Consider the following 72,089-nt stretch of genomic DNA (forward strand, 5'->3'; position numbering starts at 1 on the left):
AGGTACGTCGGTGTAAACACAATATCCGACAGCCTTGTACCTCCCGGTTCCTCCCTTTATAGGGCGTGTTTTCCTTGAGTTATGTAACAGCTCTCCTGTTTACATAAGGGCGTGTTTCCCTTGAGTTATGTAACAGCTCTCCTGTTTACATAAGGGCGTGTTTCCCTTGAGTTATGTAACAGCTCTCCTGTTTACATAAGGGCGTGTTTCCCTTGTATGACAGGAATTCTTGACATGAGCACAGCCCAACCGATGCTCATGACGGAACCGTTCCGTCATGAGCATCGAAGGGGTTAAAGGAAGAGGGTGTCTCACACACATAATAGTGTCATGCTTCATCATCGGCATCCTCTCCCGACCCTGGTAAGATGGTACTACCGAGGCGGACTCGACCTCTGCAAAGACTTGGTGGTAGAAGGGAATTCTTACATAAATCTACTGGACGGAACCGGGATCCAGATGAGTTTAAAAAAAAACTTCTGGTTCCTCAGTTATCACTTTTATTCGTGAGGACACTAGGAATATTAAAAAATCCAATCTATAGATGGGTGCCACAGAGTACAATGACTCATGCCTGCCCTAGATTAGCCGAAATGTTTCTGCCCTCACAACTTAGCCTAGAAGATCTGGGGCATTCATCTGGGCTAGTGGATCCCTACAGTGTTTTCCTAAGAGTCAAAAGGACCCTAGATATTAATCTAAGTGAAACACCTGCTCAGTGTCCTAAGTGAATCCTACCTGGGCTATAACCTCCAAGATTCTGTATATGACTGTAAGCTTTAGGGGATACTAGTGGGCTGGTCAAGGAGAGGGTGGTATGCTTCATTGTCACACTTACATCAGAAGACGCAGCACTCCTGTAAACGTGAAAGTTTCCACTCCTTGCGGCTGGTACCTAAAGCTTAGGGTCAGAAAGGGAAGTTCGAATCCTTGTGAGGTAACTTCTACTTTGGTGCACTCATGGTATAAACTTTTTCTCTCAGCAGAGCCTAAAACAGAAGTAGAACAGTGGAAAAAAATAACCTGAACATTGAAACAGTTGCGCCTAAAAACAAAAAACCCGGTTGTTGCACCCAAGACCCTAGTCCTGCTTGCATCCACGGCTTTCGATCCATATTCCGATGAAGCTCTCTGCCTCAATCTGTCAATGTAATTAAGTTCGTCTTTATGGTTACTGTACTGACAAACCAGTTTCCGATTCAGTCCGCTTGCCGACTTTCCAAATCAATCCAAATAATACAACTATGTTCTCTCTTACAGCGTCCGGCACCAGATCGCTCAGATTAATTTGAGAAACACAATTTCGCTGACAATATTGTTTTAAATTTGCGATTTATAAAGTGAAAGGCCAATGAACAACTAAAAGCGATTAAAGGTTTACGAAAAGCTTAGTTTCTACCGCTCTCTTGTGGATACAGCATTAGGACGCACATCTTTTAGGTTCTAGGTAAAGCTTAAGAAGGTTTTTTGTGTCATGATCTTTGCTGCCACCAAAAGGTCATAACTATGTAATGCAACCTTTAAATTGTAGACAAGCCCTACATGCTGGCTGGCAATGTAAACTACCCTTTTTTCCATACATCATGATAAATGTAGTACAAAGCAGCCCATTTAATCGCATCTTCATTATATTCGCTGAAAAATGTAGTTTGAAGAGCTGGTAATGGTTGGCTAGACAGGCCAGTTGGGCATTTGATCTACAAACTAAAGCAGCAAGGCATGTAAACCAGAAGGTGCTCTTCTCTGACGAAAGTACGAAACTTAACATGTCAAGGGATATTTAACATTGAGAGGGAGTTTTCACAGACCAGTTCAAATATAGCCAAATTAGAAAAGACCCAATTCTACACGGCGAGGGGTTAATACCTTTCCTCATACCGCCGTTCACTTGTTTTTAAATACCATACAGTTACCTATTCCATTAAAATTTAGTGAGGCAACTGTAATGGTTTTTAAATTTCACTCACTCACTTTGGGCCCCCACTTGGTTTGATAGAGGGCGGGCATGCACCTGACGACAGGGATGCACTTCTAAACTAAGTTTTTAGAGGGCGAGGACGGCCGATTATGAAGCATGACACCAGGTGGTGTGTGAGGCCAGTCCTAAACTTTTTGTGAAATGTCTTCACTCACATACACATGACAACCCTGAACACCATTTAGGTCATTATTATTATCGGGAGTTGCCTCATTTGTGTATAACATAACACTAAGTGACCATCAACCAGGGGCAGGTGCAGTAGAGGCTGGGAACCAATGGAAAGCAGCCCCCCGGACCACAAGCCTGACCACAAAAGGGACGAGAAGAAGACAGAGTACCTGTCTTTTCAATGTTTTGGAGTTTCCAAATACCCCCTCATAAACCGCCTCCAGAAAAAGGCAAAAAAGCCTGGAACCCACAAAAAGGCAGGCAACGGACCAAGGAGTCTGAGCAGCACCAAGCGTTGTCCAGAGACCTCCTTCCAGCCACCGCCGGCCTGACAGCCGAGGAGAAGGCCCACAAGGAATCAAAAGTCACATCCGAGAGGAATAGTGCAGAGACCTCCATCTGAGCCAACTCAGGAGTAGGGTTCCCCTGAACCTGCAAAAAATCAAACAACTTCTCAAATCCTACAGAAGGACCTGTGAGGCATAGGCCGCAGAAGTGCCAGCATGCACCCCAAAATAAGAAGCCTTCGATGACAAAAGAGAACTGACTTTGACACCTTGTTTCCTCGGGTTCCCAGAGTCTGCCAGGCGATACTGCTTCCCCGGAAAGCGAGGAATACCCTGCATATCAACCTCATGCCATTCCTTAGACAGCATATCCTTCAGGACAGCATGGAAGGGAAGGTCATCCACCACAGAGGAACAATACAGGGAGTAAAACCCCTCATCCAAAAATTAGTTAGGACCAAAACTAAGTACCTCCCAATACGGACCAGCATGTCCGAAAGAAGCGTGCCGGACGTACTTCCCTTAGGGGAATTGTCCATGTCCTCCACATCATCCGCAGGCACCAGCAGTCCAGACTGGACATGCAAATCAGCCCTAGAGACCTGCAAAACATCAATCTCCTGCAGGTCTTGGACATAATGCCGCTAGGATACCGCTAATGCAGGAACCGGAGAGGATGCCCCAGCACTCAGGGCCAGAGGAAAAAGAAGTAAACCACACAGGAAAACTCCAAACATACAAAAAAAGAAGTGCCCAGCAACTCCCATGACAAGCTGCCCCCAATCAACCAAGTTTTGAGACGAGAGACTTGGAAAAAACAGCAAAAGGGCAACCCTGCAGTCTCCACCCACAGCCATACACACACAACATGGCCGCGGGGGCCGGACGCTGCTTGAAACTCCCAGCGCCGGAATGACCCAGGGCCAGGACATCAGGAAAGCTTCCCATCCCAGCCCAGCACAGGGAGCGCCCTGACCCATGAGCAGGAGCGCGGCCGACCGGAGCACCGTAACGGCCGTGCAGAAACAAAAAACGAAAGTTCAAAGCAAACAGCAGAATGAAAGACCTTCAACAAAGTAGGTGTTGTTTTTAAAAACTCCTGGCACTGCAACACATCCTGCAGAAAACCGGATACACGGAGCACCAGCGTTCCGACCGCGTGGGAGCAAGAAGAAAAAAGGCATGGCTGTGGGTGGGAGGGGTTTATATGACCTGTGACTTTTGGTTTCTGGCGTTTTGATTGGCTGGTTGGACACAGGACTGCCTCACTTTGTAAGGACTGGGACAAGAAGGACACATTGGTGCGGGGATTCTGCTCATGCACAGGACTGTGCACAGGAAACCATGACCTCAGTTAATTGTGGTGTACCAAAAAACTCACCTCAGTACCCAGAACCCCTATCCGACTAGCATCAGTGTCTCATTCGTTCTCCGTACTATAGCGAAGCTACCAATGATTAGACAACCCAGAACAAGCGACTTAGGGTACTCTCAGGAATAGTGGGAATCAAGAACACTCTCTTGTTTTTATTCTCATACCAGTCCACCACGTGAGTAATCAGAGACACGGAAAAGTTTAAAATGTTTATTTTTACTACGTGCTCTAAGATGCAGTATTTTGGCTAACATAAGCAGGAAAATGATTAGAAATAAAACAATCAGCATTGTTACAATTCCATAAAACACAAAGGGAGAAATCATGTTACAATGATAGTGGAAACAGGTCTTATAGCGCCTTGTGAACCACCCTCCCTTGGCTACGAGCTAGGTTTTATAATAATAGAAGGTCTCTAGGTTTGAACGGGGAACCCCATACCTCCAAGATCAGCTGAGGTGAATCACATCACAGGATCAGCAAAGCTCTCTGCAGCTGGAAAGGTTTTCTCTGAGTGCTCGAATCATGCATGCAATGCAATATTAAAGGCATTCGAGTTTCTGTTAGTTGCAGCTGTGTGCATGTTGTGTCTAGAGCGTGGGCCGATCAACCTGAATCAACAGCATACATTGTTTTTATGAACTTGAAGACTTCTGCACACAGTGTACAGACTAAGGTCGCGATTTAAGTCTAGGAATGTGAAAAACAGACTGTTCTCATGTGAAGAAAAGCAAGCAGTTTAACTTACAATAACAGTTACACGTAGTGTTGTGTGCAAAAGCGGCAAAGTGTCAAAATGGTGTTTAAACTTCTAATACGCTTACGCCAACATAGGCTTCTGCTTGCACACATCGCTGTTTTCACTACACCCTCCCCTGATCTGACCAAGAAGAAAAGGAAAGCAATTTAGGAACGCAGAGTTCAAGTTTGAGTGAGACAGAACCAAGTTCAGATTTTGACAAACCGGATAATTTGGAAGTGATAAGTTCGAAGATGTGACGTTAAAAAAAAAAAATACAAAAATTAAATAAAACACAAAGGGGCGGCATACTGCCCAGCATTGAGAGAGAGAAAAAATAGTTTACATTTGTTTTTAAGAACTGTTACATTTTGAAGATGGACAAGTGCCAAATTAATCCATTAACATATAGGCACAGTATGTTGCAACAGCATCCAAGAGGAAGTCATTGGATGTGTGAGTGCTTTACTGATGATAACAATTTAATAAAGGAAAGGAACATGCATGTTCTACGATTGATGGTGCTAGAGGCTCCGGCTGAGGATAACTTGTGTGTTCTTTGAGGTAACTTTGTGCCAGGAAGTCATGTGCCGCTGCACATATATTCCAATTCCCAAGAACTCCATGTGCAGCCGCGCAGGCCATACTCACGATACCAGAACACTCCAACTCATGAGCCACTAAGGGACTCATCAGTCAATCATAATCCGGGGCAGGATACCCTGGGAGTCCGGGCCCCGAGAGCTCCTGCAGGTCTCCCTCCCCATGCCTGAGGCCTAGCCGGGGTCTCCGAGCACCGGGGAAGCAGAGCCCGCGAGCCCTCCAAAGGGCAGGCGGGAGCCCTCCCACAAAAGCTCGGGTGGTCTGATAGACTCTTAAGGGCGAAAGGACATCCAAGACCTTAACAATTAGGCCAGAGTGACTCTTTACCACTAGGCCTGAAAACTAATGTAGAGAAGTATGTTGGTGGACACCAACAGTGCTATTCTTTATAGATTGGAATGGAAAGCCTGAGAGAGGGAACGATAGAGAGTCGTTTTTTCTTTCACTGGGGTAAGATGTTCTTGAAAAGAAATATATTCAAACGAGATGAAAAGAAAAAAAAATCCCAACCTTACTGATGGAAATACCATAGCCTACACTTTAGCATGAGCACCCAGTGACATTGAAAGACCAGGGATTGAACACCTAATTTTCAGAGTGAGAGTTTAAGACCTTAACCATTAGGCTGGAATGACTCTTTGTCAGTTGGCCTGAAAACTAATATATGACATGCGGATCAGAAACTCATGGCTATGTAGAGAAGTATGTTAGTGTCCACCAACAGTACTATTCTTTATAGTGTGGAATGGAAGGACTAAGAGAGAGAACGATAGAGAGTCGTTTTTTTTTCACTGGGGTAAGAAGTTCTTCAAAAGAGATATATTCAAACAAGATGAAAAGAAAAAGTATTTCCAAACCTTACTGAAGGACATTCTATTGTCTACACTTAAGACTGAGCATCCAGTGACATTGAAAGACCAGGGCTTGAACACCTAATCTTCAAAGTAAGCGTCTAAGACCTTATCATTTAGGCCAGAGTGTCTCTTTACCATTTGTCCCGAAAACTAATATATGACATGCGGATCTGAAACTCATGGCTATGTAGAGAAATATGTTAGTGTCCACCAACAGTACTATTCTTTATAGTGTGGAATGGAAGGACCGAGAGAGGGAACGATAGAGAGTCTTTTTTTTCACTGTGGTAAGAAGTTCTTCAAAAGAGATATATTCAAACAAGATGAAAAGAAAAAAAAATTACCAACCTTACTGATGGAAATACCATAGCCTACACTTTAGCGTGAGCACCCAGTGACAATGAAAGAACAGGAATTGAACACCTAATCTTCAGAGTAAGAGTGTAAGACCTTAACCATTAGGCCAGAATGACTCTTTGTCAGTTGGTCTGAAAACTAATATATGACATGCAGATCAGAAACCCATGGCTAGGTAGAGAAGTATGTTAGTGTCCACCAACAGTACTATTCTTTATAATGTGGAATGGAAGGACTGAGAGAGGGAACGATAAAGAGTCGGTTTTTTTCACTGGGGTAAGAAGTTCTTCAAAAGAGATATATTCAAACAAGATGAAAAGACAAAACAGTTCCAAACCTTATTGAAGGAAATACCATTGCCTACACTTTAGCCTGAGCACTCAGTGACATTGAAAGACAAGGGATTGAACACCTAATCTTCAGAGTAAGAGTCTAAGACCTTAACCATTAGGCCAGAGAGACTCACTTCCAGTTGGCCTGAAAACTAATATATGACATGCGGATCAGAAACCCATGGCTAGGTAGAGAAGTATGTTAGTGTCCAGCAACAGTACTATTCTTCACAGTGTGGAATGGAAGGACTGAGAGAGGGAACGATAGAGAGTCATTTTTTTTTCACTGGAGTAAGAAGTTCTTCAAAAGAAATATATTCAAACAAGATGAAAAGAAAAAGTATTTCCAAACCTTACTGAAGGAAGTAACATTGCCTACTCTTTAGACAGAGCACAGTGACATTGAAAGACCAGGGATTGAACACCTAATCTTCAGAGTAAACGTCTAAGACCTTAACAATTAGGCTAGAGTTCCTCTTTAGCAGTAGGCCTGAAAACTAATATATGACATGCGGATCAGAAACCCATGGCTAGGTAGAGAAGTATATTTGTGTCCACCAACAGTACTATTCTTTATAGTGTGGAATGGAAGGACTAAGAGAGAGAACGATAGAGAGTCGTTTTTTTTCACTGTGGTAAGAAGTTCTTCAAAAGAGATATATTCAAACAAGATGAAAAGAAAAAAAAATTCCCACGCTTACTGATGGAAATACCATAGCCTACAATTTAGCATGAGCACCCAGTGAGATGGAAAGACCAGGCATTGAACACCTAATTTTCAGAGTAAGAGTCTAAGACCTTAACCATTAGGCCAGAGTGACTCTTCGTTTGTTGGTCTGAAAACTAATATATGACATGCGGATCAGAAACCCAAGGCTAGGTAGAGAAGTATGTTAGTGTCCACCAACAGTACTATTCTTTATAATGTGGAATGGAAGGACTGAGAGAGGGAACGATAGAGAGTCGGTTTTTTCACTGGGGTAAGAAGTTCTTCAAAAGAGATATATTCCAATAAGATGAAAAGAAAAAATAGCTTCCAACCTTACTGAACGAAATACCTTTACCTACATTTTAGAGTGAGCACCCAGTGACATTGAAAGACCAGGGATTGAACACCTAATCTTCAGTGTAAGAGTCTAAGACCTTTACCATTAGGCCAGAGTGTCTCTTTATCAGTCGGCCTGAAAACTAATATATGACATGCGGATCAGAAACCCATGGCTAGGTAGAGAAGTATATTAGTGTCCACCAACAGTACTATTCTTTATAGTGTGGAATGGAAGGACTAAGAGAGGGAACGATAGAGATTCGTTTTTTTTCACTGGGGTAAGAAGTGCTTCAAACGAGATATATTCAAACAAGATGAAAAGAAAAAATACTTCCCAACCTTATTGAAGGAAATACCATTGCCTACACTTTGGATAGAGCTCAGACCATTATGTGTTCAATCCCTGGTCTTTCAATGTCACTCTGAGCTCTATCCAAAGTGTAGGCAATGGTATTTCCTTCAATAAGGTTGGGAAGTATTTTTTCTTTTCATCTTGTTTGAATATATCTCGTTTGAAGCACTTCTTACCCCAGTGAAAAAAAACGAATCTCTATCGTTCCCTCTCTTAGTCCTTCCATTCCACACTATAAAGAATAGTACTGTTGGTGGACACTAATATACTTCTCTACCTAGCCATGGGTTTCTGATCCGCATGTCATATATTAGTTTTCAGGTATACTTGTAAAAAGGCACTCTGGCCTAATGGTTAAGGTCTTAGAGTGACATTGAAAGACCAGGGATTGAACACATAATGGTCTAAGACCTTAACCATTAGGCCAGAGTGCCTTTTTACAAGTATACCTGAAAACTAATATATGACATGCGGATCAGAAAACCCATGGCTAGGTAGAGAAGTACGTTAGTGCACATCAGCAGTACTATTCTTTATACTGTGGAATGGAAGGACTGAGAGAAAAAACGATAGAGAGCCGTTTTTTTTCACTGGGGTAAGAAGTTCTTCAAAAGAGATATATTCAAACAAGATGAAAAGAAAAAATAGTTCCAAACCTTATTGAAGGAAATACCATTGCCTACACTTTAGACAGAGCACACAGTTATGTTGAAAGACCAGGGATTGAACATGTAATCTTCCAAACAAGGGTCTAAGACCTTAACCATTAGGCCAGAGTGCCTCTTTGCTAATACACCTGAAAACTAATATATGACATGCGGATCAGAAACTCATGGCTAGGTAGAGAAGTATGTTAGTGTCCACCAACAGTGCTATTCTTTATAGATTGGAATGGAAAGCCTGAGAGAGGGAACGATAGAGAGTCGTTTTTTCTTTCACTGGGGTAAGAAGTTCTTCAAAAGAGATATATTCAAACAAGATGAAAAGAAAAAATATTTCCCAACCTCACTGAAAGAATTACCATTGCCTACACTTTAGACAGAGGACCCAGTGACATAGACTCTAACTTTGAAGATTAGGTGTTCAAGCCCTGGTCTTTCTAAGACCTTAACCAATAGGCCAGAGTACCTCTTTACCACTAGGCCTGAAAACTAATATATGACATGCGGATCAGAAATTCATGGCTATGTAGAGAAGTATGTTAGTGTCCACCAACAGTACTATTCTTTATAGTGTAGAATGGAAGGACCGAGAGAAGGAACGATAGAGAGTCTTTTTTTTCACTGTGGTAAGAAGTTCTTCAAAAGAGATATATTCAAACAAGATGAAAAGAAAAAAAAGTTACCAACCTTACTGATGGAAATACCATAGCCTACACTTTAGCGTGAGCACCCAGTGACAATGAAAGAACAGGGATTGAACACCTAATCTTCAGAGTAAGAGTCTAAGACCTTAACCATTAGGCCAGAATGCCTCTTTACCATTAGGCCTGAAAACTAATATATGACATGCGGATCAGAAACTCATGGCTATGTAGAGAAGTATGTTAGTGTCCACCAACAGTACTATTCTTTATAGTGTGGAATGGAAGGACTAAGAGAGAGAACGATAGAGAGTCGTTTTTTTTCACTGTGGTAAGAAGTTCTTCAAAAGAGATATATTCAAACAAGATGAAAAGAAAACATTTTCCGAACCTTACTGATGGAAATACCATAGCATACACTTTAGCATGAACACCCAGTGACATTGAAAGACCAGTGATTGAACACCTAATCACCAGAGTAAGAACCCAAGACCTTAACCATTAGGCCAGAGTGACTCTTTGTTAGTTGGCCTGAAAACTAATATATGACATGCGGATCAGAAACCCATGGCTAGGTAGAGAAGTATGTTCGTGTTCAGCAACAGTACTATTCTTTATAGTGTGGAATGGAAGGACTGAGAGACGGAACCATATAGAGTCATTTTTTTCACTGGGGTAAGATGTTCTTCAAAAGAGATATATTCAAACAAGATAAAAAGAACAAATATTTCCCAACCTCACTGAAGGAAATACCATTGCCTACACTTTAGACAAAGGACCCAGTGACATTGATGATTAGGTGTTCAATCCCTGGTCTTTCAATGTCACTGGATGCTCAGTCTAAAGTGTAGACAATGGTATGTCCTTCAGTAAGGTTTGGAAACACTTTTTCTTTCCATCTTGTTTGAATATATCTCTTTTGAAGAACTTCTTACCCCAGTGAAAAAAAACGACTCTCTATCGTTCCCTCTCTTAGTCCTTCCATTCCACACTATAAAGAATAGTACTGTTGGTGGACACTAACATACTTCTCTACATAGCCATGAGTTTCTGATCCGCATGTCATATATTAGTTTTCAGGCCTAATGGTAAAGAGGCACTCTGGCCTATTGGTTAAGGTCTTAGACTCTTACTTTGATGATTAGGTGTTCAATCCCTGGTCTTTCAAAGTAAGAGTCTAAGACCTTAACCAATAGGCCAGAGTGCCTCTTTACCATTAGGCCTGAAAACTAATATATGACATGCGGATCAGAAACTCATGGCTATGTAGAGAAGTATGTTAGTGTCCACCAACAGTACTATTCTTTATAGTGTGGAATGGAAGGACTAAGAGAGGGAACGATAGAGAGTCGTTTTTTTTCACTGGGGTAAGAAGTTCTTCAAAAGAGATATATTCAAACAAGATGGAAAGAAAAAGTGTTTCCAAACCTTACTGAAGGACATACCATTGTCTACACTTTAGACTGAGCATCCAGTGACATTGAAAGACCAGAGATTGAACACCTAATATTCAAAGTAAGCGTCTAAGACCTTATCATTTAGGCCAGAGTGTCTCTTTACCATTTGTCCCGAAAACTAATATATGACATGCGGATCAGAAACCCATGGCTAGGTAGAGAAGTATGTTAGTGTCCACCAACAGTACTATTCTTTATAATGTGGAATGGAAGGACTGAGAGAGGGAACGATAGAGACTCGTTTTTTTTCACTGGGGTAAGAAGTTCTTCAAAAGAGATATATTCAAACAAGATGAAAAGAAAAAATAGTTCCCAACCTTATTGAAGGAAATACCATTGCCTACACTTTAGCCTGAGCACTCAGTGACATTGAAAGACAAGGGATTGAACACCTAATCTTCAGAGTAAGAGTCTAAGACCTTAACCATTAGGCCAGAGAGACTCACTTCCAGTTGGCCTGAAAACTAATATATGACATGCGGATCAGAAACCCATGGCTAGGTAGAGAAGTATGTTAGTGTCCAGCAACAGTACTATTCTTCACAGTGTGGAATGGAAGGACTGAGAGAGGGAACGATAGAGAGTCATTTTTTTGTCACTGGAGTAAGAAGTTCTTCAAAAGAAATATATTCAAACAAGATGAAAAGAAAAAGTATTTCCAAACCTTACTGAATGAAGTAACATTGCCTACTCTTTAGACAGAGCACAGTGACATTAAAGATTAGGTGTTCACTCCCTGGTCTTTCAGAGTAAGCGTCTAAGACCTTAACAATTAGGCTAGAGTTCCTCTTTATCAGTAGGCCTGAAAACTAATATATGACATGCGGATCAGAAACCCATGGCTAGGTAGAGAAGTATGTTAGTGTCCACCAACAGTACTATTCTTTATAATGTGGAATGGAAGGACTGAGAGAGGGAACGATAGAGAGTCGTTTTTTTTCACTGTGGTAAGAAGTTCTTCAAAAAAGATATATTCAAACAAGATGAAAAGAAAAAAAAAATCCCAACCTTACTGATGGAAATGCCATAGCCTACACTTTAGCATGAGCACCCAGTGACATTGAAAGACCAAGGATTGAACACCTAATTTTCAGAGTGAGAGTTTAAGACCTTAACCATTAGGCCAGAATGACTCTTTGTCAGTTGGTCTGAAAACTAATATATGACATGCAGATCAGAAACCCATGGCTAGGTAGAGAAGTATGTTAGTGTCCACCAACATTACTATTCTTTATAGTGTAGAATGGAAGGACCGAGAGAGGGAACGATAGAGAGTCGTTTTTTTCACTATGGTAAGAAGTTCTTCAAAAGAAATATATTCAAACGAGATGAAAAGAAAAAATATTTCCCAACCTCACTGAAAGAATTACCATTGCCTACACTTTAGACAGAGGACCCAGTGACATAGAAAGACCAGGGCTTGAACACCTAATCTTCAAAGTTAGAGTCTAAGACCTTAACCAATAGGCCAGAGTACCTCTTTACCACTAGGCCTGAAAACTAATATATGACATGCGGATCAGAAATTCATGGCTATGTAGAGAAGTATGTTAGTGTCCACCAACAGTACTATTCTTTATAGTGTAGAATGGAAGGACCGAGAGAGGGAACGATAGAGAGTCTTTTTTTTCACTGTGGTAAGAAGTTCTTCAAAAGAGATATATTCAAACAAGATGAAAAGAAAAAAAAGTTACCAACCTTACTGATGGAAATACCATAGCCTACACTTTAGCGTGAGCACCCAGTGACAATGAAAGAACAGGGATTGAACACCTAATCTTCAGAGTAAGAGTCTAAGACCTTAACCATTAGGCCAGAATGCCTCTTTACCATTAGGCCTGAAAACTAATATATGACATGCGGATCAGAAACTCATGGCTATGTAGAGAAGTATGTTAGTGTCCACCAACAGTACTATTCTTTATAGTGTGGAATGGAAGGACTAAGAGAGAGAACGATAGAGAGTCGTTTTTTTTCACTGTGGTAAGAAGTTCTTCAAAAGAGATATATTCAAACAAGATGAAAAGAAAACATTTTCCGAACCTTACTGATGGAAATACCATAGCATACACTTTAGCATGAACACCCAGTGACATTGAAAGACCAGTGATTGAACACCTAATCACCAGAGTAAGAACCCAAGACCTTAACCATTAGGCCAGAGTGACTCTTTGTTAGGTGGCCTGAAAACTAATATATGACATGCGGATCAGAAACCCATGGCTAGGTAGAGAAGTATATTTGTGTCCACCAACAGTACTATTCTTTATAGTGTGGAATGGAAGGACTGAGAGAGGGAACGATAGAGAGTCGTTTTTTTTCACTGTGGTAAGAAGTTCTTCAAAAGAGATATATTCAAACAAGATGAAAAGAAAAACAAATTCCCACTCTTACTGATGGAAATACCATAGCCTACAATTTAGCGAGAGCACCCAGTGACATGGAAAGACCAGGCATTGAACACCTAATTTTCAGAGTAAGAGTCTATCTTAACCATTAGGCCAGAGTGACTCTTTGCCTGTTGGTCTGAAAACTAATATATGACATGCGGATCAGAAACCCATGGCTAGGTAGAGAAGTATGTTAGTGTTCAGCAACAGTACTATTCTTTATAGTGTGGAATGGAAAGACTGAGAGAGGGAACGATAGAGAGTCGGTTTTTTCACTGGGGTAAGAAGTTCTTCAAAAGAGATATATTCCAATAAGATGAAAAGAAAAAATAGCGCCCAACCTTACTGAACGAAATACCTTTGCCTACATTTTAGAGCAAGCACCCAGTGACATTGAAAGACCAGGGATTGAACACCTAATCTTCAGTGTAAGAGTCTAAGACCTTTACCATTAGGCCAGAGTGTCTCTTTATCAGTTGGCCTGAAAACTAATATATGACATGCGAATCAGAAACCCATGGCTAGGTAGAGAAGTATATTAGTGTCCACCAACAGTACTATTCTTTATAGTGTGGAATGGAAGGACTAAGAGAGGGAACGATAGAGATTCGTTTTTTTTCACTGGGGTAAGAAGTGCTTCAAACGAGATATATTCAAACAAGATGAAAAGAAAAAATACTTCTCAACCTTATTGAACGAAATACTATTGCCTACACTTTGGACAGAGCTCAGAGTGACATTGAAAGACCAGGGATTGAACACATAATGGTCTAAGACCTTAACCATTAGGCCAGAGTGCCTTTTTACAAGTACACCTGAAAACTAATATATGACATGCGGATCAGAAAACCCATGGCTAGGTAGAGAAGTATGTTAGTGCACATCAGCAGTACTATTCTTTATACTGTGGAATGGAAGGACTGAGAGAAAAAACGATAGAGAGCCGTTTTTTTCACTGGGGTAAGAAGTTCTTCAAAAGAGATATATTGAAACAAGATGAAAAGAACAAATAGTTCCAAACCTTATTGAAGGAAATACCATTGCCTACACTTTAGACAGAGCCCACAGTGATGTTGAAAGGCCAGGAATTGAACACGTAATCTTCCAAACAAGGGTCTAAGACCTTAACCATTAGGCCAGAGTGCCTCTTTGCTAGTACACCTGAAAACTAATATATGACATGCGGATCAGAAACTCATGGCTAGGTAGAGAAGTATGTTAATGTCCATCAACAGTGCTATTCTTTATAGATTGGAATGGAAAGCCTGAGAGAGGGAACAATAGAGAGTCGTTTTTTCTTTCACTGGGGTAAGAAGTTCTTCAAAAGAGATATATTCAAACAAGATGAAAAGAAAAAATATTTCCCAACCTTACTGAAGAAAATACCATTGCCTACACTTTAGGATAAGCACCAAGTGACATCGAAAGGCTAGGAATTGAACACCTAATCCTCAGAGTAAGAGTATAAGACCTTAACCCTTAGGCCAGAGTTCCTCTTTACAAGTGGTCCTGAAAACTAATATATGACATGCGGATCAGAAACCCATGGCTAGGCAGAGAAGTATGTTAGTGTCCAACAACAGTACTATCCTTTATAGTGTGGAATGGAAGGACTGAGAGAGGGAACGATAGAGAGTCGTCTTTTTTTCACTGGGGTCAGAAGTTCTTCAAAAGAGATATATTCAAACAAGATAAAACTTTTCCCAACCTTACTGATGGAAATACCATAGCTTACACTTTAGCATGAACACCCAGTGACATTGAAAGACCAGAGATTAAACACCCAATCTTCAGAGTAAGAGTCTAAGAGCTTATCAATTTGGCCAGCGTGTCTCTTTACAAATTATCCTGAAAACTAATATATAACATGCGGATCAGAAACCCATGGCTAGGTAGAGAAGTATATTTGTGTCCACCAACAGTACTATTATTTATAGTGTGGAATGGAAGGACTGAGAGAGGGAACGATAAAGAGTCGTGTTTCTTTCACCGTGGTAAGAAGTTCTTCAAAAGAGATATATTCAAACAAGATGAAAAGAAAAAATTGTTCCCAACCTTATTGAAGGAAACACCATTGCCTACACTTTAGCCTGAGCACCCAGGAACATTGAAAGACAAGGGATTGAACACCTAATCTTCAGAGTAAGAGTCTAAGACCTTAACCATTAGGCTAGAGTGACTCACTTCCAGTTGGCCTGAAAACTAATATATGACCTGCGGATCAGAAACTCATGGCTATGTAGAGAAGTATGTTAGTGTCCACCAACAGTACTATTCTTTATAGTTTGGAATGGAAGGACTAAGAGAGGGAACGATAGAGAGTCGGTTTTTTTCACTGGGGTAAGAAGTTCTTCAAAAGAGATATATTCAAACAAGATGAAAAGAAAAAATATTTCCAAACCTTACTGATGGACATACCATTGTCTACACTTTAGACTGAGCATCCAGTGACATTGAAAGACCAGAGATTGAACACCTAATATTCAAAGTAAGCGTCTAAGACCTTATCATTTAGGCCAGAGTGTCTCTTTACCATTTGTCCTGAAAACTAATATATGACATGCGGATCAGAAACCCATGGCTAGGTAGAGAAGTATGTTAGTGTCCACCAACAGTACTATTCTTTATAGTGTGGAATGGAAGGACTGAGAGAGGGAACGATAGGGAGTCGTTTTGATTCACTGTGGTAAGAAGTTCTTCAAAAGAGATATATTCAAACAAGATGAAAAGAAAAAAAAAATCCCAACCTTACTGATGGAAATACTATAGCCTACACTTTAGGCTGAGCACCGAGTGACATGGAAAGACCAGGGATTGAACACCTAATCTTCAGAGTAAGAGTCTAAGACCTTAACCATTAGGCCAGAGTGACTCTTTATCAGTAGGCCTGAAAACTAATATATGACATGCAGATCAGAAACACATGGCTAGGTAGAGAAGTATGTTAGTGTCCACCAACAGTACTATTCTTTATAGTGTTGAATGGAAGGACCGAGAGAGGGAACGATAGAGAGTCGTTTTTTTTCACTGTGGTAAGAAGTTCTTCAAAAGAGATATATTCAAACAAGATGAAAAGAAAACATTTTCCCAACCTTACTGATGGAAATACCATAGCCTACACTTTAGCATGAACACCCAGTGACATTGAAAGCCCATTATTGAACACCTAATCATCAGAGTAAGAACCCAAGACCTTAACCATTAGGCCAGAGTGACTCTTTGCAAGTTGGCCTGAAAACTAATATATGACATGCGGATCAGAAACCCATGGCTAGGTAGAGAAGTATGTTAGTGTCCACCAACAGTACTATTCTTTATAATGTGGAATGGAAGGACTAAGAGAGGGAACGATAGAGAGTCTTTTTTTTCCACTGGGGTAAGAAGTTCTTCAAAAGAGATATATTCAAACAAGATGAAAAGAAAAAATAGTTCCCATCCTTATTGAAGGAAATAGCATTGCCTACACTTTAGCCTGAGCACCAAGGGACATTGATAGATAAGGGATTGAACACCTAATCTTCAGAGTAAGAGTCTAAGACCTTAACCATTAGGCCAGAGTGACTCACTTCCAGTTGGCCTGAAAACTAATATATGACATGCGGATCAGAAACCCATGGCTAGGTAGAGAAGTATGTTAGTGTCCAGCAACAGTACTATTCTTCATAGTGTGGAATGGAAGGACTGAGAGAGGGAACGATAGAGTCATTTTTTTTTCACTGGAGTAAGAAGTTCTTCAAAATAAATATATTCAAACAAGATGAAAAGAAAAAATATTTCCAAACCTTACTGATGGACATACCATTGTCTACACTTTAGACTGAGCATCCAGTGACATTGAAAGACCAGAGATAGAACACCTAATATTCAAAGTAAGCGTCTAAGACCTTATCATTTAGGCCAGAGTGTCTCTTTACCATTTGTCCTGAAAACTAATATATGACATGCGGATCAGAAACCCATGGCTAGGTAGAGAAGTATGTTAGTGTCCACCAACAGTACTATTCTTTATAATGTGGAATGGAAGGACTGAGAGAGGGAACGATAGAGAGTCGTTTTTTTTCACTGTGGTAAGAAGTTCTTCAAAAGAGATATATTCACACAAGATGAAAAGAAAAAAAATTCCTAACCTCACTGATGGAAATACCATAGCCTACAATTTAGCGTGAGCACTCAGTGACATTGAAAGACCAGGGATTGAACACCTAATTTTCAGAGTGAGAGTCTAAGACCTTAACCATTAGGCCAGAGTGACTCTTTGTCAGTTTTTCTGAAAACTAATATATAACATGCAGATCAGAAACACATGGCTAGGTAGAGAAGTATGTTAGTGTCCACCAACAGTACTATTCTTTATAGTGTTGAATGGAAGGACCGAGAGAGGGAACGATAGAGAGTCGTTTTTTTTCACTGTGGTAAGAAGTTCTTCAAAAGAGATATATTCAAACAAGATGAAAAGAAAACATTTTTCCAACCTTACTGATGGAAATACCATAGCCTACACTTTAGCATGAACACCCAGTGACATTGAAAGACCATGTCACTGGTCTGCTTGACCTCTCGGCGGCCTTCGACACGGTCGACCATAAGATCTTAGTAGACCGTGTCGGACGGATGGGAATTTTCCATACAGTGAGAGACCTGCTCTCCTCCTTCCTGTCCAACAGATCACAAGTGGTCACTCTGGGGCCATATCAATCGGCCAAGCGTTCACTTCCTTGTGGGGTTCCTCAAGGCTCCTCCCTTAGTCCGACACTTTTTAACATCTATGTGTCGGACCTTGCGGGTGTGATCAAAGCATTCGGGATGAGCCTAACCTCATATGCGGATGATACGCAACTAGTGTTGGCCATCAAAGGTGACGGGCATGAGGTAGCAGAACGTTTTAAAAACGGTATGGTAGCAGTCGGAGAGTGGATGACAGATAACTGTCTGAAACTTAATTCCGATAAGACGGAGGTGCTCATCTTTGGCTCTCTCTCCCCGAGATGGCCCACTTCCTGGTGGCCGTCGGCCTTTGGTACTCCCCCTAGTCCGACCCTCAAAGTCAGGAATTTGGGAGTTACCTTTGACAACCAGCTCAACTTCATGGCTCATGCAAATAAGGTCGCAGCCACTGCTCATTACAAACTCCGAATGATAAGGAAAATCATTCCTTTCCTGCCAGATACTGCTGCTAAAACTTTGGTCAGCTCTTTAGTGCTTTCATCACTAGACTATTGTAACTCTCTTTTTCTTAATGCCCAAGTTAGGGTAATAAAAAAACTGCAGACAATACAAAATGCATCAGCGCGTCTTCTGGCCCGATCACCAAAGTTTGCTCCTATCACTGACACCATAAGAACTTTTCACTGGCTGACCATCCAAAACAGGATTAAGTTCAAGTCACTTTGTATAATTTACAAAGCACTTCATGATCAGGGGCCTCGCCTCCTCAAGGACAAGCTTACTCCTTACATACCATCCAGACAGCTTCGCTCTTCCAATCTGAACCAACTAGTGGTTCCACGCTCCAAAACAGTGTCCTGGGGTGACCGCCGGTTTCTGGTCGCCGCCCCAAAGATATGGAACACTCTGCCTCATCACATTAGAACTTGCCCCTCACTTTTACAGTTCCGTAGGAAGCTGAAAACTTGGCTGTTTAATCAGTGATAGTATACCTTTCTCCTCTTGTTTCCCATGCTTAGTTAAGAGACACCTGCTAAGGTCTAGCGCCGAGACGCCTACGGGTATTCGTTCGCGCTTAACAAATGTCAAAAATAAATAAATAAATGCCTAATCATCAGAGTAAGAACCCAAGACCTTAACCATTAGGCCAGAGTGACTCTTTGCCAGTTGGCCTGAAAACTAATATATGACATGCGGATCAGAAACCCATGGCTAGGTAGAGAAGTATGTTAGTGTTCAGCAACAGTACTATTCTTTATAGTGTGGAATGGGAGGACAGAGAGAAGGAACCATAGAGAGTCATTTTTTTTCACTGGGGTAAGATGTTCTTCCAAAGAAGTATATTCAAACAGGATAAAAAGAAAAAATATTTCCCAACCTCACTGAAGGAAATACCATTGCCTACACTTTAGACAGAGGACCCAGTGACATTGAAAGACCAGGGCTTGAACACCTAATCTTCAAAGTTAGAGTCAAAGACCTTAGCCCAGTGGTTTCCAATCTGTGCGCCGCGGCACCCCAGTGCGCCATCAAAACTAGCCAGGTGCGCCGAGAACGGGTTCGCACCAGTTTGGGAACCACTGCAGGTTTATGGAATCCGTATTCATACGCCAGTTGTTTAATATGAACAGACTGCTAACCAAGTTTCCTGCGGCACTATATTAAGTTGCTCTTGGTTATTTGGAACACCAACTTCATATTTTTCGTGCGGATTGCGACGCTTAGGGAGGTCTAAATGTGAACACATAAAAAACAATCTGAATGTGACCGCATATCCTGCATATGCGCATTGGGTATGGAGCACACTGAAGAGGTTTTTCCAAGTATTTCAGTGGAAGACGAATTGAAACCTGAACTGAGTTTAATGTGCCACAAGAGCTTGCAACACAATGGCAATGCTGTGTTTTCAACCCTCCATAAATAATTTTCTTAGCCGTGCGCACACATTAGAAGGCCTCGTACACTTATCTCAGTGGATTTGTTTGTGACAATTGCTTTCAGGGTGCATAATATCTCGACTGCTGTGCTTAGCAGGTGGCCCCAGGTATTGTTGAAGCGTGACAGCCGAATTTCCTTTGGTTGGAAATGCGTCTGACATAAGCAAATCCAAGATACACAACTGACAGAGCAGTGCTACTCGTTGGGCAACAGAGTAGCCTAAGGCACATTATCTAACGACTTAGAACGGGAAACAAACCCATACATGTGAGTAGATAACAAGCTTAAACCAAGGAAGTCCGGTGCTCCTGACGCAGCTGTCAACTTGAGACATTTTGCCTTTTCCATTTTTTATTTTTTTTTACCGGGTGCTAGGTGGGCCACAGTCAACACAAGTGCCTGCTCTGTGATATTGTGGAGTGAAGATAAACATGATATGCTAGATGGGCATTGAAACTGCTCTATTTTAATCACCTTTTTCAAATAAGGCACGCCATAATTTTAATTGTGGTGGAATATTTAGTACTTCTTTCATAGTCAAAAAAAGAATGAAAGTTTGAGTCCACCCTGATGGCGTAGAAATCTGTAACGTACATGTTACATACAGATCTGGCTCAACCTACTGAGCTAGAACTACTGACTGGCCAGTACATGAAAAAAGCATAACAGCACAGCTTCCTGGCTTCTTGATAGGAGCAAGTAGAATAAGGATCCCAAAAGGCGATTACTGCAAAAATAACAAAACGTTAAATAATCTCTCGACCTATGTTATCTATTTGAAGGTAATTAAAATGTATCATCCTTACAACTTGCAGAAAAGCAAACAGTGGGGTGTAAACGGTTTTCATCCCTGCAGTTAATTTAAACTTTCGTGGAAATATAACTGCAAATGAAAAGTACACAAATCAAAAGTGCTACACAGAACATCCAATGTTGTTTGGGTTGTTTTAAAGTCAAATAGTGAATAAGAACAAAGTCAAAAAATAAATAATATTCATCCATGTCGCAAGCCCAGACTGGGGCCATCGGCAGCAGCGAGCCCAAGGTGAGCACCTCCACTCTGGTATGGGTACACTGAAGGGTGGGTGGAGAGAGGGACAGCAGGTGCAGTATGCACATCTCTACCTCGAGGCACGAAGCCGACACAGTAACGGGCCTGATGTAGAGGGGGGCTGTGGCCCTTGATATTCATTTTCACTCCGAGGCACAGAACTGGCACACTGAGGGACAAGCGATCCCAGGTGGGATCTTCCGCTCCAAGGCACAATGCTTAACTAAGGGGGTTAGTGGAGAGAGACAATGGACACCAGTTGTGCACTTCCATCCTGAACAGGCACCAGTTTTGCACTTCCATCCTGTGCACTATGCTGACACACTAAGAGGGTTGGTGGAGAGAACGGCAGTGGGTCCAAACTGTGCCTCTTCACTCAGGGTTACGATGCTGGCAAAGAGACACAGGAGGAACGAAGGGTGGAAGGCCCAAGGTGTGCAGTGCACCTTCACTTCCAGCACAGAGCTAGTACACAGAGGAATCATGAGGGGAGAGGCCCGAGGTAAGCCACCTCCTGCTGTGGCATTGAGTGAGTGCTATTGGCACTGTGAGTGGGGATAGAGAGTACATGGAACAGCAATTCCAAGGTGATCATCTCCCTCCCTGGACAAACTAATAGAGATTGAGAAAGTAAAGTGCAGCAGGCACAAGGTGAATCCCTCTGAACTGGGATGTAGAATGAGGGTTGCTGGCATATTGAGTGAATTTTAGTGGAGATGTGAGAGCTGGCCCAGGATGACCATTGCCCCATGTGTGCACCCTGCAGACATACAGAGGAGACCAAAGGTAAATATGTTGTCTGTGAGACGCTGTACAAACACCACTAGCACACCGTGTCCAGTAAAGGCTAAAGGGAAGGGCCAAGCACCTGCATCCATGAATGTGCTCACAGCTGGCACTGTGGAGGTTGCATGCAAGAGGGAGGCCGTATGATTATAATAGCATCATCCCAGTTATTTTCAGGGAGAAAAATGTAAGTACTCCTGAGACTGGGTTTACATCTATCCACCCGTCCAAAAAAAGTAGCATAATGGGGAGCCGCGGCCAATGGCAAGTAGGTCAAGGGAGCCGCTGGTCAAAAAAGTTTGGGAACCACTGATATACGCTATTGGAGCTGGAATTACCACGGCTGCTGGCACCAGACTTGCCCTCCAATGGATCCTCGTTAAAGGATTTAAAGTGTACTCATTCCAATTACAGGGCCTCGAAAGAGTCCTGTATTGTTATTTTTCGGCACTACCTCCCCGAGTCAGGAGTGGGTAATTTGCGCGCCTGCTGCCTTCCTTGGATGTGGTCGCCGTTTCTCAGGCTCCCTCTCCGGAATCGAACCCTGATTCCCTGTTACCCGTGGTCACCATGGTAGGCACAGAAAGTACCATCAAAAGTTGATAGGGCAGACATCCGAATGTATCGTCACCGTCACGGGGACGTGCGATCGGCCCGAGGTTACCTAGAATTACCAAAGCGGCCGAGCGAGCCCGAATTGGTCTTGGTCTGATAAATGCACGCATCCCGGGAGGTCAGCGCTTGTCGGCATGTATTAGCTCTAGAATTACCACAGTTATCCAAGTAACAGATGGAGCAATCAAAGGAACCATAACTGATTTAATGAGCCATTCACAGTTTCACTGTACCGGCCGTGTGTACTTACACGTACATGGCTTAATCTTTGAGTCAAGCATATGCTACTGGCAGGATCAACCAGGTAGCTGCACCTGCTGCCCATCTCCCCGACCGGCAACCTTCACGCACCTCTCCCTCTAGGGAGCCTGCCAGGGGAAGGAGCCAACCCGCCTGGGCGGGAGGGCTCCCTGGAGGGGTGTGGAGAGGTGCAGTCGCATGGGTACCGGCAGGCCCAGTCGTCTCCCCTGGGAGGGAGAGGCAGGCCGAGGCTCAGCCTGAGTGAGACACAGGGGTGCCGGAGCCTGGCGGCAGCGACACCCCTTGAAACAGTCGTTCCGAGCTGCTGTGGAAATGTGCTGGGCAGAGAGGGGTGACGGCATGGCGCGCGGGGCCTTCGGACCTACTGAGCAGCAGCATCCAAGGGCCTGGCACCACGGGCTGTGAGGCAGGTGCGTACCCGGGCCCCTGGGGGCCCCGGCGGGCGAGTCTGGGTCCTGCCTTCCCCTATTTCAGAATCGCCGGACCGCACGGAGGTCTGACTGACCCTCTCCCTAGTAATCTGGAGGAAAATGACCCCCCTTTCTTGTAACCCGTGCACGCGAGGTGACCCAAGGCGCGAATGTACCCGACCTCCTGGAGCCCTTGCTGGGGAGGCAAATGGACCCTCATCGGGACTTCCAGACAAAACCCGGCCATCTGGTCACCCCATTGGAAAGCATTGTGTGTGACCAGATGGCCAAGGGGATAGGCGCAACCAGATGGCCGCAGGGATAGGCGTGACCAGTTGGCCGAGGGGACAGGCGTGACCAGATGGCCGAGGGGAAAGGTGTGACCAGATGGCCGGGCTCGAAAGGGAAGCCATCTGGTCGCTCTGTGCCCCAACGAAAGAGTGCGCCGGGGCATGGGGGACCGGAGGCCCAGGGCCGCTGCTGGGCCCAAGCCATGGAGGCTGCGTGGAGGACCCGACGGGCCCTCCGACCCGGGGCCCGCGGATGCCTTGACAAGCAGGGGAGGCCTGCACGGGACCGACAGACCCCTGTCCCGGGCCCTTGGCGGAGCGGCAGGCTGGAGGACGGGGCCCAGGGCCGGAGCCCCCGACCCAGGGCCCGGTGGGGCCCCTGGACCCAGCCGGGGCTCCCAGGCCTGGAGGCGCAGGGGAAGCCTCCCCAGGCCCTCAGGGGCCCGTCCGGAGCTCCTGAACCCAGCCAAGCAAGGGGAGGCTCCCCGGCCACAACGGAACCCCGTACCGGGCCTTTGGTAGTGCCGCAGTCCGGGGGACAGGGCCCAGGGCCGGAGCCCCCGACCCGGGGCCCGGTGGGGCCCCTGGGCCCAGCTGTGTCTCCCAGGCCCGGAGGTGCAGGGGAAGCCTCCCTGGGCCCACCGGACCCCATCCCGGGCACCCTGCCACGCGGCAGGACCGAGGACGGAGCCTGGTGTGGGGAGGCTGTCCTCCCAGGGGCCCCTGGACCCAGCCCAGCAGGGGAGGCCTGTCGGGTCTCATCCGGGGCAGCCTGCCATGCGGCAGGCCCCGGGACAGATCTAGGGCTGGGGCGGCATCCTGGCCTGTCCAGCTGCCGGCTGAGGACCGCTAGGCCGAGAGGGGTCCCAGAGTACCCTGTCCCTAGTAATCCGGAGGAAGGCTACTCCCCTTTCTGGTAACCCGCGCGCTCCAATTGACGGAGGAGACCCTAGGGGAAAACGCGCCCGGCCTCCTGGAGCCCTGGCTGGGATTCGGGAGACAAATGGATCCTCATCAGGACTTCCAGGCCGACGCGGCCATCTGGCCGCCTCATTGGAAAGCATTGCGCGTGACCAGATGGCCAAGGGGAAAGGTACGACCTGATAGCCGGCACCTGAAAGGACTCCCGTCTGCCCGTCCCGAGCCGAGCCATAGCAGTAGGGCTCCCGCCTGCCCACCCACGCAGGGCTCGGTGGGCTGTGCTTCCCTTGGGGCTCGGGGACCCCGGCTGGGCCACAGGCACTTGGAGGACCACCAGAGCTCTTGGGCCCGGGCACTCGGGGGAGGACTGCCCGGGACCCATGGAGCCCGTCCCGGGCACTTTGCCACGCCGTGGGCCGCAGGAGGGAGCCCCGGACGCCTGGGAGGATGTTGCCCGGGCATAGCCCATCTGGTCCCCGGCAAAGAACCGCCAGCCCCGAAGGGGTGTTCCGGCACACCCTGCCCCTACTAATCCGGAGGAAGGCTACCCCCCTTTCTTTCAACCCGTGTGCTCCGAGTGATGGAGGGGACCCGAGGCGCAGACGCGCCCGACCTCCTGGAGCCCTGGCTAGGATCCAGGAGGCAAATGAGCCCTCATCGGGACTTCCAGGCCGGCCCGGCCATCTGGTTGCCCCATTGGAAAGCATTGCACGTGACCAGATGGCAGAGGGGAAAGGTGCGACCAGATGGCCGGCACCTAAAAGGACTCCCGTCTGCCTGTCCTGAGCCGAACCATAGAGGTAGGGCTCCCACCTTCCCACCCATGCAGGGCTCGGGGGCTCTGCTTCCTGGGGGGCTCGGGGACCCCGGCTGGGCCTCAGGCACGGGGAGGACCACTGGAGCTCTCAGGCCCGGGCACCCGGGGGAGGACTGCCTGGGACCCGTGGAGCCCGTCCAGCGCACTTTGCCACGCCGCAGGCCGCAGGAGGGAGCCCCGGACGCCTGGGAGGATGCTGCCCTGGCATAGCCCATCTGGTCCCCGGCAAAGAACCACCAGCCCTGAGAGGGGCGTCCCGGCATACCCTGCCCCTACTAATCCGGAGGAAGGCTACCCCCCTTTCTTGTAACTGGCGTGCACCGCGAGGCTCAGGGGACCCTAGACGCAAACGCGCCCGACCTCCTGGAGCCCTGGCTGGGATCCGGGAGGCAAATGAGCCCTCATCTGGACTTTCAGGCCAGCCCGGCCATCTAGTCACCCCATTGGAAAGCATTGCGCGTGACCAGATGGCCGAGGGGAGAGGTGCGACCAGATGGCCGGGACCAAAATGACACCAATCTGCCCGCCCTGAGCATTCATGGTAGGGCTCCCGTCTGCCCTTGCAGGGCTCGGGTCTGCAGGGCACGGGGCCTGCAGGGCTCAGGTGGCTGCAGGGCTCGGGAGCTGCAGGGCTCGGGGGCTGCAGGGCTCCGGGGCTGCAGGGCTCCAGGGCTCCGGAGCTCCCGGACTCCGGGGCTGCAGGGCTCTGGGGCTGCAGGGCTTGGGGGGGCTTGGAGACCCCACGCTGGGCCTCAGGCATGGGAGGCCTGCAGGAGCTCCCGGGCCCGGACACCTGGGGGACCCATGGAGCCCGTCCCGGGCACTTTGCCTCGCTGCGGGCTGAAGGAGAGAGCACCGGACGCCGGGGAGGTGTCGTCCGGGTTTAGCCCATCTGGTCCCTGCCTGAAAACCGCCATCCCCAGGAGAGGCATCCCGGCATACCCTGCCCCTAGTAATCCGGAGAAAGGCTACCCCCCTTTCTGGTAAACTGTGTGCACCGAGTGACGGAGGGGACCCTAGGCCCGGACGCACCCGACCTCCTGGAGCCCTGGCTGGGATAGGGCTCCCGTCTGCCCTTGCAGGGCTCGGGTCTGCAGGGCACGGGGCCTGCAGGGCTCGGGTGGCTGCAGGGCTCGGGAGCTGCAGGGCTCGGGGGCTGCAGGGCTCGGGGGCTGCAGGGCTCCGGGGCTGCAGGGCTCCAGGGCTCCGGAGCTCCCGGACTCCGGGGCTGCAGGGCTCTGGGGCTGCAGGGCTTGGGGGGGCTTGGAGACCCCACGCTGGGCCTCAGGCATGGGAGGCCTGCAGGAGCTCCCGGGCCCGGACGCCTGGGGGACCCATGGAGCCCGTCCCGGGCACTTTGCCTCGCTGCGGACTGAAGGAGAGAGCACCGAACGCCGGGGAGGTGTCGTCCGGGTTTAGCCCATCTGGTCCCTGCCTGAAAACCGCCATCCCCAGGAGAGGCATCCCGGCATACCCTGCCCCTAGTAATCCGGAGGAAGGCTACCCCCCTTTCTGGTAAACTGTGTGCACCGAGTGACGGAGGGGACCCTAGGCCCGGACGCACCCGACCTCCTGGAGCCCTGGCTGGGATCTGGGAGGGAAATGAGCCCTCATCGGGACTTCCTGGCCGGCCCGGCCATCTGGTCTCCCCATTGGAAATCATTGCGCGCGACCAGATGGCCGAGGGGAGAAGTGCAACCAGATGACTGGGACCGAAAGGGCTACCACCTGTCCAACCCCAAGCCTTCGCGCTAGGGTTCCCGCCTGCCCACGCAGGGCTCAGGGGCTCCTCTTCCTGTGGAAGGACCACCGGAGCTCTCGGGCCCGACGCCCGGGGGATGACTGCCCAGGAACCATGGAGCCCTTCCTGGGTGCTTTGCCACGCCGCGGGCCGGAGTAGGGAGCCCCGGACGCCTAGGGAGGTGTTGCCCAGGCATAGCCCATCTGGTCCCCGCCTGAGAACGGCCATCCCCGGGAGGGGTGTCCCGGCAAACCCTGCCCCTAGTAATCCGGAGGAAGGCTACCCCCCTTCCTTGTAACCCGCGCGCTCTGCGAGGCTCAGGGGACCCTAGGCGTGAACATGCCCGACCTCCTGGAGACCTGGCTGGGATCCGGGAGGCAAATGAGCCCTCACCGGGACTTCCAGGCCAGCCTTACCATCTGGTCGCCCCATTGGAAAGCATTGTGCGCGACCAGATGGCCGAGGGGAGAAGTGCTACCAGATGGCCGGGACCGAAATGACGCCATTCTGCCCGCCCGAGCCTTCGCGGTAGGGCTCCCGCCTGCCCTTGCAGGGCTCGGGGGCTGCAGGGCATGGGGCCTGCAGGGCTCGGGAGCTGCAGGGCTCGGGGGCTGCAGGGCTCCAGGGCTGCAGGGCTTGGGGGCTGCAGGGGTTGGGGGCTGCAGGGCTCCGGGGCTGCAGGACTCCGGGGCTGCAGGGCTCCGGGGCTGCAGGGCTCCCGGGCTGCAGGGCTCCGGGGCTGCAGGGCTCGGGGGGCTCAGAGACACCATGCTGGGCCTCAGGCATAGGAGGCCCGCAGGAGCTCCCGGGGCCCGGACACCCGGGGGACCCATGTGCCTGTCCCGGGTACTTTGCCTCGCTGCGGGCTGGAGGATGGAGCACTGGACGCTGGGGAGGTGTCGTTCGGACTTAGCCCATCTGGTCCCCGCCTGAGAACCGCCATCCCCAGGAGGGGCGTCCCGGCATACCCTGCCCCTAGTAATCCAGAGGAAGGCTACCCCCCTTTCTGGTAAACCGAGCGCACCGAGTGACGGAGGGGACCCTAGGCCCGGACGCACTCGACCTCCTGGAGCCCTGGCTGGGTTCGGGGAGGCGAATGAGGCCCCATCGGGACTTCCAGGTCAGCCCGGCCATCTGGTAGCCCCATTGGAAAGCATTGCGTGTGACCAGATGGCTGAGGGAAAGGTGCGACCAGATGGCCTGGACCGAAAGGACTCCCATCTGCCCGCCCGAGCCTTCGTGGGAGGGCTCCCACCTGCCCTTGCAGGGCTCGGAGGCTGCAGGGCACGGCGACTGCAGGGCTCAGAGGCTGCAGGGCTCGGGAGCTGCAGGGCTCCGGGGGCTGCAGGGCTCCGGGGCTGCAGGGCTCGGGGGCTGGAAGGCTCGGGGGCTGCAGGGCTCTGGGGCTGCAGGGCTCCGGGACTGCAGGGCTCCGGGTCTCCGGGGCTCCAGGTCTCCGGGGCTGCAGGACTCCGGGTCTGCAGGGCTTCGGGGCTGCAGGGCTCTGGGGCTGCAGGGCTCCGGTGCTGCAGGGCTCCGGGGCTGCAGGGCTGCAGGGCTCCGTGGCTGCAGGGCTGCAGCCCGGCCATCTGGTTGCCCCATTGGAAAGCATTGCATGCAACCAGATGGCCAAGGGAAAGGTGCAACCAGATGGCCGGGACCGAAAGGACTCCCATCTGCCCGCGCCGAGCCATAGAGGTAGGGCTCCCGCCTGCCCTTGCAGGGCTCCAGGACCCTTGTCCCGGGCAGATGGACACGTGGCAGGCCGCAGAACGTGGGCTCCCAGGCCCTGACCGAAACTCAGGAGGCCCGGGGCTAGTCCCTGCTTCTCAACGCACCCAGGCCGGGGAGATCGGAGAGCCTGCCCAAGCACGAGGGACCCCAGTCCCTCAGGTTTTTTACGAAATAGTGCGTAGTTGCGCTAGGCAAGGTCCGCCCAGCCCTACTCAGGACATGCGCTTGTTTTCCACAATTGTTTTCAAATTTCTGCATAGTGGCGCTACGCAAAGTCTGCCCAGCCCTAGTACTAACCAGGCAAGACCATGTTTAACTTCTTCAGTGATGGACATATTAAGCGAGACAGACACCCTCATTCACCTAAAGCAAAAGAAAAAGACCACTGCACCTGGTATTCCCATGCGGTACTAACCATGCCAGACCTTGCTTAACTTCTGAGATCAGTTGCTTTCATGGTGGTATGGCTGTAGGCATGAAAAGCACTGTATTTGGGGGTCTTAGCTTTGTTCATTTAGCTTCAGTTTGGCTCATAGTAAGCGAGACGAGCCACTCCCATTCACCTAAAGCAAAACAACAACAAAAATCCTACAGCAGCTGCTATTCCTATGCAGTCTCCCATCCAGGTACAAACCATATGCAACCCTGCTTAGCTTCTGAGATCAGACTGATCATGTGCTTTCAGAGTTGTATGTTTTTCAATTTTCTTCAGTGCTGGTCATGCCTCCCTCATTCACCTAAAGCAAAAACAAAAAGCCTGCAGCCCCTGGTATTCCCAGGCAGTCTCCCATCTAGGTACTAACCAAGCTCAACCCTGCATAACTTATGAGATCATACAAGATCAGGTGCTTCCAGAGTGGTATGCCCGATGGCATGAAAAGCACTGACTTTTGGGCTCCTAGCTTTTTTCATTCTTCTACTGTGCTGGCATAGTAAGCGAGACAAATCACCATCTTTCATCTAAATCAAAACAAAAAGCCTACAGCACCTGGAATTCCCAGGAAGTTTCCCATCCAGGTACTAACCAGCCCCCACCCTACTTAACTTGAGAGATCAGACGTGATCAAGTGCCTTCAGGGTGGTATGGTTGTAGGTACGGATAGCACTGACTTTGGGGCTCTTAGCTTTTTTCCATTTTTCTTCAGCCATGGCCATAATAAGTGAGACAAACCTCCCTCTTTTTCCTAAAGCAAAACAAAAAGCCTACATAAGCTGGTATTCCTGGGTGGTCTCCCATCCAGGTGTTAACAAGGTGCTTTCAGGGTGGTATGGCCGTAGGCATGAAATGCACTGACTTTGGGGGTTTTAGCTTTTTTCAGTCTGCTTCACTGCTGGCTCATAGTAAACGAGACAAGCTTCTGAGAACAGATGAGATCAGGTGCTTTCAGGATGGTATGGCAGTAGGGATGAAAAGTACTGACTGTGGGGCTATTAGCTTTTTTTCATTCTTCTTCAGTGGTGGACATAGTAAGCCAGACAAGCCACCCTCATTCAACTAAAGCAAAACAAAAAGCCTACAGCAGCTTGCATTCCCAGGCGGTCTCCCAGGCAGGTTCTAACCAGGCCTGACCCTTCTTAACTACTGAGATCAGAAGTGATCAGGGGCTATCAGGGCTGAATGGCCGTAGGCATGAAAAGAACTGACTTTGGGGGTTTCTGCTTTTTTCATTCAGCTTCAGTGCTGGCTCATAGTAAGCGAGACAAGCCACCTTCATTCACATAAAGTGAAAAAAAAAAAAGCCTACGGCACCTGGTATTTACCGGCGGTCTCCCATTCAGGTCATAACCAGGCCCGACCCTGCTGAATTTCTGAAATCAGACGATATCAGACGCTTGCAGGGTAGTACCTCCTTAGGCATGATAAGCACTGACTTTGGTTGGCCTTACCTTTTTTCATTCTTCTTCAGTGCTGGCCATAGAAGCAAGGCAAGCCACCCTCATTCACCTAAAGCAAAACAAAAAGCCCACAGCTCCTGGAATTCAAAGGCGGTCTCCAATCTAGGTACTAACCAGGCCCAACCATGCTTAACTTCTGAGATCATATGAGATCAGGTATTTTCAGGGTGGTATGGCTGTAGGCATGAAAAGCACTGTATTTGGGGGTCTTAACTTTGTTCATTTAGCTTCAGTTTGGCTCATAGTAAGCGAGACGAGCCACTCCCATTCACCTAAAGCAAAACAACAACAAAAATCCTACAGCAGCTGCTATTCCTATGCAGTCTCCCATCCAGGTACAAACCATATGCAACCCTGCTTAGCTTCTGAGATCAGACTGATCAGGTGCTTTCAGAGTTGTATGTTTTTCAATTTTCTTCAGTGCTGGTCATGCCTCCCTCATTCACCTAAAGCAAAAACAAAAAGCCTGCAGCCCCTGGTATTCCCAGGCAGTCTCCCATCTAGGTACTAACCAAGCTCAACCCTGCATAACTTATGAGATCATACAAGATCAGGTGCTTCCAGAGTGGTATGCCCGATGGCATGAAAAGCACTGACTTTTGGGCTCCTAGCTTTTTTCATTCTTCTACTGTGCTGGCATAGTAAGCGAGACAAATCACCATCTTTCATCTAAATCAAAACAAAAAGCCTACAGCACCTGGAATTCCCAGGAAGTCTCCCGTCCAGGTACTAACCAGCCCCCACCCTACTTAACTTGAGAGATCAGACGTGATCAAGTGCCTTCAGGGTGGTATGGTTGTAGGTACGGATAGCACTGACTTTGGGGCTCTTAGCTTTTTTCCATTTTTCTTCAGCCATGGCCATAATAAGTGAGACAAGCCTCCCTCTTTTTCCTAAAGCAAAACAAAAAGCCTACATAAGCTGGTATTCCTGGGTGGTCTCCCATCCAGGTGTTAACAAGGTGCTTTCAGGGTGGTATGGCCGTAGGCATGAAATGCACTGACTTTGGGGGTTTTAGCTTTTTTCAGTCTGCTTCACTGCTGGCTCATAGTAAACGAGACAAGCTTCTGAGAACAGATTAGATCAGGTGCTTTCAGGATGGTATGGCAGTAGGGATGAAAAGTACTGACTGTGGGGCTATTAGCTTTTTTTCATTCTTCTTCAGTGGTGGACATAGTAAGCCAGACAAGCCACCCTCATTCAACTAAAGCAAAACAAAAAGCCTACAGCAGCTTGCATTCCCAGGCGGTCTCCCAGGCAGGTTCTAACCAGGCCTGACCCTTCTTAACTACTGAGATCAGAAGTGATCAGGGGCTATCAGGGCTGAATGGCCGTAGGCATGAAAAGAACTGACTTTGGGGGTTTCCGCTTTTTTCATTCAGCTTCAGTGCTGGCTCATAGTAAGCGAGACAAGCCACCTTCATTCACATAAAGTGAAAAAAAAAAAAGCCTACGGCACCTGGTATTCACCGGCGGTCTCCCATTCAGGTCATAACCAGGCCCGACCCTGCTGAATTTCTGAAATCAGACGATATCAGACGCTTGCAGGGTAGTACCTCCTTAGGCATGATAAGCACTGACTTTGGTTGGCCTTACCTTTTTTCATTCTTCTTCAGTGCTGGCCATAGAAGCAAGGCAAGCCACCCTCATTCACCTAAAGCAAAACAAAAAGCCCACAGCTCCTGGAATTCAAAGGCGGTCTCCAATCTAGGTACTAACCAGGCCCAACCATGCTTAACTTCTGAGATCATATGAGATCAGGTATTTTCAGGGTGGTATGGCCGTAGGCATGAAATGCTCTGACTTTGGGGGTCTTAGCTTTCTTCATTCTTATTCAGTGCTGGCCGTTGTAAGCAAGACAAGCCAACTTTATTCATCTAAAGCAAAACAAAAAACCTACAGCAGCTGGCATTCTCAGGCGGTCACCCATGCAGGTACTGACCAGCCCCAACCATGCTTAACTTCAGAGATCATACGAGATCAAGTTCTTTCAGTGTGGTATTGCCGTATGCATGAAACGCTCTGACTTTTGGGGGTCTTAGCTTTTTTCATTCTTTTTCAGTGCTGGCCATAGTAACCGAGACAAGCCACCCTCATTCACCTAAAGCAAAAAAAAAAACAAAAAAAGCATACAGCACCTGGTATTCCTAGGTAGTCTCCCATCAAGGCACTAACAAGGCCTGACCCTGCTTAACTTCTGAGAACAGATGAGATCAGGTGCTTTCAGGGTGGTATGGCAGTAGGGATAAAAAGTACTGACTTTGGCGCTCTTCGCCTTTTACATTCTTCGTCAGTGCTGATCATAGTAAGCCAGACAACCAACCCACATGCACCGAAAGCAAAACAAAAAGCATACAGCGCCTGGTATTCCCAGGCAGTCTAGCATCCAGGTACAAACCAGGCCCAACCCTGCATAACTTTTGAGATCAGATGTGATCATGTTCTTTCAGGATGGTACGGCCATAGGCATGAAAAGCACTGACTTTGGGGCTCTTAGCTTTTTTCATTCTTCTTCAGTGATGGACATAGTAAGCGAGACAAGCCACCCTCATTCACATAAAGCAAAACAAAAAGCCTACAGCTCCTGGTATTCCCAGGCGGTCTCCTATCCAGCTACTAATCAGGCCCAACCCAGCGTAACTTCTGAGATCACACAAAATCAGGTGCTCTCTGGCTGGTATGGACATAGGCATGAAAAGAACTGACTTTAGGCTCTTAACTTTTTCATTCTTCTTCAGTGTTCGCCATAGTAAGCGAACACAAGGAGATGATGGACGGAATGCTGAAACTTTTCACTCACCCCCAGTCACAGATCTGGGTTGAATCCATCATCATTCTTTAGCTCACTTTGCCACCCCAGTTCAGACATAGCTATATACAAATCAGTCTTGACCCTGTGCCTCATGGAAAGAGTCCAGCTCGAACCGCCAAGCCATGTCTTCCCTGGACCGGAAACAAGCACCCTGGGACTGGTTTCGGGCTAACAGCCCTCTTCAGCCAGGCTAGCTTGAATCCAGTGGCAAAATGAGCAAGGGACCCACGTCTGGGCATACCCTGCCAACAATAAGCGAAACAAGCCACCCTCTTTCAGCAAAAGCAAAATAAAAAAGGAAACCGGGGACGTGGCTGGGGCAACCATCATGGCAGACGCAGATTAATCGAGCTCCGTGCGCCCACAGACATCATCCATAATAATCCTACTGATTTATCCTTGAAAACTGCTGGCTGGTGTCGAGAAGACCGATACTCGATACCCTGCATCTCCGGCGGTTCACGAGATGGAACACTTGCACCGGATCGTGCTCCGTGCAGTGAGGCCTCCCGGCACTCGAGGTGGGCTGGTCCGGCAATTCCATGAGGCCCTGATCCCGGACAGAGCGTGGCTGGTGAGTGCAGGTCCGGCCGTGCCCTAGAGATGAGGGGCATTCCCTGCGGCGGGGGCCGTGGGCCCCGGACCATCAGTGATGCCCCCGCTAAACCAGTATAAGGCAGCGCTGCTCGGGGACCAGTGCTGGGCCCAGTGGGGGCTGAGAGATATCGGAGCGGCTCCCTGCCAGGGTTTGCCTCGCGACCCCTGATTGCAGTCCCACAGGGCAGGGGCATTTCGGAGAGTGCCGGTCTCCGGCTGCGCCCTTAATGAAGAACAGGTGGTGCTACACGTCGGACCCTCAGGCCACAGTCTCCTTCCCTAATACTCAAGTGGAAATTCTCCCGCCGGGGCCTGCTGTGGCTAAAGTCCTGATTGGGAGGTGACGGACCGCATGCACGGTCGGATACAGAGGTGTGTGCCGCCTGCTACACTTAGGCATTTATAGCTACCTCGGGCACACCTTTACCGGACCAGTTGCTGACTGGATCTTGGGGAGTGCATTGACAACCAACTGGCATTATCTGGCCCACTCCTTCTCCCCTCTGGGCCCTCTGCTTTGCCTCGCATAATCGCCTGGGTGAAAGCTGCAGCCGACAACTGAGGATCATGGGCGACAAGCGACAAGCTGTGAACAATGGAGGCGCCAGGGGCAGTGAGTAGACCCGACGACTCCACAAGTGCCTGTGCTGCAACGTGGGGATGTTGAGGGCTGGTGATCTGGCGAGTTTTGTTCCTGTAGGGGGCCTACTTGGCTGGCAGCTCCAGGTTACAGAAGCGGCCAGGCTAGGTCTGGTGCGGCTTGCAGCCGAGGAGTGGTCAGGTTATGTGAGGACTGGCCTGCGGCATCTCCCTCGCGGGTCCATTGGACAACAGACTTGGGCTGCGCAGTGGTCTGGGGCTGACTCTTAAGTAACGTCTTAATACCCATACCAGGCCCCCCAAGATCTCAGCGACACCCCACAACCTGTGCATTATGGGGAAGGACAAGCCTGGCGGCGCTGGCTCGAAACAAGGAACCCTAGACCAATATACCACCACTCCAAGTGGGGGTACCCTGAGCGGGACCATACAGAACACTGCAGCAATCCTAGCTGCCGTTACTGAGGCCAGGGAGACTCTAGATGAGAAGATTGTGGCCGTGTGATCCGAAGTCTCCTTCCTCCACCAAGACCTAAGGAAAGCAGTAGATCGGATAACAGAAGCAGAAATGCAGGTCTCGTCCGTCAAAGACAGTGTCCAACCTCTAGCAACGCATCAATAAGCTCACAGTGGTCTCGCTGGAACTAGCATCCCTGGTCGAAGACGCATAGAGACGCACTAGACACAACAACCTTCGCTTTGCGGGTTTCCCAGAAGGCTGTGAGGGTACCTCCTGTGGCTCAGGGACCTCCTTCCAGATGATATGTTGTCTTCTTGCTTCATAGTCGAGAGGGCCCACTGAGCGCTTACGAAGAGGCTTCCCCCGAGGAAAACTCACGGCCAGTCATTGCCAAACTGCTTAACTACACGGACAGGGATGCTGTATTGCAATATGCCAGACTTCATAAAGACAAACTCATCTTTGAATCTAGACCAATAATGATATTTCCGGATTACACTCGCCTGGTGGAGCAGCAACGTCAAACCTTCATGGCAGCAAAGAGACGGCTGCGGGATCTTAACGTTCAATACACTCTCCTATATCCAGCCAGACTACGAGTTGTTTATAATTCCAAGACACATTTCTTTGATACACCGGAGACCGTGTTCGCTTGGTCAGTTGAACGTACCCACTTGAAACCTCGCTCCCCACCACCCATGGAGTCAGACTCATCCGGTGGATCGCAGAGAAACAAATCTCAAAGGACACAGTCAAAGAGGCGCCATATGTCCAAATCCGACTGCCGCTCCTCCAGCTCGGACGGGCATCCTGAGCTGACCACTGGTCTCCTTGGGTGTTGACACCTGCCGGCTGTTGAACATTTAAACATGCTCTCATTCTATACACTAAGATGCGTGGACAACCCCGCAGTTTGCCTGTCCAACCCCAGACATTTAAACCCCATGTTGAAGTTCTGGGGAAAGGCTGGGAACCATTAGAGGGGGGACTCTCGTCTCCCCTATTGTTGGTCAGGGGAACCTCCTACCACGGCAGATGCTTCTTGCTTTTGGCAGTATCGGGGGGAGGGCAAGATAATGGGTGTTACAGGGGTTTTGTATTTGTTGTTAGAGATTGCACACACGCGGACGCACAACCCAGAACCCAATCTTGCACAAGACTCTGGGCCCGATTCACAGAACTAACTTAAGACAAAATCCTAAACTTACTACCATTTTCGTATTCACAGAAGGCACTTACTCATTTTGGTATTCACAGAAGACACTTACTCACTTCGGTATTCACAGAAGTTAGGAGTCCTAAGTTTAGGACTCCTAAATGCCTTCTGTGAATACCGAAAGCCTTAAAATTAGGATTTTTCTCAGTTTAGGAGTCCAAAAGTTAGGACTCCTAACTTTACTACTACTAAACTGAGAAAAATCCTAATTTTAAGGCTTTCGGTATTCACAGAAGGCATTTAGGAGTCCTAAACTTAGGAGTCCTAACTTTACTACTACTAAATTGAGAAAAATCCTTATTTTAAGACTTTCGGTATTCACAGAAGGCATTTAGGAGTCCGAAAGTTAGGAGTCCTAACTATACTACTACTAAACTGAGAAAAATCCTAATTTTAAGGCTTTCGGTATTCACAGAAGGCATTTAGGAGTCCTAAACTTAGGACTCCTAACTTCTGTGAATACCGAAATGGGTAAGTGCCTTCTGTGAATACCAAAATGAGTAAATGCCTTCTGTGAATACCAAAATGGTAGTAAGTTTAGGATTTTGTCTTAAGTTAGTTCTGTGAATCGGACCCACAGTGTTCATATACCCGAAATTGATGACCACCTCAGTTAATACCCCCTTCCGGGGGATTTGACAGTGGTGTCGTGGAATACCAGGGGCTTACTCAACAAGGTTAAGGGTGGAGCCATCCTTCACCAGGCCAAGTGGTATATGGGCGACATCCTCCTCCTTCAGGAAACTCATATGCTGGGTACTAAGGCCCCCTGCTTGGCCAGGTTTGGTTATCATGGGCCATACCACGTACGGTTCACGAGGGGCTCTCGAGGAGTACCTATTCTTATTCACCGTCGTGTTCCATTTACATTTGAGGTCAGACCGTGGGGGAGATATGGTATCCTAACAGGCACACTCTAAGGAGAACGCATTAGCATTGGAAGGTTTTATGCACCCCCCCCTTTGGGTTCCTCCTTTATTGATATCTTCACTCTTTGGTGGAACAAACTTCGAGATGGTTTAACCCTGCTGGGGGGTGAATGGAATGATGTATTGCTATCATTGGACAGATGCCGTGGGTCCGGCCCGGGCCTTGGGCCGATACCTCGAAAACTCTCTCAGCTGGCTAACACATTAGGTTGGTCGGATATATGGAGGGCCTATCACCCAGCAGAAGCTTGATATACATATATGTCCACAGTCCATGGCTCTCTATCCCGGCTGGACTACCTATTTACGCCGCACAGACACATCCATAGGTTTTCCCAGGCCACTCATCTCCCTAGAGGTCTGTCGGATCACTCACCAGTATGTATTAAGCTTCTTATGCATCTCCAAAAACGCGCCTTTAGGTGGAGAATGTCCCCTTGGATTCTCTGGGATGCGGACTACCAGGATACTATCACCCAAGCAATCCAGGAATACCTCAACGTGAACGTGGCCTCAGTTCCTTCTAAGACATCCTTATGGGAAGCCCTAAAACCCACACTCCGGAGGGTCGATATCAGTTACCGTGCACACAAGAAACACGAACATTCCACCCGGGTGGAGCTAGAGGCTCATTGCACTTCGTTAGAGACACAATACGGTTGCGACCCTTGCTCTTCTCTCTGGCGCAACCTCATTCATGCTCAACAGCAGTTACAGCAACATTTAATAGAAGAGGCCAAATAAATCTGGATGGCGTCACAACATCAGATTGATCAATGGGGGGACGAATCAAATAAAATACTACATAGGCTCTGTCAGAATGCGCGCCTTCCGGCACAGGTCCTGATTATTCGGGGAGCCTCGGCCTGAGGTTCCTAGCATATATTCACCTCCTGAACACACAAATAATTGCCTCAGTGCGCATTGCGGGTCACCGTTCGGCCTCCTTCCCCGTTTGTTGGGGCACGAGACAGGGCTCTCCCTTCTTTTGTCCGCCCTGGTGATTGAACCTTTGGCGGTCTGGGTACGCAGAGATCTGGTGCTCCGGGGATTCGAGTGGTCTCGGTCACAACCGGATCGGATTGCACTGTTTTTATGATGGACCCGTGGATCTCGGGGTCACGAATCTTACAGATTCTGCGGGTATTCGGACAAACCTCGGGGCTACATATCAGCCCCTCCAAATCTGTATTGATCCCGGTCTGCGTCAACCAGGGGAGGGGTACTTTGGTGCTGGCAACGGAGGGCTTCAAGTAATTAGGGATTTTTATGTCCCCATGCCCAAAGGCATCATGGCCGCATAATATGAACCCACTCTTGACCGTCCTTCATGACGTGACAAATATTTGGTCATCTCTCTCCCTTTCGCTTTACGGGCGTTCAGCGATATTTAAGATGGTCTCACTTCCTAGACTATTAAACATACTACAACACTTTCCATATCATATTCCGCGATCCTGGTTCCTGCAAGTCAACGCCATGCAAAACAAGTTCCTATGGAAAGGAGGGGCCGTCCACGTTGCGCTGCAAACATGTGTACAATCCACATATTGCGCAAATGGGACCTAATTGGTATCTCCACTCTCGGAAATGTGATGAAGGGTACCACATTGAAGTCTTTTCAGCAGCTGCAGACGGAACATCTTCTACATAAAATGCAATTTTACAAATACCTACAGCTACGCCACACCCTCGCCCCCACAATTCTCACATTGGACTCTCTTCCGGAGTTTCACCCCTTGGAAGGTCGCCTTCTTATGGGGGACTTGACAGCTCATAAAATAAGACAAATATATCAGACCCTCACGAACAATGCCAAGACGACTCTTCACAAGACTAGAGGGGCGTGGGAAGCAGATATCCCGGATATGTCGGATGACGACTGGGCGGAGGCTATCACTAGTCAAAGGGGCGTCGCTGTCTCCTCTCGATACCGCCTCATACAATTCAAATATGTACACCGAGTGATTTATACTCGTACCCGTCTTTGAAAGATGGGAGTCATCCCATCCCCCCTATGTCTGCGCTGTGGTAGAGATGAGGGGACGTTTTTTCATACAGAATGGGACTGTATGGCATTACAGCCATTTTGGTATATGGTTGCGGCCTGTTTGGATGAGGTGTTATCCTGGGATCTCCCATTCAACCCCAAGTTATTGTTATTGCACCGCACCGAAGGGATTGTGGGGAATCGGTACAAACAACACCTATTATTCCTGGCCCTGACCATAGCTAAGCGGAACGTGGCACAATTATGGAACACCCCCCTAATGATATGGAAATGGTGAACGGTACTGGATAGATGTATGGGTGCAGAAATTGCGGTCTTTCAAGCGAGGGGCTGTCCATTAAAACATAGGAAAATATGGTCCTGATGGGCAGAATACAGGGGTATAGATATTCCCCCTCTTCCCTCCCAAACCCCCTGATGCAGGTCATTTCCCATCCTCCCCAAGCCACAACACGACACATTCAATATCATACACTAGACTACTCAATACCTTCAAATTACTGTCAAATTTTTCCGGCTAATGGAACGGTCCGCGCAATGCTCTTAACGTTTTTTTTTTATAAACAAGTTTTATTGCGTCAAATATCAAACACAGTGCAGAGCTCCTTAATACAGAAGACATCTGCCATAGTATACAATGCAGAATCATACCGTTGACATTTAGTTTATATACCTTCAGAGTTGTATGCATAGGAAACAAGATAACATAAACGTAGTAAACCCCCGTTGCACTATTCCACACCTGCGTCTTGATTGCCACATCACCCACTCCAATGATCCAGGTAGAGTCCCTGATAGTCCGCCCATCTCTTCCAGATCTTGGGATGTTTTTGCCGTCATCCCCTCGCCTTAAATATTGGAATCGCCAATCCCCAGCAAAAGTCAAGACCATTCTTCCATGCCGACAGGGAAGGTGGGACCTTTGCTTTCCACAACTTTGCAATGTCCCTTTTGGCCAATGTCAGCCCCAACAACAACAAATGTCTTTTATACATATTGCCCCCAACACCCTCCATGATGTGTAGGATTACTAATCTTGGTGAGGAGGGGCGTTCCCACCAAAACACTTCTGCAAGACAAGGCAGAACCCCACGCCAGAATTTTGTGAGTACTGCACAATGCCAAATTGTGTGAATGAGGGATCCTTCCTCCCAACCACATCGTAAGCATATTGGGGATGACACTAGTCCCGCCCTCCACAGCCTTAGTTTGATGTAGTACACCCGGTGCAAGTATTTAATTTGGATGAGATACAGCCGCGTCTCTATCGCTGCCTCCCGAGGAGACGCCAGTACCTCCATCCAATCATCCCCATCCATTGGGCCAAGATCACTTTCCCGTGCTTCTCTAAGTTTGTCTAACATAGTGGAGCTATCTGTCACCAGGGACAAGATTTTTGAAATGTTGTGGTCCCGTAGATCTCCCATAAACACCTTGGCTTCAATAGGGCTAAATTTGGGGAGAGCCTCTAACCCTGTGATGCTAGGAGAAATGGCGTGCCTTAATTGAAGGTATTTATAAAATTGGGTTATTGGCACCTGATACTCTTGCTGGAGGTCTTGGAAGGATTTCGGAACGAGACCACACATCACATCCCCCAATAAAGAAATTCTTATATTGTCCCAACCACAAAATCCCGGTAGAGCAGCCAGTTGTGGCAGACGCCCATTGTTCCACAGTGGGGTTTCCCTGGTCAGCTTGTCCCACCACCCCAACGTACTCAGGGACTGTTTCCACACCTGGAATACCACCCTTGTGGCTGGCGTGGTAGAGAGTTGCGCAGGGGTGCCGAATACAGAATGGTATGAAGGGTAGAGTCCCCCATGCATCTTCGCTCCATTCCGTAAATGGGGTCTCTCCTATCTCAATACCACCATTTGTTCAGTATCAGCAGGTGCAATGCCATATAGTACGATTGGACATCCGACGTAGCTAACCCCCCACAGTACATCGACTGAAAGCAGGTCCGCAGCGCAACTTTAGACACCCCCCAGCCCACAGAAATTGTCCCAGTGCTGCATTAACTTGGAAAAACCAATTAGCGAGAACCAGGTATGGATGATTCTGCAATTGATAGAGTGAACACGGCAGCGATACCATTTTAAAGATGGCCGATCTGCCATAAATGGAGAGGGGCATGTGCGACCAAACTTTTATACCCTCATGTACCCGTGCCCATACCGTAATGATATTTCTGTCCCATGACACGTTTGGCAAGTCTGACAAGAAGACTCCCATATATTTCACCCCCTCCGTAGTTACCTGCACTGCCAATGCCCAAGGCCCTAGTCCTACCAGTCCCCCAAGTACCCACAGGGTAGATTTACGGGGATTCATAAAAAGACCCAAAGACTCCACAAATATTTGTATGATACGGGGTAGCCTCGGTCCCGTCTTGTTGATGTCCATTAAAAAGAATAAGACATCATCGGCATATAATGCAATGCGTTCCAAGAGCCCGTGTGCCCACTCAAAGCTTGTCACCTGTGCATCTATCCATACCCACGCCGCCAGGGGCTCCATTGCCAAGGCAAAAACATATGGTGACAAGGGACACCCCTGGTGGGTGCCCCTTCCAGTTGGAAATGTGAAGGAAGTGGATCCCGCATCGTGTACCAATGCTGTGAGGTCTGTAAGCAACAATTTTAGATATGATAAAAAGCGCGGGCCCATAATAAGGTGATCCAGGAGTGCAAACAGGTATACCCAACTGAGAGAGTCAAATGCCCTATCCATTTCTGCCAGCAAAAGGGCAGCTTGTATCCCTAATCCCCGGATGGTGGCTATGGCAATGTGCGCTCGGCGGATATTATGGCGTGTTGCTTTCTGGGGCATAAAGCTGGCCTGGTGAGGATGGATCAAGTTAGTGATAAAGGATTGAAGGCAATTGGCCTATGCTTTGGCCAAGACTTGTGCTTCAACATTTAACAATAAAATGGGAAGATACGAGGCATGTTGGTCTGCGGGTCAACCCGGTTTAGGGAACGCGACCACTTCCGCATGTCTCCAGTCACACGGAAGGCAGCCTTGCTCTCTCGCTTCCTGAACCACTCTAAGAAAATGGGGCCGCAATTTATGGAAGAACTTCTTAAAAAACTCGCACAGGAAACTATTGGGGCCCAGCACCTTTCCAGAATTCAAGTCCCCCAGCGCTGCGCTTAGCTCCTCCTTGGTAAGTGGGAGATCCAGCTCCGTGCGCGCCTTGTCCAAGATGGCCCGGGGCGGTAAATCGTATATAAAGCGGTGTATCATGCCTTCCTGTACATTTTGCCTAGGAGTGTATAACTCTGCAAAATAACTTGAAAGCTCTCTGCAATTAGAGTGGGGTCTCTAAGAACCCTTCCATTTGGGCCCGGTATGCTGGGAAGAACCTGGGGCGTAGGGCTCCCTGAAACAGTCTATGGAGTAGTTTACTGGACTTGTAGCCCCACTGGTAAATCCTACTACGGGATGCCAACCACGTCAACTGGGATTCATCCATCAGAAGGTCAGCAAGAGTCTGCCTCGCCAGAACCAGCTGTCGTTGCACCAGACTCCCCCCCTCCTCCCTATCACTCCGCTCAAGTTTCATTATGTGGGCCTCCGATCTCAGGAGCAACTCCCTCCAAGCTTGACGTGCCACTGCGCAAAATGATATGTTGACTCCCCGTATAGTTGGCTTCATAGCCTCCCACAGGGGTCCCGCCTCTGCCACCGACCGAACGTTGACATTCAAGTATTACTCAATTGCCTGCTTTATGTGTTCCCGATATTTCTCATCCTGCAGATTCCAGCGGGAAAGATGCCATCGGACGGGTTGTTTCACAGGACCCTGCTGTACCATAAGAACCACTGGGGAGTGATCTGACACACCTCTTAGGAGGATCTCTACAGCCCTCACCCTACTGGCTGCACCGGAGGGCACGAATATATAATCCAGTCGGGAGTATGAGTCGCGTACCGTCGAAAGATAAGTGAAACCCTGCTCTTCACCATGTAACCGCCGCCAGGGACCCGCCCAGCCTAGGCTCATCACCAGGGAGTACAGTTTGGTAGTTTGATGAACACTAGAGTACCACCCCGGTCTCCATCTACCTTTGGCCAAGTCCATCATTTCGTTACAGTCCCCCCTATCTTTGCCAACACGTCCGGTATATCTGCCCACAGAGTCGTAAGGCGCTCAACCAGCACCCATGACAATGGCAGGGGGGCAAACACACAACCCAATACCACCCGTTCTTCATCGATAGTGCCCCTGAAGAAGACATTACACCCCTGGGTGTCTGTCCATACCCGAGAGTGTTTGTAAGGAACCCTGCAAAGAATTACAATAACAACTCCATGGGACCCCTAGTGAAACCAGAGTGGAACCATACCGAAGGAGACACAGCGCTTTTGTTCCCGTTAAGTGCGTTTCCTGAAGCATCAGGATGTCCATACGATAGCGTTTGGCCTGATGGAGTATAGCCCCTCTTTTTACTTTATCTAGGGCTCCCCTGACATTCCAACTCACTATCCGGAGATCCCCTGCCTGAGTTTGCATCCTATCAATTGGACCTGCCATCAGTGGATCCCGGGACATTGGGTTGAGAGACAAATATCATCCAGTGTGCAAGTAGTGGCTTTGTATAGCAGTGATGCAGTGCAAACATAAAACATGTGAACCCCAACTTCCCCCCACCCCCCTATACCACAAAACTGCTGAAGTATCTGTTGCGGCGGAGGTGGCGTGCAGACCCCAACGGGAGTCCCCCGCCAATGGATCCCCAATAGCCAGTCCATAGTCAACTGGCGTTCCCCTCGACAAATGTAGTCTGACGAAGGTACTAGCCCTCCCCTCGCGCTTCATCCGTCTAAACATTTGGCACCAACAGCCCTCTTGCCCGGGGGAGTCCCAAGGTGACTATGAGGCCGAAGCCCCCCGTTCGGGCATCGATGTAGGTTGGGTAGGATCATTCCAGGATTGAGATCGACGTCTGGACCTTGACCTTCTGTTTCCTTTAACTTCGGGTTTGGGTGGTCTACAGACAACATCGCTGGATGATGAATCTGATTCCCTCCTGGGTGGCGTGTGGGGCCAAACCTTCATGTCTCGTCTGTCCAGCTGAAGACTTCCTCAGGTGACTCGAAGAAGAGCGTACGTGATTGGTACACCACCCTCAATCTAGCGGGATATAGCAAGGCGTATGGGAGTTTCAGATCGCGAAGACGGGCCTTGGCTGCCATGAATGACTGTCGCTTCTGCTGAATTAGCCATGCGTAATCTGGAAACACGAGGATGCGGGCATTGTCGTGGGTCAAGGGCTCTTTAGCTCTGTCTTGTTTCAGGATCGTGTCTCTATCATGATAATTTAAGATCTTGGCAATGATAGGCCTTGGTCTGGTTCCTGGAGGTGGCTTCTGAGTCAAGGCTCTGTGCGCCCTTTCAACAACGAAACAGCGGGACAACGACTCCAGGGGAAGCCAGCTCGTAAGTCAGGAACCGTTCCTTGTCCCCTCATTCACAACCTTCAGGGAATCCTACAAATCGCAGATTGTTTCTCCTGGCCCTGCCCGTTGAATCTTCCACCCGTGATACCAGGCCTCTGGTGACCGTCTCCAACGAAGCAACTTTTTTCTGTAAGGTAGTGACCGAGTCCACCACTTCTGAAATCCTGGTCTCAGTCTAAGTGATACGCTCCACCGCATTTCGTAGATCTTGCCTGATAAGCATGACGTCGGAGCCCACCACCCCTATCTTCGCATCCAAGGCGTCCCTTGACTGCGTGATGGCCACCATGAGACCTGCATTATCCGGCATGCCCCCGGTTGCGCCACCTTGTTCGGAAGCCGCAGCCCCTGTTCCGTTGCAGCAATCCAATGTGCTTTGTTTAGCGCACCCTCCCGCCATTTTGTCTTTCACTATGTTGCCCTTCGGGCCCTGCACCTGCAAGATGGCCACTCAACAACCCCTAGGTCGAGCTCAACGGAGGGCCCATGCTTGTATATCCTATGGCGTGTGGAGCTTCGCTTCTTGCCTGTTTCGCAGTCAAAATGTGTCTCTGCACAGGACCTTCAGGATGTCCGGGCTCGGGCAGAGACCTCCTGCCCACAAGCTGCATGGAGCACTGACCTGGCCGCTTCCGCAGACAGTCGTGTCCGCAGGCAGTCGTGTGCCCCACTGACCACCTGTTGTGCTACTCCCACCCGTCAAGGGCAGTACGGTGCTAGGCACGCATCAAAGTCCTGCCCAGGAAAGGTATCAATGATGAGGACTAGTCCTCTCCAGGCCGGTCCCACTCCGCCAGACCATGGCTCGTGGCCCCCCTGGAGGGTATTCCGATGCACGCAAAACTGGCCGTGGCAGGCAAAGGCTCTGTCCGATTTCTGGGTCACAACTTCCAGCGGCCCAACGTTCAATGCCACTTTGTGTTAAGGCCTGCTGCCCCCCTTGCGCACCATCCACAGTAATGTCACACAGAGCACCCCTCCACAAAGTAGGTGTATAGCCGCGCAGGGCCCAACTGCAATGCCACCAGGCCTCCCGCTGTATGCCTGCACTCCTTAGTAGCCCAAAGGATTAGATGCCTGAATCAGCCTGTGCATCCCTAGCCGGGGGAACTGCGCATGCCTTGGGAGTTCACCGCAGCCAGCCCGGCTCCATCTATCCAGCAGCCGGCTCCAGTCCGCAGCACGTCTAACGCCCTCCCCCCGCACGGCCTGTTCCAGCCGCCGGGATGAGACTCTGGGAGTGAGGGGGGAGGGGAGAACCAGGATTGCTCACCAGGCCGCCGCTGGATTCCTCTCATCCGCTCGTACACTCCCTCCGCTGCCGCCCTCGGCCGGAGACGACCACCAGGTGCCTACATGATCCCCACGCAGCCCTTCCTCATGCGGAGCACTCCAGCGCTACCGCGCTCGTTGGCCTCAACTCCGGCCTCCGCCAAGGAGGCCCCGCCTCGATGCCGCCTGCAAAGCCACCAGGTCCGTATGCTGCTGCCGTCACCACGTCCATCGCCGTCCCCGCTCGCTTGTGCACTCAGATGTCAATCGCTCCACTCCACCACTACAGCAATACACTTTTGGGGCAAGAAAAATCTGAAGAAGCAGGATAATTACAGGATAATTGAGATGGGCTGAGCGGAGCTCGCCTAATGGGCGTCCACCATGATGGATTGCAAGGCCAAGCCCCGGCAAGTGCCTCTTAAAATTTCTATTGTTATACCTGTTATTGACAATGATCTTGTATGTTAGCTTTGGTACTCTTGATTCATCCGATGTGGTAATGTATATCTGCAGGGTGGTGGTACCATGTAAACTTAATAACATTTGTTGGTAGTCCCAGGTGGTCTCCCATCCAGGTAATAACCAGGCCCTACGCTGCTTAACTTCTGAGATCAGATGCTTTCAGGGTGGTATGGTTGTAAACATGAAATGCACTGCCTTTAGGGCTCTTAGCTTTTTTCATTCTCCTTCAGTGCTGGACATAGTAAGTGAGACAAGCCACCCTTCTTCACCTAAAAAAAAAAAGCCTACAGCAAATGGTATTCCTAGGCGGTCTCCCATCCAGGTACTTACCATGCCCGATCGTGCTTAACTTCTGAGATCAGACAAGATCAGGTGATTACATGGTGGTATGGCCGTAGGTATTAAAAACACTGATTTTGAGGCTCTTAGCTTTTTTCTTTCTTCTTCAGTGCTGGATATAGTAAGCGAGACAAGTGTCAGAAGGTGGCCTGGTATATGCTATCCACTAATTAAAGTGGGCACCTTGTACCAGTCCACACGACCCTTAAGATGTATGAGGTCAAAGATAACCTTTAGAAAGCTATCCTAGTGGTAGCTGTGGAGAGCAGCCTTCAGATTTAATCTTAAAGGAATGTAAAGCAGCTTGATTTACCAGAATATCCCCTCCTGAATGAATAAATAAGGAGAACCACACAGTAGTTATACAAGAATATGTCCACACACATCCTGAGGTATTTAGTGGTAAGTTGGGCAAACTCAAGGGATTTCAACACCGCATAGTTCTCAAGGATGGTGCAATGGCTGTGGCGCACAAGGTACGGAAGGTACCACTCAGTATGCGTGGGGAATTGAGGCTTGAGTTAGAACGGTTATGCGCACTGGGTGTGATTGAAGCTATTGAAGGGTCTGAGTGGTTGTCACCCATTGTTTTAGCGCGCAAGGCCGATAAGTCCCTCAGGATGTGTGTGGACTTGCGCGATCTGAATGCGTGCATCTGGGTCGATCGACAACCTCTACCCAACATCAATTAGATGTTGTCGACTTTAGAGGGTGCCAAGTATTTTACTTTTCTTGACATATCCTCTGCGTACCATCAAGTCGAACTGTGCAAGGACTCCAGACATCTTACGTCATTCGTGACTCCTGATGGAGCTTTCCGATATTTACGCATGCCGTTTGTGTTGGCATCGGCTTCCGCAGTGTTCCAACGTCTCATGGGAAACTTGTTCAGGAACACTGTGGGGGTGGTGTTTTTCCAGGACGACATTCTTATTCACGGGAAGACCATACAGGAGCACGATGTCAGAGTTAAGCACGTGTTGGACATAGTCAAATCTAGTGGTCTGACGTTAAGGAGGGACAAATGCAGATTTCTGCAAGATGGGGTAGATTACCTTGGTCACCATATCTCCGCTAAGGGGGTAGAACCAAAAATGAAGTTACTGGATGCCATTAAGGATGCACCTGAACCCATAAACAAAGACCAGTTACGTTCCTTTCTGGGGCTAGTTGAATATTACGCTAAATTTGTACCCAACTTTTCAGACAGAACTGTATGTTTGCGTAGTCTTCTTAGGAAAAACGTGAAGTATACTTGGTCTGAGCAATGTGCGTCTGATTTTAGGTTACTCAAGGAGGCTATTGTACAGGCACAGCCACTCAAACTTTTCGACATCAACGACAAATGCATTGTCACCACCGACGCCAGCAATGTTGGTCTAGGTGCTGTATTAATGCAGAGGAGATCGGACAATAAGGAAGAAATTATTGCTTTTGCATCCAGAACACTTCGTGGTGCTGAAGGAACCTATTCTACCATCGAAAAGGAGGCGTTGGCGCTATGGTGGGGTGTACAGTATTTTCGTAATTTTCTGTGGGGAAACAATTTTGTTCTCAGAACTGATCATAAGCCTTTGGTAGACCTGTTTACCACCAAAGGTGGTGGCAGAGCTACGCCTCGTATTGCCAAATGGCAGTACAGACTGAATGAATTCAATTATTGCCTGGAGTACGTTGCTGGTGTGAAGAACTGTGTGGCTGACTGTTTGTCTAGGCTGCCTCTTTCTGGCAGTGTTAGTGAACCTGCTAATGACTTTGTGGAAATGGTGTGTGCAGTCAGCACTATTGCTGATACGGGAGCTGCTCTATCTGAAGGGGATTGGAAACTGGCCATTTCTGAAGATGTGGAGCTTTACAGGGTAATCGATTTGGTAATCCAGGGCTGGCCCAACAGTGCTGTTATTCCTGAGGAATTGATTCCCTATTCGAGAATTAGTGATGAGTTGTCTCTGGTTGATGGGATTTTGCGCAGGGGTGGGTTGCTGGTTGTTCCCTTGTCATTACGGAAGAAAGTTTTAGACTTAGCCCATGAAGGTCATTTGGGCATTCGAGCAATGAAGCGGAGGGTGAGGGAAGATTTTTGGTGGCCGGGTGTTGATAGGTCCATCGAGCATTGTGTCAGGGATTGTGGTGCGTGCGTGCTGAGTGACAAATCTCAGGTAACTTGTCCGTCCTCCGTCAGTCCCGTTGTAGTCAAGGAGACACCATGGTTTAAATTGGCTTTTGATGTGGCTGGTCCATTCAGTGGTTTAGGGGCTTCTCCCAAATACGTGCTAGTTTTGATTGACTATATGTCCAAGTGGCCAGAGGTTAAATTTGTGGATGGTATCAACTCTAGTGTGGTTATTAAATTTCTGATGGAGGTTTTCCTTCGGGAGGGATTTCCAGAAGAATTGGTGACAGATAATGGTACGCAGTTGGTGTCTACTGAGATGCAAAGTTTTTTGAGCAAGCATGGCATCAAACACACACTTACCTCCCTTTACCATCCACGCAGTAATGGGTTGGTTGAGCGTTTTAATCGTGTCATCAAGGAACAGCTACAGTTGGCCTCCGTTAATGGTCTTGATTGGAAGGTTGTGATTTCGGACGTGTTGTGGGCAATGAGGACAACTCCACACTGTAGTACTGGTATGTCTCCATTTTCCTTGTTAAGGGGTAGAGTTGCGGGTTCGAAGCTCAACAAGGATTGGATGCTAAGGAAGGTAGTGGATCCACTAAGGTTGGGTGCGGTGGCGGATGTTAGAGCTGCCACTCAAGCCAAGTATGGCTCTAATTGTCCTAAGCAGTCTTCTGTGTGTGAAGGGGATTGGGTAAGGATTAAAAAACCTGTTTTTGTTCGCAAGGGTTTCTCTCGTTTTTCTGCTCCTGTTAGGGTCAGTAAGGTGAGAGATCATGTGGTTGTTCTGGATAATGGCAAGGTCTGGAATAAGTCTGCTGTTTCTGTGGTACCTAAGTCCAAGGTGGAGTTTGTGAGAGCCAAATTTGGTGTTGGTACTCAGGGTACAATTCTACCTTCCAGCATCGATATGCATGGTGGTCGCACTTCGGAGAATAACCTTGCTTCTCAACAGGGCCCTTCGAGAACCAAGTTTCTTCCTGCCAGGTCCAGGTCATCTCCTGTTAAGTTACGGGATTATGTTAGATTTTGACCTTCTGTATTTGGGGATTAATGCGCCTATATGTGGGTAGTCTTTGTTTTTACGTAATGAGGGGTTTGTGTTTTTTAGTGAAGGAAGGGGGGTGTGTGGGGTTCTTACCGCGTTCGGGTTCTTTGCACGGAACCTGGAATGAAGGTTCCGTGCAGGGAATGTGGAGCGGTCGGGGTTGGCAGTTGCTGCCGGGGAATCCGAGTGACTGCATCGGAATAAAGAAGCTCTCCTTCACTTACTTTGCATCATCTTCTTTTCAATAACACTCTCTACTATCCTCTACACAGGATAGAACACAAAGCACACAATACGAATTCAATAGAACAGTTGTAAGTAGCACAATACACAGTGGGCTCCAGGGGAGACCAAACCATTTACTAAAATAGTGATATAACAGTCATGACTGTGATCAAGGTCTTGAGCACGTAGAATCACTGCAACCCCAAGGAACCACCCACGGTGAGTAAACAGGGACCCCACGGAGGCCGGGTGCAGTGTGGGAACACGACCGCGGGCTCCATACAATTCTATGAGGATGTCACGCTTACACTTTTAAAATGTAAGGACCCTTCAAGGAGGACTTCCAGTGAACCCTTTGGAACTTAAGAATTTGAAGAGACACCCAACCCGTGGATACCATAGTACCAGAGTTACCTATCCCAAGGGAACCGGGTGCATAGGTCTGAAGTGGCGTCAGAAACTCTCGCCGTTTTCAATGGAAGGCTGTAAAGAAGTACTGCTGCGGTGAAGGTGAAAAGGGTCCGGGGGAATCCAAGCCTGGATTCTGGAAAAAAGTAACCTGAAAGCAGAGGGGACAGATTCTGGTTCACTTGAGTGTCCTGGGGCTCAGGAGACAATTGCCCACTGATGTCAGGTGCTTCAGGTGCGAACAAGGGATGCTTGACTCTGCAGCCACGAGGACCAGGAGATGTCAAGGATGACCAGGAGCCGGAGGTAAGCTGTTTCACAAAGGATGTTAAGTGCTGAGGGGCCGGCGGGAGCACTAACAAGCCTTGGCAAAAGCAACCCATGCAGCCATGGTTGGTCCCCGCCCACAAGGCCGTAAAGCATGGCGCGGCTCGAGAGGAGCTAGGCTGGGGATGACTGCTGCGCCTCTCCCCTTGGCGAAGACTCAGTCGGTGGATTCGGGGAGACTGCATGACCCACGCGGGGTTTGCTTGGGACCCCCGATGGCTTCACGCTGATTACCAGAACCCGGGCGGAGAGCCCAGTATAGCCGGGCGAAACCGAAAGCAAATTACCCGGACTGACGCTGCCTCCGCCTCGCTTGGTGCGTTGAGGCGCTGCTGGCCTCTTGCGACATGGATTACCGGGGGCCCCGCTGGAGACACTGAGCGCCCCCGGTGGATGTGGCCTTTCGCTGCGTGCGGAGGCGGGGATTGACCCTCCTGCGCGCACCAGAACTCCGTTTTTTGAGCGAGGCAACATAATTGTCGCACCGACTACGGGAGGCTGTGGAGAGGGGCCCCTGCCGTTGCCCACGAGGACCCCACCTGCTGCTGCCGAGTGAAGGTATGATCTCGGGGAGTGGACCAGGAACAGCGCGGTGCCTCCGCTACTAAAGTTTGGGACTGCTTGCTACTGGGCACATTGAATGCGGGGAGCCGAGTGTGGCGGAACTATCAGGATAATTCCCCGGGCTGTGGTAAGTGCGTGTTCCCCTGCCACGAGACTGCTTACAGATCAGCGAAGAGGTGAGACTGGGACCGGGTGGTGTTGTTTGAGTGGCCCGCGACCCCAACTCTCATCAGGTGTGCCATATGCAGAGGCGGAACGTGTGAGGTCGCGACGCGGATGGGCGCTGACTGGATTGAGAGCGCTGCTGAAGTTTGAAGCGCTTTGGATGGAATGCTCCCTTGTTGTGATGGGGCGAGACACAGATTGAGTGCACTGATCGCACACAAAACACTGGATGATAGTGAGCCTCTCCCCCACAGGACACAGGGGGGCAGCGGCTGTTTGCACTTGGTTACCTACACAAAAGCACGTTGGTGTTTGGAGGGCCATGACTGAGGCCAAGCTGCGATATTCATATGTGATGATCACTTGTGGGTCCCTTGGTCCCCTGACCCTTGGGGCAGCAAAGCTGGAGACACGTCAACCGGACTGGCCATCGGCGTTCCCCGTGATTTCCTGAGGCTACCGGCTGCACACTGTTGGAGACAACTTCAGTGCCTGGGTGTTGTGAGACGGCCATCGTGGGTGGCGATGGAGTCGGAGTCGTTGTGATAGATAGTGTCTATAGCCAAACAAGAGGTTGAGTCCTGTTTGAGATCTAGGGACTGTAAACGGTCACCTGGGAACCTTTGATCTGTCCTGTGGTGCGGCCCCTGGCGAGAAATAGACGGGATCAATTGGCCAGTGGAGAGGTACAACTTGCTATACATTTACTATGAATTGAAGTACCAATTGAGTTCAACAGACAGCACGGTGAGACCACACCGGATGTAGAACTACAAAGGTGCGTTGCCGCTGCGTCTGATGTCGGGAGGCACCCGGACGCGGGCCGGAGCATGGGGGGCGCAGACTCTATCGCCATCAACTAAGCCAAAGACGGCGAAGCAGGGGCACATGGATCAAACAGCGAACAAACTGGATGCAGTGCTCGCGGCGGTGGAGCGACTGGAAGAAACCATGGCTCAGACCCGAACCTCCTTGGAATCTAAAATCGACAAGGTGGCTATAGACCTCACTCACTTACATGCAGACCACCGTAAATTGACGGATCGTACCACAGCTTTGGAATCTACACTCACTGACATCAAACCGCAGGTGGTGCAATCAGATAAACATATACAAGACTTGCTGAAACGAGTGGAGTTCCTGGAGAGCAGAGCTGAGGATTCCGAGGGTCGGGCACGACGCAACAATGTACGAGTGGTGGGTGTTCCGAAACGCTGGAAATAGAGAGAGCCAGCTTTACGTGTGGAAACTTGGCTCAGAAATCTGCTGCCAGATGGATCCCTTTCCCCGCACTTTGTCATAGAACGCGCTCATAGGGTTCCTGCGAGGACCCCCCCTGCGAGATCGAATCCGCGGCCCCTGCCCCTTCGAGTTCTAAACTATCGAGATTGCGACTCTATATTGCAGGTAAACCGGAAGCTCCAGGAGGTCCAAATTGACAATGATAAAATAATGTTTTTTCCGGATTATACCATTCAAGTACAGCGACAGAGACTTTCATTCATGGCAGTGATAAAACGACTCCGGCAAAAGGACTTGAAGTATTCTCTGTTATTCCCGGCCCGCCTACGGGTGGTCGCCAACGACAAAACACACTTTCTCGGCACGCCTGAGGAGGCGGGGGACTGGTTGGATGCATTACAGGAGAGGGGCCTCAGGATGGCGCTGTAGCGGCGACACTGCAAAAACGGAGAGATCCGCTTCGTCGCCGCCGGGGAGAGCACAGATCTAAAGGGAGGAGGTCTCGCCCTCGCCTCCGGTGGGGCCCCTCCCGGAGCTGATTCTGAGTGGATAGCGGGACGCCCTGCAGGCGGCGGTGGAAAACGGCGGTTCGATGGCAGCGGGCAGTGTGTCTGGCACCAGTCAGCGGGACCTATCTAGCGATGATGAACAGATATATGGAATACCGGAATCACAAGACTCAATTGAACAGCCAGATGTCACCCCGCAGACGGCGGACCTCCTCATATGAACATTGTAGAATTCAGCCTGCAGATGACAAGTGCATTGAGGTATCTGGGTGGGGGTATGCTGTGATCAGGAATGTTAAACATTGTAAGAGGGAGCACTGGGGCCTTGATTGGTCCACTTACAGGGGTGGCTGGTGTAGTGTTGTGCAGGGGTCCATTGGGTTTTGATCATACATAGCAGCAGTTGGGGGCATATATACAGGCACCCCCACTGGAGGAGCGCCTCTGTGCGACTGTGGGCAACCTGCCTCGACTGCATGGCTGGTCTGCCTGCTGCTGGGGAGCCTCTGGGGGACAGGATGCAAGTACTGTGGGTAACTAAGAAGAGCAGCACGACGTGCACCCCCCTGGATTAATTTGACTGTTATCTCCAATTGGAAGTTTGGACGATTGCTGGTTGCATTTTCGCCCTTTTGGTATTAGTTATGTTTACATTTTTATGTAATTGTATTGTTTATGCGATGTCAGAGGTTCTGTGTGGAATCATGCAATGTCTCCTGCTGCAAGAAGAATACAGCGGGCCAGATAGGATGTGCCAAACAATGTCATACTTACTGCGAGTGTCAGTAGGGCTGCTACAGGCAAATGCTAGCTGGAGATGTCGCAGGGTCCATGTCTTCATTTAAGATAGGTACATGGAATGTGAGGGGTATGCACTCGCCATCACGCAGGTATCAGATTTACTCATACCTTAAAAGGCATCATATACAAATAGCTTTATTGCAAGAGACACACATGACTAAAGCGGAGACGCAACGATTACATCGTTGATAGCGAGGGCAGTTGCTTGCCACGGGATATTCAGCTTATGCGTGAGGCGCGTTAATATGGGTGAGGTCGGGGGTTCCTCTTCAAGTCATTCAGTCACTGATAGACCCGGAGGGGAGAAATGTGATAATTAAGGGTACACTGGATGGCCGGGACATTGTAATTGCATTGCTATATGCCCCAAACACAGAGCAGGCTACATTCTTTGATAGGATATCACATCTCCTGGCTCAATGACATGACACTCCAATGTTACTTGGGGGTGATTACAACAGTGTACTTGACATCTCACTTGATCGCTCATTTCCACCCCTCCCGGGTGTGAGAAGTTGGCCTGATATATGATGTCACTAGTTCTAGTGTACACCTTGTATCAGTCCAAACAACCCTTATGGTGATTGGTTGTAAAGTCAACCTTATAGACCAGCTATCCTAGTGGTAGCATGGACAAGAGCAGTCTTAGGCTAATCTCTGTATGGCATGTGAAGACAGCTGTTATACCATTTGCAACCCCTTGAATACCAAATGAAAGGACACCACAACAGATATATTATAAAAATAGAATGTATTTATTCTAGTCAAAACACCCTCTGCACTCTTTATGAGATTCGAGGTAAGTACAACACAATCTTATTTAAGCATACATAAGTCACACAGGTAAGTAATACAGTTAGGCCCTAGGGGCCACGCAAACCATATACTAAGTAAGTGGTATAAGAACCACTGTCACGAACACAGGATAGGCCTAGGCCTAGGGAATCGCTGGGGCTACACTATCCTATCAGTTGCTAGGCAGTGGGAGGCCCACGGGATTCAGGTGCAGAGTGGAAACACCCACACGTAATGCGTTAAAGTCGATAGAAATAGTAGTATTTAGTAATTAAGAGTTTTAGGACACTTCGGAAGGAACTAGGAGTTAGAGACTTGGAAACTAGACACTTGGATAGTCAATACCCTTGTGAGCACCGGAGTACTCAAGTTACCTAGCCCACGGGCCGCGGGTGCATAGGTGTGAACTTGCGTCGGGTTTCGTCGTCGACTCCTATGGATGCCTGAAGAAAGTTGCTGACAGGCAGTCAGTGAAGAGTGTCCGGTGGATTCCAAGGATGGAATCAGGAAGGAGGATACCTGCAAGCAGAGGGGACAGAGTCTAGGTCATCAGCCAGGAGCCGGGAAGGAACCAGGAAGGAACCAGGCGATGTTGTGAAGATGCAGGTGAAGAGGTGAAGCTTGTCGCAGCAGCCACGGGTCCCACGGGTCCCAGGAGGCGTCGAGGACAACCAGAACCACGAGTCCCACGAAGGCTCTTGCTGTCGGCGGCGTCGATGTCGAGTTAAGACCCAACAAGCCTTGGCAAGCGTAACCCACGCAGGCTGGAGGACTTGCTTCTGTCGCAGACCAGGAAGGTCTGGGGTGCTTCCCTTTCACAGGGGAGCGGGTGCCAGTCTGGAGGAGCCGGACCAGCAAGGCAAAATTGAAGGTTCGTCGTCACAGAGGTCACTAGCCAACGGGCCAGCAACCAGACAACACGTCGGGCAACTCAGGTGCAGAAGGGCCCCACGCAGAACACGTGAAGTGTGGGGAGTTGATCTTCTTTGCAGATGGTGCTCGGGATTGGGGCTTCTCAATTCCCCAAGCACAGCCTCGAGAAAGCCTCAGAAGTTGCGCTAGTCAGTTACTAGCCACTTTTCCCAAGTCACCGGTCCCACGTCCCTCGTCGCCTCCACGGGTCTCAGCTTTGCTGTAGATGTGGATCTGGTTCAGAGGTGTCTGGAAGTCATGGCACTGGTCAATCTCTGTAGTCGTCCCTCGTAGGATCAGTCGCAAAGCAAGCAGCGGTCGCTGGATGGTGCCTGGTTGCCCAGGGTGGTCACTCCTTGGCCACAAGGGAGATTCTTCAGTCTTCTTCCGTAGTAGAATGTCGAAGGTCCAGAGTTTCTGTTCAAGATGCAGGTTCAGGATAATCTAAAGTCCTAGGGACTCAGCTCCCACTCTTATACTAATCTAGGGGGCTGGGTTACCTGCTAGGTCCCTCCTATGGGTGGGACCAGGGAAGGGGGTGGTTACACCCCCTTCCCGTTTCTCCAGTTTCGCGCCAGGACTGGGGCTGGAGTGCCCCAGCACCGGTTTAAACTGGACTATGCATGGGACACCTAGTGTGCCCCAGGCAGTGTCTCGTTTCATTCATCCCTCCCTGCCCCAATACACTAAGGCCTGTCTAGGGTGGTGCTAGCACCTCCCAAGGCAGGAAACCTATTGTCCAAGCCTCCCTCGCTGGAAGGTCTCCCAGCAGCAGGAGGTCAGACTCGTGTCTGTGGCAGCAGCGTCCATTTTGTGACGCTGGGGCTCTGGTTAACTTTAACCGGGTAGTCGGTCTTCAACATGTCTTCTCCCTCTAGAAGGGAGGAATACTATCCTCACCGCCAGAAATGGTGTGGGGGTAGTATTCCAAAGTGTTAGACACCTTACACAACATGTTTTGATAAAGCCAAACCATAGTTACCATAACCGCGAGGATTATAAGGCACTTTAAGAGTATATGGTAGGCGATATCATAGAACAGCTATAAGGACATGGTTCCGAAAGCTGCAGACAGGCTCAGCTCATGCTAGAGCACCATCTCACATGTTACCAAGCACTCTGCCTCCAGGATTGTTAAGGCCTGCCATAGGAGTGGCTGATAGGTACACATGTGTCTATTGTGAGCGTAGATATAGGTATACTATATCTAAGCAAGGGGTGATTACACGACCCTGCCCCAGCTGAGTGATCAGCCAGTTGTGTCTGATTGTAAGACCAGGCTAGGGGTGGCATAATACATGCTGCAGACCCTGGTAGGCCTAGGGTACACCTATGCCCTGGGTACCTAGGGTACACTGTACAGGGTCCAATAAGGTGATCCTTACCAATTGGGTATGTACCTAGGGTACATGGAGTCCATTTTAAAGAGAGAGCAGACAGCCTGAGACCCTGAATGGCAGGATCTCAGGCAAACTAAGTCGAAAAACCAGCTAGACACTAGGCAAAAAGTTGGGGGTAACCATAGTCAGATATCCACCTTCCTACACCGGGTACAAGCACACACCTTGCTATGAAGGCACTGAACAACTGGGCTACACAGTGGCATCTGAAAGATGCTTGGAGGCACCGACACCCCCAAGACAGGATATATTCCTAATATTCTGGGGCTCATGACTTGCATGTCCGCTTGGATCGCTACATGCTCACAGCCACATTGCTCCCCCACATATCAGCGGTTTATTATTTGGGCAGGATGCACTCCGACCATAACCCACATATACTAGAGCTGCTCTGGGAGCAGCCACATCCGTCGGTTCCGACCTGGCGATTACAACCAGACTTGTTATTAGACGCACCTTTCCGGAACCTGTTAGCGGCCAATGTCGCACGATACTTTGAGGATAATGCCGGCACGGCCACGACCCCTCAGATAGAGTGGGATGCATTCAAAGTTGTCATCAGGGGGGACTGCCTTGGAGCACAAGTGGGCATGCGAAGGCAACTGGAGGCAGATCTGACACGCCTAGAAAATGCATTGCTCCGAGAGGAGGACACAGCACTAGAAGGTAACGCTGTACCTCTAGAAAACCTTAGGGTAGAACACTCGGGATTGCTCGATCGACTCCGTAATTTAAACTATGCGGCACATTCTGCGCACACACATCATATGGGTGACAAACCTGGTAAATTGCTGATGTGGCTGATATGACAGGACGTGACGACAGCACCTGTGACGACAATACAAACGACACAATGGGTTGAAGTACATACCCAGAAAGACATACATCGCGCCTTTGTGGAACACTACACCGCAGTATACAGGTCCTACTCTGTAGCCACAGACGCCGACATACAAGACTTCTTATCAGCTACAACGCTGCCGCAGCTAACAGACCAGCAGAGGGAGGATTTGGGTGCCCCTCTGCTATCGGAGGAAATAAGAGATAGCATTTATGCACTTTCAAATGGAAAAACACCGGGTCCTGATGGACTGCCGGCTGAGTTTTACAAGGCATACTCAAATGTGCTAATACCAGAACTGCCCTAACTAAGAAACAAGGAAACCCTACTCACAAAGAGCCAGGGCAAATGTTTATAAGAGGAAACAATGGCTCAAGTGGATTGATACTCAATAATATGATTTACAACAAAAATTGCAATAAATAAAAGGGTTAAATGTGGCGTCAGAAAGAGAAGTTAACCTCACACGTCAGACTTAAGGTAGAAAAAACATTTTTTTATATTCCTCAGTAAACGAGCACTTTGAAATTTACAAAAACAATTTCACAATATACAAATTCATAATACACAAATAAATGACAATCTTACTGACAAAAACAAAGCAAAATCTTAATACACATTTGTGAAAACGTGTCCCAATGAAACCGGTGAATAGACATAAAAAAAGAAAAATCAGAAAACTAAACCACATATAACGGTTTCACTTTATCGTTATAAAGGCGACCAAAACGAAAGAATTAGAATGATCTATGACACTCATTCATTACAAGTGTCAAAAAATATTTTGATTCGCCTATTTCGTCAACGGCGTTTCGACCCTGTCTGAAATGAAGGGTCTCTTCAGGACAATATAATATGGGAACACCTAGAAACAAAATAAAAATAAAAAACTGTCAAAAAACAGTGCTCTCTGCTATTGAGAAAATTTTTTTTTAGTAAAAATGTTTTAAACTATCTACCTCATCAGCAAGCGTTTCAGATATTATAAATATATAGTTCCACCGTGCTAGAAGTGAAAGAAATAACTCACAGGGCGCAAGACATTGTGGTTACTGGATATAGAGTGAGGCAATGCGTGTAAGTATCTGTATATTCCATGGTGACTTACCCCTGTAAGGGATGACTCAACTAGAAACCGATACTTAATTCCAGTTCTGTTCAAATAAACAGACTCGGTGTAGCGTTCAATCCGTGTATAGAATAAACACGTGGCTTCGCGGTAAAGACTGCACAGTGGCTGTCGTTTAGTATTGTCGATAGAAATGAACTGTAACAAAATGGAACAGAAAAGGACAAAAAAGTCTCAAATGAGGCCATCTAAAAACGTATTGAAAATTCTAGACTGGAATCTAGATAAGAGCGTCCTTACCTATCTATATCTGTAAATAACGTGTAAATACACCGCGTTTCACTTCGGCAGGGGAACAATCTCCAGTCTGCAAAGTACGATCACAGCGATTGGTGAAAAGGGTGCTAGCTATAAAGGGGATTGGATGTAAAGTACCCAATAGAAACACGGCATGCTTCTGATGGTCATGAAAAAAACTTTACGAATCGGTAAACAGATAAAGAGGGCACTGACAGATGAATGTAAACTTTATCAGTACATTTCCAAAGCCACAAACAATCGATGCCGAATCCCAAAACAAAACGATAAAAAGGAGGACTAATTGGAGAGAAGGCAAAATCGCAATATGTGCCACGACTGTAAAGGCGCTTCCATAATTACATTAAAAAATGGGCGGTGTTGCGTGCAAAAATACCGGACAAGTGGATAAAAAAATTTTTTTAATGCACAAATAGAATAGGCACGAACCCATAAATGTGCACTTTATCCATACTTTCCAAACGATAGTTGTTTTTAAGCCAAGTCCATGAATAGAACCGTGAAGAATCCAAAAAAATAAAATAAATAAATAAATAAATAAAAATTGTTAAAAGACCCCCACCTAATAAAGAGGGGACCGAGTCGCAATGTATGCCACGCATTCAAAGGCGCTTCCATAAATTGCATTTCAAAAAAGAAAAAAGGTTACGTGCATATAAATGACATTGGAAAAGACTTTCCTAATCAATAAACAACTAAACTAAGCACGAGCAATTGATTGAAAATTTTAAAAAGAACGTACACTTTGAACAATAGTCTGCATATTTAGCCTGGTATGCGAGCGAGGAAAGGTGTGATGAGAAATAACTCAAAAAGAAGAAAATGAGCCCCACAAACAATTTAAAGGAAACACAGTGTAAGCTACCTGCACAATGTGATAAAAAGGTTCAACAATGGCATTAAGGACAAGAAAATCAATCTTGTAAGCTACATGCACAGTATGGTAAAAGTGGTTTCGACAATGGCATTAAGGACAGGAAAATCAATGTGAGTAAAATTGATGAAGGCTAACAACAAGTGTTTTATATATTCTATAACAGATCTAATAGAATAACCATACTTTCTGCCCAAAGACTATCCGGATCTATCCAAAAGAGATTATAACAAAACAACAATTACTATCTGTATAAAAGATCATCACAACATATACATACTATCATATTGATCTGAATATATCAGATCTATCATCACTTTTCCACGAACACTGTACCAGTGCAACACAACACACATCCAATGTTTGAAACCCTGATTAATTTATACATGTATCTATTTACAGCAGAAAATACTTGTTCTTTCATTGCTCTGCCCAATGTACCTGGCCGTTAAAGCATCACATGTTAGCAACTGAGAGTTATATGAGCAGCTGCAAAAGACCTGAGCAACGAGCGAGGAAGGCTTTAGATTAAAGTTGTAATAAAGCCTCGCCATTCTTCAGCCGAATTTAATCCTTGTCTGATAGAATTAGTCCGTTCTATCCAACGACACTCCAATCTTTGAAGTGTCTGTGATATATCACCACCTCTGTTTGAGGCTACCACTTTGTCTATTATTTGCCAGCGTATGTCATTTGCTGTATGACCTTTCTCCATAAAGTGGTTGACTAGTGGTGCATTAAGAACGGAGTTCCTGATTCTACTTCGATGTTGCCCCACTCGTGCTTTCACAGTTTGTTGTGTTTGGCCAATGTAAGGTAGTCCACACGGACAGAATATACAATACACTACATTTTTTGTATTGCAATTTGAGAAGAAATTTAATTGCTGTTGTACTTTGCCATATTCGAATTTCTTTGTATTAACCGTGAATTCGCAGGCCACGCAGTTTCCGCATTTGTGATGCCCATTCAGATTGGGGAGACCCCAGGCCGATTCGAGTGACCCAGTCATTTGTACTGAATTTTCCATTGAGGATCTGACTAGATGGTCCCTGATGTTCTTGCCTCTTTTGAAGGCAAACATAGGGACATCCAGTATAGGATCGATAATTCTCACAATATGCCAATTTTTTGTGATAAGCTTGCGAATTGCATTGGTATGTATACCAAAAGTGGTAACACAAATAAGTTTATCCACAGAGGATTTGACCTTTGGAGTAAGTAACGTTTCTCTTGGACAAAACCAAGCTCTTTTCAAAGAATTCTTTACCAACTTCTTTGGGTACCCCCTCAATAGCAATTTTTCTTTTAGAATATTCGCCTCTTTCATGTAATCCTCTTTTTTAGTGCAATTACGACGTAATCGCAAGAATTGTCCATGGGGTAGGCCATCTCTTAGTGCACGTGAGTGATGGCTGTTGTAGGCAAGTAAGGTGTTACGTTCTGTGGGTTTCCTGTGTAGTGTAGTGTACAGTTTTCCACTTTCATGCAGTATATTCAAATCTAAAAAGACAATACTGGACTCATGTATGGTGGATGTAAACTTTAGATGTGGTTGGACCGTATTTAAGTATAGAACAAAATTATTAAACTCAGGAATCGTGTCAGACCAAATCAAGAAAATATCATCTATATACCTCTTCCAATTGGTGATCTTGGACTGGTATACATTGGTGTCATTCAGGACAAATTTATGCTCCAAGTGGTCCATAAAGATATTCGCCAGATTTGGAGCAAAAATTGCTCCCATACTGGTGCCGGAACACTGTCTGTAATATTCACCATCTGATACAAAATAGTTGTGTGTTAGGGCAATCTTTAAAAGTGTAATGATGAAAGAAGTAGGGACCTGATTAGGTTTAGGTCTCTTTTCTAATAGGTCCTGAATTACTTGTATACACTCTTGTTGGGGTATATTAGTGTATAGCGAAGTGATATCTAAAGTCGCTAGTTTGTTCACTGCAACATCATATGGTTTATCTTCCAGCAGATTGATCATATGCATGGAGTCTCTGACATAGGTTTCTTGTAAAGGGACATAGTCTTTGATAAAGAAGTCTATATACTGACCGATGGGCTCCAAAATTGAGCCACATCCTGATAGTATAGGACGGCCCGGAGGGTGAGTAATGTTCTTATGTATTTTAGGGAGAGTATACAGAACAGGAGTTCTAGGACAATCAATGTTCAAAAAGTAAAATTCTTTCTGACTTAGAAAGCCTTCTGCTAGGCCCTCTTTTGTTACCCTTAATATCTCCTCTTTAATCTGGGATAATTTTCAATCAACTGCTCGTGCTTAGTTTAGTTGTTTATTGATTAGGAAAGTCTTTTCCAATGTCATTTATATGCACGTAACCTTTTTTCTTTTTTGAAATGCAATTTATGGAAGCGCCTTTGAATGCGTGGCATACATTGCGACTTGGTCCCCTCTTTATTAGGTGGGGGTCTTTTAACAAAAAAATGTTTTTATTTTTTTTTTTGATTCTTCACGGTTCTATTCATGGACTTGGCTTAAAAACAACTATCATTTGGAAAGTATGGATAAAGTGCACATTTATGGGTTCGTGCCTATTCTATTTGTGCATTAAAAAAAAATTTTTATCCACTTGTCCGGTATTTTTGCACGCAACACCGCCCATTTTTGAATGTAATTATGGAAGCGCCTTTACATTCGTGGCACATATTGCGATTTTGCCTTCTCTCCAATTAGTCCTCCTTTTTATCGTTTTGTTTAGGGATTCGGCATCGATTGTTTGTGGCTTTGGAAATGTACTGATAAAGTTTACATTCATCTGTCAGTGCCCTCTTTATCTGTTTACCGATTCGTAAAGTTTTTTTCATGACCATCAGAAGCATGCCGTGTTTCTATTGGGTACTTTACATCCAATCCCCTTTATAGCTAGCACCCTTTTCACCAATCGCTGTGATCGTACTTTGCAGACTGGAGATTGTTCCCCTGCCGAAGTGAAACGCGGTGTATTTACACGTTATTTACAGATATAGATAGGTAAGGACGCTCTTATCTAGATTCCAGTCTAGAATTTTCAATACGTTTTTAGACGGCCTCTTTTGAGACATTTTTGTCCTTTTCTGTTCCATTTTGTTACAGTTCATTTCTATCGACAATACTAAACGACAGCCACTGTGCAGTCTTTACCGCGAAGCCACGTGTTTATTCTATACACGGATTGAACGCTACACCGAGTCTGTTTATTTGAACAGAACTGGAATTAAGTATCGGTTTCTAGTTGAGTCATCCCTTACAGGGGTAAGTCACCATGGAATATACAGATACTTACACGCATTGCCTCACTCTATATCCAGTAACCACAATGTCTTTCTTCTGCAGCACCCAGCCTGGGCGCCCTGTGAGTTATTTCTTTCACTTCTAGCACGGTGACACTATATATTTATAATATCTGAAACGCTTGCTGATGAGGTAGATAGTTTAAAACATTTTGACTAAAAAAAAATTTTCTCAATAGCAGAGAGCACTGTTTTTTGACAGTTTTTTATTTTTATTTTGTTTCTAGGTGTTCCCATATTATATTGTCCTGAAGAGACCCTTCATTTCAGACAGGGTCGAAACGCCGTTGACGAAATAGGCGAATCAAAATATTTTTTGACACTTGTAATGAATGAGTGTCATAGATCATTCTAATTCTTTCGTTTTGGTCGCCTTTATAACGATAAAGTGAAACCGTTATATGTGGTTTCGTTTTCTGATTTTTCTTTTTTTATGTCTATTCACCGGTTTCATTGGGACACGTTTTCACAAATGTGTATTAAGATTTTGCTTTATTTTTGTCAGTAAGATAGTCATTTATTTGTGTATTATGAATTTGTATATTATGAAATTGTTTTTGTATATTTCAAAGTGCTCGTTTACTGAGGAATATAAAAAAATGTTTTTTCTACCTTAAGTCTGACGTGTGAGGTTAACTTCTCTTTCTGACGCCACATTTAACCCTTTTATTTATTGCAATTTTTGTTGTAAATCATATTATTGAGTATCAATCCACTTGAGCCATTGTTTCCTCTTATAAATACCAGAACTGCTGCGGGTATATGAGGCGGCACTGGAATGTGCGACTCTCATACCCACACAAAATGAGGCCACGTTGGTCTCACTACTGAAACCTGGCAGAAACCCGGAGAATTTAGGCTCTTATCGCCCGTTAGCCCTGTTAAACACAGACTACAAAATCCTAGCTTCCACTCTTGCCAAACGTATAGCCCCGTTTGTACCGTCTCAGGTGCACGTGGTGCAGATCATAGCCATCATTTTAGTCCAGATACTTTCAGCTTCCAGTGGTACTAATTCTTCATGCAAATCAGTAATATTTTTGATGTAAACTTTTAGACCTTTACTTTCGTCCGGAATGTAAGTGTAACAATGTTGAACTTTCAGCATTCCACAGACTCCACCCTCTTTTGCCAAAAGAATGTCGAGGGCAAGTCGATTTTGCATCGCCATAGCACGCAAAGCAACCATTTCCGTATTTACCAAAAGAAAGCCTCCAGCGGTGCTTGTTGACAAGCGATCCACCACTGTTGACAGCTTCCGAATGCCATAGGCATTTAAAGAAATTCCCACTGCTGGAATCAAAGATCCAAAAATATCTCCTACAATTTCTGTCCATGTTTCTCTTCTATAGCGTGTTAATGTGTTAGAATGTTCAGCATCATCTACTCTATCCATGTGGAAAATCTTTGGAAAGACCAGGCCAACATAACATGTACCAAACCAATGGTCAGGCAAACGGTAATAAGCCTTGTTCCCACAAATGTAATACACTCCCGGAAAAACTGGATCTTCTCCTCCTCTAAATCCCCATCCGGTTGCAATAAATTATGTATCATGGCACTCACTAGTCCCTATGAAATAATAATCATATTGGGATCTCTTCCTGGTAATACACAATTTTCCTTTCTGTGGGGCATCTATAGCCATAGTTGGACTGGCTCCATTTTTCAACTCCTTTTCTTTTTCAATATGCCACATTGTATCACTCATTTTATGCCCTTCTGCTTTCTTGTGCATGTTCAACCTTCTTCTCTCAACCATGTCTAGAAAATTATTCTCTTCTCCTTTCAATTTGCAAGTTAAATTATTTCTAAAAACATAGTCTAAGGTTAATTCTTTGGTTTCTAAAAAAATTTCACCTAAAGTGTTAGCATCTTTTGCAGGATTCAATGCTTTATTCATAGGCAACTGCCCAAGAATATTATCTACATTAGACATATTGTAATCTAATTTCCCTAATTGAAAAAAATACTAATCAATACACTACAGGAAATTCCATACGTAGCCGGAAGATGATGATAAGTCACTCCTTCCGAAACAGAGGCAGGGAATTGCATGCAGACGTAGCAATCCCTTACTTCCATTGTCTTTACGTACTCATACAACAATTTTGAAAAAACATTGCTAGAAAAATCTTTAATGGACCTGTCTTTATGATTATGTACATTACTGGTTCTAGTCGGAACTACTTTTAATGGACTCTTCCCTATATTAGTCTTGTTCTCAGTATTACCTTCTAAAGTGTCTATAGTGACTCTAAATGAAATCAGTAGAGCAAGCACGCTCCAAAGCAGCATCAATAAACCTGTACAGCAGCAGCACATTTTGCACCATCTTTTCAGAAAGATACATCTACTTTTATTCTCAGTGTTAGCCATTTTGTTAATTGGACCGTGTCTTTTGACTTAGCCTCTTCTACTCCTTTACTGAACTTTTAAGGGCAGCAAGTACCCACCAGATTATTAAACTCTACTAATTTTAGTACTACTGCTTCTTCTCTTTTCCAAGTGATTTTTCCTTGGATTCACTCAATTTGGATTATCATCACTTTTCACTGTCTCTTCATCATCATCGAACTGTATCAGGTCCTGAACATCCGTCTCTTCTCCAATGTCGGACAAGATAACTCTCAGGATTCCCACAGCTTCTTCTTCAGCAACCTCTTTCAGCAAAGCCTCCTCTGGAGCCTCCTCCTTGGCTGTCCGCCTCTTCTCCTTCTTCAGGCAGTGCCACATACGTCCATTCCGGTGACTTGTATGACCGGTGACTTAATGGACTCTTCCCTATATTAGTCTTGTTCTCAGTATTACCTTCTAAAGTGTCTATAGTGACTCTAAATGAAATCAGTAGAGCAAGCACGCTCCAAAGCAGCATCAATAAACCTGTACAGCAGCAGCACATTTTGCACCATCTTTTCAGAAAGATACATCTACTTTTATTCTCAGTGTTAGCCATTTTGTTAATTGGACCGTGTCTTTTGACTTAGCCTCTTCTACTCCTTTACTGAACTTTTAAGGGCAGCAAGTACCCACCAGATTATTAAACTCTACTAATTTTAGTACTACTGCTTCTTCTCTTTTCCAAGTGATTTTTCCTTGGATTCACTCAATTTGGATTATCATCACTTTTCACTGTCTCTTCATCATCATCGAACTGTATCAGGTCCTGAACATCCGTCTCTTCTCCAATGTCGGACAAGATAACTCTCAGGATTCCCACAGCTTCTTCTTCAGCAACCTCTTTCAGCAAAGCCTCCTCTGGAGCCTCCTCCTTGGCTGTCCGCCTCTTCTCCTTCTTCAGGCAGTGCCACATACGTCCATTCCGGTGACTTGTACCTTTGGTTGGGTTTTCTTATTCTTTTGGCTCTTTCAGATATCTTTGTTTCTTCTTCTTCTTTAGTTGGATTCTGACTTAACACTTCGTTCACTTGTTCAGCTCTCGAAGAGTTAACTCGTGTCAGTCTGTACCTCAGTCTCTTTATCTTATTTGGCCAAAGATCACCTTTAGCATTTCTCTTTTGTTTCACTTCTTTATTGTTTCTTTCTCCAAGCCAAGTTCTCTTTCTCAGAACTCGTCCTCCATGTATCTCATTGTCACTTTCATCAGACTCTGTTTCAATTGTTTCTGGTTCGTTAACAGTTTTCTTTTCTTCAACAACTTCCTTTTCTCCAATAGTCTCTTTTTCCACCACTTGAGATTTCCCTGCTTCTGTCCCTCCTCGGGTCTCCGACACGCAATCTTCTTGCTGTCTACTTGTCCCTTCACCTAGCTTGTTGTTGATGTTCCCTACACCTCCTCGGGGTTTTTCCACAATCTGTCCCTCTCTGTCTTTGTCTGTCCCTTTTTCTTCACTATTTATCTCAGGTGGAACTTGTCCAATTCTTTCATGAGACTCAGGTGTCTCTTCTGTTGGAATGTTCTTTTCTTTTCTTTCTTTCTTTTTGTGTTGGTCACTGTCAATTGGAACCTCAGGCAATTCTTCTGAGTCTGAGCTTGCTTCTGCAGTTTGCACTGTTCTCTTCAGAACCTCTTCTGGTGGGATGAAAGCTTCTCTTGACTCGCTTTCCCCACTTTCAGGATTCTTTTTCCTTCTTACTGCCTCTCTGTCTGCATCATCACTGGAATCTGATTCTTCAAAGTATTCTTTTCCAGTACCATCTCTTGGATTTGGAACTCTGTGTGTGTGGCTTGCATGTATCCAATTCTTCACACCAGCGCACTTCACAGCAGTCGTCGTGGTCAAGATGACTTGTCTTGGCCTTCCCCACCTTGGAACCAGGCAATTCCTTCTTCTGTGGACTTTTATCCTCACCCAGTCCCCTGGGCTCAGATCATGGGCTGGTTTCTTTTCAAGTGTGGTGGCGTCTTCTCCAACCTGGTGAAACACAGAATGAACTGCGTCAGCCAGGCCTTTGCAGTAATCCAAAATCATGTCATCAGTTATAGTCATCAGTTTGTTCACTGGTACATATGCATGCCTCATAGCACGTCCCATGATAATTTCATGTGGACTCAAACCTGTTGTTCTGTCTGGAGTAGACCTAATGGTCATCAGGACTAGAGGCAAGACATCGGGCCATTTCATTCCTGTGGCTAAGCACATTTTGCCAATTCTGTTTTTGATAGTGCCATTCATCTGCTCAACAACCCCAGAAGCCTCTGGTCTGTAAGCACAATGCAACTTCTGCTGTACACTCAATGCTTCACAAATTAGACTCATGATTTCATTATAAAAATGTCCTCCTCTGTCTGATTCAATGGTTACTGGGAACCCGTACCTTGGGATGAACTCTCTTAACAGTAATTTGGCCACTGTTATCCCATCATTTCTTCTTGTCGGATATGCCTCCACACACCTTGAGAACAAACAGAGCACCACCAGAACATACCTCAACCTGTTGACTGGGGGCATTTCAATGAAATCTATCTGCATTCTTGTGAAGGGTCCTCCCTCTCTGCCTATTGTTCCTAGGCTCACCACTGTTTTCTTTCCAGGATTGAATTGCTGACATATCAGACATCTCTGACAGAGACTTTCTGCAATCAGTCTGAACTTTGGACTGTACCAGGTTTGCTTAAAAGCTCTTATCATAGCATCCCTCCCCAGGTGTCCCTGGCCATGATACATCCTTGCCATTGTTGATAGCATGCTGTTAGGCATGACTGGTCTTTCATCCCTGTAGACCCACACATGATCCTTTTCTCTGGGTGCACAACCTGCCTTCACCCAATCCCTCATTTCATTATCCTCTGCCTCATCCTGCAGCTGTTTTACTTCCTCCCATGTCCCCACTTCATTAGTAAACATTAATGAACAAGAAGACATTTCCCGTTCCTTACTCCTGTTAATTGAGTGATTGTTCCTTGCACAATATTGTGCTATGTCATTTGCAAACTTGTTACCTACTGTTACAAAATCGTCACCATTACCATGAGCAGCACATTTTACAACTGCTAGTTCTTTAGGCAGCTGTATCGCCTCTAACAGTTTTCCAACCACTTCAGCATTCTTTATGGGAGTTCCACTTGAGGTCAGGAAACCTCTTTGTAGCCATAGCTGGCCAAAATCATGGACAACTCCGAAGCCATACTGGCTGTCAGTCATCACAGTCACTCTCACATTCCTTCCAATCTTGCATGCCTTTGTCCGTGCCACCAGTTCTGCCACTTGAGCGGATTTAACTCCTTTCAAGGGTGATGCTTCCACGACTTCTGAGACTTTGCACACAGCATATGCAGCACTCAACACTCCATCTGTTCTCAGACATGACCCATCCACAAACAACACATGATCACTTTCAGCCAGTGGGAGATCTCTTATGTCTGGTCTTGGTTTTGTGCAGTAATCGATTACATCCAGGCAGTCATGATCAACATCATTCCTCACTCCCACACATTCAGCATCAGGTAACAGTGTCGCTGGATTCACATTCACACATCTCTCCAGACTTACATTGGTTGCACCAAGAATGACTTTCTCATATTTAGTCAGCCGACTGTGAGACATGAACTGTGTCCGGCTCCTTGTTAAAAGGATTGCCACATCATGGGGTACAACTACCCGTACAGGGTATCCCATTATGATTCCCTCACTTTGTTCCAAACTTTTGCAGGTAGCAGATACTGCTTTCAGGCAACCTGGCAAACCCACAGCTACTGGGTCAAGAGTTGCTGAGAAATAGGAGATTGGCCTTCTCAGACGTCCGTGTTTCTGGATTAACACTGAAAGTGCACATCCATTTCTCTCACTGCAGTACAATTCAAATTCCTTTTCATAATCAGGCATCCCTAGGGCGGGAGCTTCACAAAGTCGGTCTTTCAGCTCTCTGAATGCAGCCATTTCTTCTGGGTTTATTTCTAATGGGTCTTTCACCTCACTTTTGGTCAATTTAATCAATGGTTTGGCAATCAGGGAAAAATTACTTATCCACTGACGACAGTAACCCACCATTCCCAGGAACATTCTCACTTCTCTTTGTGTCATTGGGGCTCTCATTCCCCTAATGATTTTGTTTCTGTCAATAGTCACTTTTCTCAGGCCTTTCTCAATATTGTGTCCCAGATACTGGACTTCTTTCTTACAGAACTGCAATTTGGCTGGAGATACCTTTAATCCTCCATCTGCCAAGTGATTCAGCAATGCAATGGTATCCACTTCACAAGCTTCACGTGTTTTTGATGCCACAAGTAGGTCATCAATATATTGGACCAAGACTGAATTTTCAGGCATTGTCAGACTTTCCAGAGATTTCTTCAGCAATTGATTAAATATTGAGGGGCTCTCTGTATACCCCTGTGGGATTCGGCACCATGCCAAAATCCGCTCTCCAAATCTAAAAGAAAATATTGGCTGGCTGTCATGATGCAATGGGATTGAAAAGAAAGCATGACACAAATCAATTACCGTGTACCATTATGCATCATGAGGAATCTGATATAAAATCACTGATGGATTTGGCACAATTGGACAACATGGCACAACAATCTTGTTAATCTTTCTCAAATCTTGTACTATTCTGAACTTTCCATTAGGTTTCTTCAGTCCCATTATCGGTGAGTTACATGGGCTGCTCAATATTTCTCTTAACACCCCTTGCTGGATCATCTTCTCAATTAAGGGTGTTATCCCTTCAATTATTTCAGGTGTCAATCTGTATTGCGGTATGTTTGGGTAAACCACTCCCTCTTTTACAGCAATCTTTACTGGATCTACATTTCTCATCAGGCCCACATCTTCTCCAGTAAAATCCCAAACTGCTGCTTTCACTGTCTGTTTCAACTCTGGGGGTAATGCATCAGGATTAAATATTGCATATGTTCACAAAGCCTCACATTCTCTGTTATCCATGGTCATTCTGTATAGCACATCCTCATCAGGTGTTTCAAAGGTTATTCCCTCTGGAGTACAGAAAATAGTGCAATTCATTTTGCACAGCAGATCCCTGCCTAACAGGTTCACTGGACTGGTGTCACACACCACAAATCGGTGCATGTCTGAAAATTTCCCTATTTTAACCCTTACTGGTTCAGTAAGTAATGTTTTGATCTGTGTGTTGGATACACCAACCACTTGGAATGCTTCGTCCGAGAGAGGAAGATTCTTTATATCAGCTGACCTGACAGTTGATCTCGTAGCCCCAGTATCAACTAGGAAAGTGATGCTTTCACCATTAATTTTCCCATCTACAAAAGGTCCTGCCTGGTCTATTTCCAGAGTAGCGCCAAGTACGCACTCCTCCTCCTCTCCTCTTCGGCACCGTCAGAAGTCTCCCTCAGAGTCACTTCCCTCATTTTTCAGCCAGTACTGAGATACAGCACTTGCGCGTTTTGGTTTGATTACCTGCTCTTCATCGTAGAACCCCGATTCTTGGCTGTACTTCTGGGATCCTTTTCTCTGTGGCAAGGGTGGTTTTGGCACCCGATTCTGCTGCTTATCAGCCTTCTGCTGTTGCCGATGCTGACCACACCCCTCATTCTGCACCTGCAAATTCAATGATGAATTATCCTCGTTAGTGGACGGTGGATTCTTACACTCGGATTTCCAGTGCCCCAATTTTCCACAGTTGTGACACAGGAACTTCTTTTTGGCCTCTTCAATGTTCCCTTTCCCTTTTCCTGGACCATACTTGGGTTTATTTCCTGGGTTATTTGCCTGTTCAACCAGCTGAGCTTCCGGTCTTTCTGCAACTTTCACCTGTGCCCACATTGCCTTTAATTTCAGCTTTCTCTGCTTTGCCTCAATCTCATCACTGAAGTATTTTGCATGTCTCAAAATCTCATCAATCTTCTTACTCTGCCAATCCACGGTATGCTGCCGTATCATTTCGCTGATTTCAGGCCGCAAACCGTACACAAAGTGACTCAGATCTTTGTCACCCAGGTGTTCATCTCCACTGAACTGCTTAAAAGCTAGTATCAGTCTTTCATAGTAAGCATGAACTGATTCTTTCAATTCCTGATGTGTTCGGTCTATTTTAACCCAGTCTGTCTCCTTGGGGGGTACTTTATTTTTCAAGAAGGCCATAACCTGCTCATACTTTTTCATGACCTCCGGGTCTGGAGCTCCTGTTTTTGGATCTCTCGGGTATTCCTTTGTAGGCCAATCTATGACTATTTTACATTCG

The 72,089-nt window shown here is 47.1% G+C and overlaps 12 pseudogenes; all 12 read right to left on the bottom strand.

Annotated features, from left to right (window-relative positions):
* Window positions 1-21,997: 21,997 nt before the first annotated feature.
* LOC146866550 (18S ribosomal RNA) lies at window positions 21,998-22,605 on the bottom strand (annotated as a pseudogene; the record flags this gene model as incomplete).
* Window positions 22,606-29,451: 6,846 nt separating this feature from the next.
* LOC146866551 (5S ribosomal RNA) lies at window positions 29,452-29,570 on the bottom strand (annotated as a pseudogene).
* A 416-nt stretch (window positions 29,571-29,986) lies between these two features.
* On the bottom strand, window positions 29,987-30,105 carry LOC146866552 (5S ribosomal RNA; annotated as a pseudogene).
* Window positions 30,106-30,436: 331 nt separating this feature from the next.
* LOC146866553 (5S ribosomal RNA) lies at window positions 30,437-30,555 on the bottom strand (annotated as a pseudogene).
* A 501-nt stretch (window positions 30,556-31,056) lies between these two features.
* LOC146866554 (5S ribosomal RNA) lies at window positions 31,057-31,175 on the bottom strand (annotated as a pseudogene).
* A 416-nt stretch (window positions 31,176-31,591) lies between these two features.
* Window positions 31,592-31,710, bottom strand: LOC146866555 (5S ribosomal RNA; annotated as a pseudogene).
* Window positions 31,711-32,041: 331 nt separating this feature from the next.
* LOC146866556 (5S ribosomal RNA) lies at window positions 32,042-32,160 on the bottom strand (annotated as a pseudogene).
* Window positions 32,161-32,264: 104 nt separating this feature from the next.
* LOC146866557 (5S ribosomal RNA) lies at window positions 32,265-32,383 on the bottom strand (annotated as a pseudogene).
* Window positions 32,384-32,497: 114 nt separating this feature from the next.
* LOC146866558 (5S ribosomal RNA) lies at window positions 32,498-32,616 on the bottom strand (annotated as a pseudogene).
* Window positions 32,617-32,720: 104 nt separating this feature from the next.
* Window positions 32,721-32,839, bottom strand: LOC146866559 (5S ribosomal RNA; annotated as a pseudogene).
* A 104-nt stretch (window positions 32,840-32,943) lies between these two features.
* Window positions 32,944-33,062, bottom strand: LOC146866560 (5S ribosomal RNA; annotated as a pseudogene).
* Window positions 33,063-46,483: 13,421 nt separating this feature from the next.
* Window positions 46,484-46,602, bottom strand: LOC146866561 (5S ribosomal RNA; annotated as a pseudogene).
* Between the last annotated feature and the right edge of the window lie 25,487 nt (window positions 46,603-72,089).

This window comes from Triturus cristatus, chromosome 2_1 (assembly GCF_964204655.1).
Source record: "Triturus cristatus chromosome 2_1, aTriCri1.1, whole genome shotgun sequence".
Lineage (NCBI taxonomy): Eukaryota > Metazoa > Chordata > Amphibia > Caudata > Salamandridae > Triturus > Triturus cristatus.